The 72,089-nt window shown below is 32.7% G+C and overlaps 4 protein-coding genes and 1 long non-coding RNA gene across 7 annotated transcripts; 3 read left to right on the forward strand and 2 right to left on the reverse strand.

Annotated features, from left to right (window-relative positions):
• The first annotated feature begins 4,101 nt into the window (after positions 1 to 4,101).
• On the forward strand, positions 4,102 to 5,697 carry LOC102666933 (disease resistance RPP13-like protein 4). The gene has a single exon (XM_006603175.1). The coding sequence runs from the start codon at positions 4,102 to 4,104 to the stop codon at positions 5,695 to 5,697; it is 1,596 nt and encodes a 531-aa protein (XP_006603238.1).
• Positions 5,698 to 22,434: 16,737 nt separating this feature from the next.
• Positions 22,435 to 23,013, forward strand: LOC102667054 (uncharacterized). Its single transcript, XM_006603176.1, has 2 exons — positions 22,435 to 22,686; positions 22,762 to 23,013. The coding sequence occupies exons 1-2, from the start codon at positions 22,435 to 22,437 to the stop codon at positions 23,011 to 23,013; spliced, it is 504 nt and encodes a 167-aa protein (XP_006603239.1).
• A 10,481-nt stretch (positions 23,014 to 33,494) lies between these two features.
• LOC100527635 (protein JASON) lies at positions 33,495 to 38,387 on the reverse strand. Of its 3 annotated transcripts, none has more exons than XM_041011906.1 (7): positions 37,940 to 38,377; positions 37,709 to 37,757; positions 37,543 to 37,616; positions 35,637 to 35,785; positions 34,398 to 35,127; positions 34,230 to 34,312; positions 33,495 to 33,955 (listed from the first exon to the last, which is right to left on the reverse strand). In XM_041011906.1, the coding sequence occupies exons 1-7, from the start codon at positions 38,036 to 38,038 to the stop codon at positions 33,847 to 33,849; spliced, it is 1,293 nt and encodes a 430-aa protein (XP_040867840.1). In that variant the 5' UTR covers positions 38,039 to 38,377; the 3' UTR covers positions 33,495 to 33,846. The 3 variants fall into 3 exon arrangements, with proteins under 3 accessions (XP_040867840.1, XP_040867841.1, XP_040867842.1); XM_041011907.1 differs by having other exon boundaries at positions 37,543 to 37,613; positions 37,940 to 38,369; XM_041011908.1 differs by having other exon boundaries at positions 33,926 to 33,955; positions 34,436 to 35,127; positions 37,940 to 38,387.
• A 962-nt stretch (positions 38,388 to 39,349) lies between these two features.
• Positions 39,350 to 40,354, reverse strand: LOC102667181 (loricrin-like). The gene is made up of 2 exons (XM_006603177.1): positions 40,174 to 40,354; positions 39,350 to 39,660 (listed from the first exon to the last, which is right to left on the reverse strand). Exons 1-2 carry the CDS (start codon positions 40,352 to 40,354, stop codon positions 39,350 to 39,352), a joined length of 492 nt encoding a protein of 163 aa, XP_006603240.1.
• Positions 40,355 to 62,872: 22,518 nt separating this feature from the next.
• On the forward strand, positions 62,873 to 69,812 carry LOC102666095 (uncharacterized). Its single transcript, XR_419419.4, has 5 exons — positions 62,873 to 63,086; positions 64,125 to 64,166; positions 67,138 to 67,200; positions 68,817 to 69,237; positions 69,383 to 69,812. It is a non-coding gene; the product is annotated as an uncharacterized lncRNA (long non-coding RNA).
• The last annotated feature ends 2,277 nt before the right edge of the window (positions 69,813 to 72,089 follow it).

The following is a 72,089-nucleotide window of genomic DNA, read 5'->3' on the forward strand; positions in this document are numbered from 1 at the left end:
GAGCTTTGTGAAAGCAAGTGAAGCTATTGTGTTTGACCTTAGATGGTGTATTAGAACAAGTTCCTCTGTTAAAATACGGGGAAATCCAAGATTGCCAAATCAACCTAGCTTAAGTTTGGAGTCTATGTCTGTTGGAGCCTACATCATTAGTAAATAGCCTTATTGATGAAGATCTTAAAAACTGGAATGAGCCTTTAATTAATGTAGTTTGAATTTCCTTCTTTTCGAGGTGGCTCAAGTCAAGAATATCCTATTCAGTTAGATATCTTGCAGTGGCACTGGTCCTAGGATGGTCCGTCCATACACAGTTAGATCAGCTTCCCACAGGTTGATGTTTAGACATGAAGCTGATAACCAAGGCAGTTCTTCACCAACTTTTGAAAAATTAGAGTCCAAATGGTAGGTTGATCAAATCCTCAGCCCAACTCTTTTGCTCATGTTGGGCAATTTGGAGCCTTTTAACCCCTAAACGGTTGTACACACAAAGCTAACCAATTAAGATCTTTAGTTATGTTGGTCTAAGGCCTGAAACGCATATCGAATCTAAGAGAGTGATGCTGAAAATAGCAAGGGAATGCTGCTAGAGTAGTCACATTAAAAAAATTGATAATAATTAAAATATTAGCAAATTGGAAAATTGGTGTTCTTCTACTTCACCGTCAAGAAATGGTTTCCCTCAGTGAAAGAAAGGATGGACCACAGTAGCAATTTTTCATGGAAAAAGAATAATGTCAAACTTGTTTTGGGATTCTTTGCTTCTTAGAGTCTATTAGAATAACTTCTTGCCAAAGGTAAACTAAAGGAAACATGCCATTCTTTCATGCATTATTTTCCCAAACATAGAATGTTCTTTATAATTGCATCCCTTCATGATTTTTGTGGTTACAATTTAACAATTTCTTTATTTTCTACAATTTTTTTTCCATTTTAAGCCCATTAAATTATGAACATAGTACATAAAATAAAATGAAAGGTAAAATATATTTTTAATCCCTAATAAATATTTAAATTTCATGTTTGTTTTCTGATAAAAAAATTGTTTGCATGGAGTTCTTAATAAAATAATAATTTTATTTTTTTATCATTCACATTGTTTTTAGTTTTTTTATAAATTAGTCAATTTTGTATTATTTTTAGATAAATTTTTTTTATTTGTTATTGATCTTTTCAAAGGGACTAATAACAAATAAAATTTTTTTATTAAAAAATACATAAAATTCATTAATTTTCAAGGATTAAGAAAAAGTACTGGACAAAAAAATTATTAGGAAACAAACATAAAATTTAGATATTTATTATGGATCACAGATATATTTTAGCCTACAATGAAAAATAGTTTATAATTTTAAATTATATATCTTTTATTTTCTTTGCTTGACATTAAAATAAAATCTGGATTAACATTTTCTTCTTATTATGTAAGAATTTTAAAAATATAGATTTTTTTATATAGACTAATTCATATTTAATTTTATTTTAGGAATTTAAGTTTCTAATTCTAATTAAGAAGTATAATAATTTGAATTATGAGTTCGATCTGATTGAAATTTTTTTATATAAGCAAAGTTTCAATAAATCTCAAATTTAATTATAAGCATATACTGAGTTAATAGAAAGTTACATTAAACTCCATGTTACAAACGACCAAGCGCATAGATAGATTAGCTCACGATTGTTCCGATTTAGGAGTCTCGAGATCGAGTTCTAAGTTATTTCACTTTTTAGAATGTATACACATTAGTTTTTTGGGTGTTTAATTAAATTAAGGCAAAATTGCACTTTTGTCCCCCAGTTTATCTTTAATTTCAAATTTGGTCCTCCTATAATTTAATTCACAAATTTGATCCTCCAGTTTTATAAATCCCTGCAAAATTGGTCCTGAAAGCCTAATTTAGACGTTGACCGTTAACCTCATACGTTGATTGTCACGACTGCCACGTGTCAGCGTCTGAGTAGTTTCCTATAAAGACTTCATTTTTTGTAGGTAAAATTATAATTTGGTCCCCCAATTTTACTCTAATTTCGATTTTGGTCCCCTTATAATTTAATTCACACATTTGGTCCCTCAGTTTTATAAATCCTTTTATAAATTCAATCACATTTGATTACTGGAGAAGTTGTATTTCAAATAAAAATACTATTGTCATACATAGGCCACTTAAGCAGTCGTATACACATGGGGGAGCAAAAAAAGAAAAAAAAAAGGGGGGGGTTATTACAGAACCTGTCAAAGAGATCTGAAAATTTCAGAGGCAGGTTGAGATTCATGCACCACTTTCCCAAGTTGAACAATCCCAGAAGTGGGAGAGAGACAAAGAGTGATTTTTCTTTGGGTTCCAAGTGAGTGAAAAACTTGCGATGAAAAAGAAGTGCGGGATTTATCAATACCTATCATGTCTCTAGTACCGGTGGTTAAACTATTCAAAAGACCAATTTTGCAGGAACAATTTATAAAGGGATTTATAAAAGTGACTAAATGAGGGACCAAATGTGTGAATTAAATTATAAGGAGACCAAAATTGAAATTTGAGTAAAATTGGGGGACCAAAAGTACAATTTTACCTACAAAAAATGAAGTCTTTACAGGGAACCACTCAGACGTTGACACATGACATTAACACATGACATTGACATGTGGCAGTCACACGTGACCATCAACGTCTGAGGTTAACGGTCGACGTCCAAATCGGGCTTTCAGGACCAATTTTACAGGGATTTATAAAATCGGAGGACCAAATTTGTGAATTAAATTATAAAGGGACCAAATCCGTAATTGGAGATAAAGTGGGGGATCAATTTTACAATTTTACCTTAAATTAATTACCTATTACATGTCTCAGTTTATTATCATATTGCAGCTCGGCTATTGTTCATGAGTTTTAAGGTCATTGTACAATAGAAAGAAAAGGATTGATAAATATTAAAAGTTCCTGAATCCAAACGTTAGATTTGTTATCACAACCAACAACAACAAAAAATGTTAATACATGTTAGTTTGTTCGTATACACAATTAAATTCCACTGTATATGTATGGTGAAATATTACAATAGCTTAAGAAAATTACTTTTGTTTTACATTTTATTTTATTTTTCATTTTTTAAAACATTGTGATTATTCTTCTTTCTTTTTTTTTTCTTTTTGTTGGTTAATAGTGTTTTTTTTTGTTGGTGAAAGGTTAATAGTATGTTTAGCTTTTGCATTTTTCTATTCCGCACTATTTTTTTTCTTTTTATATTTTTTTCCTATTAAAGTTTTTTTTCTTTTTATTTTCTCTTATTCTTTTTTGTCTTACAAATTTTAAAAAAATTATTTTCAAATTTACCTAAAGATCAATTTCAATTTTTGTATCGAATCAGTTTCAGTTTTAAAATCAAAATTAAAATGGATGAGTTCTAAAAAGTGAAATATTTGTGAAGAAAATTTTGCTATCCATAATAATCTTAAATCACCTCAATAAAATTGTCTCATGTGAATTATATATGTAATATATAGAGAAAAAAACGTCCATGTGAAGAAATGAATGACGTTTAACTTTTGTCCTTTTGTTCCATGTAATGGTTAGTGTAACTAGATGCCATAATCTATCAGTTTTTTTATAAATTCAGAAAATCTCTCAACAGCGTCCCTCAAGCTTGTTGCCAAAATATTTTGTTTCTTTCATCAGTTTTTCATGAATTCTCAAAGCCTGACACCACTCTGTCTCTCAATCTAATTGCAAAAATATTTTGTTTCAGTCATCAGCTCTTCATAAACTCTCCCAATACTCCATCCCTCAATCTCGTTACAAAAATAAACTGTTTCTTTCATCAGTTGTTCATAAAGTCACAATCTCTCAACACTGTTCCTCCTCAATCTTGTTGCAAAAATATAGTTTTTTTCATCAGTTTTTTTATAAAGTCTCAAAAGCTCACATCACTTTGTTCCTCAATTTTATTGCCAAAATATATTGTTTCTTTCATCAGTTTTTCACAAAGTCATAAAATCTCCCACAACTCCATCCCTCAATCTTGTTGCAAAATTCTATATTGTCTCTTTCATCAGTTTTTTTATAGTTTCAAAACCTTACACCACTCTATCCCTCAATCTTGTGGGAAAAAAAAATGTCTATTCGAACAAATCCCATGAAAGCAGTGCCTACGTTGTTGAAGCGGCTGGTGACAGTAGAGAAACAACTCAAACAAGTGAATTTGAATGATTTGAAGTCTGAGTTGATTAGGATAAAGGACCTGTTTTCCTTAGTGAAGAAAAATGAAGAAGAACTCCTTGACACATTAACAGTCCTGGATGGCTATCTTCGCAACAAAAACATAAATAAGTTGACAGAAGAGGAGGGACACATTCGCAAGAGAATAAGAGAATCAACTCAAAAGTTGCTGCCTGCTGGTGAAATCCAAAGTACTAATATAGAGGATTCTCAGTCATCAAGAAAACTCCCTTCGAGCCTACAACGTGAGGAGTTGGAAATGATTGAGGTAAATTGTAACAAACTTGATCATGTTGGAAAACGTTGCTTGTTGTCTCTCTTACATTTCCCTGAAAATGCTGTTATGAAGAAAAGTAATATAATTCTCTGGTGGGTTGGAGTGGGTTTAACAGCAAATGAAAATGGTGAGGATGTGTTTGACAAGCTTATGGATTATAAAATAATTGTACCGCATCGTAGTGACAAGTATCCCATTGAGAATAAATTTAGAATTAATCCTTGTGTCCATCATATCCATAAGTCAGGGAAGTTGTTGTTAGAAAATGATGAAAAGCAGCCTTTACAAATTATAACCCCATCTCATCATAGTGATTCAGGTACTTATTTAGCACTTGACAAACAAAAGGTTAAACTAAGTGATCAGTTTGGTTTTAAATCCAACAATTGCAGAAGTGTTTTTAATGTTGGTGCAAGTTATCTTAATTTTGGACCCCAATGGATGGCCAAAATGAAGCATTTGGAGGTGCTTCAACTGGGTCGTTGGCTGCAAGGTTCACCAAAACATCATATTGAAGTGGAGAGTGAAGAATTCTTGAAGGAGTTAAGGGATCAAAAGGAGTTGAAGTATCTTAGCCTTCGCGGGATATCAAGAATATCTGAACTGCCACTCTCCATTTTTCAACTCGAGAGCCTAGAAACTCTCGATCTGAAGGCCTGCCACAATCTAGAAACATTACCTAATGATATTGCATCATTGAGAAACCTCAGACATTTGGATTTGTCTCAGTGTTACTTGTTGGACAGAATGCCAAAGGGGATTGAAAAGCTGGCTAAGCTTGAAGTACTCAAGGGATTTGTAATAGGTAGTTCTATCAAGACTCCCTGCAATGTATCAGATCTTGCACATTTGTCAAAACTAAAGCAACTCAGCATACATATAGGAAGTGGGGCCGTGATCCAAGATAAAGAGTTTGAAAGCTTGGAAAAGTTGTCTGAACTTGAGAAACTCAAAATATCATGGGGTGTGTTTGACACAAGGTACAGTGCTATTCAGGTCACTTTGCCTTCAAATTTGAAAAAGTTGCATCTTGAAGGGTTTCCTGGACAAAATATACCAGAATGGTTGAAGCCTGACAAGATAAGTACGAGTTTGTGTGAGCTATCTATAACAGGAGGAAGACTCAAAAGTATGGATCTTCAACAATATGCTCACGTGTCTTGCTCATTACAGATCATACGTCTCAAGTACCTAAAACATTTGAAGCTTGATTGAAGCAACAAAGTTGCTGGATCTGTTCCCTGATTTTGTTTTGTTTTTCTTTTCTCTTGATTTGTGGTACGTAGAAATAAAATATGTTCTAAATTATCAAGACTTTGAATGGAGAGCATTTTGAACAAAGAGAGGTGAACATGTTATTTTGAATGTCAGTCCCTGTTATTTTGCTAAGCTAGGAATCGTTTTTTACAAGAACATGTTATATTGTCCACTTTTGAAATCCTTTTGAACCTTCATAGGATAATAACCGGACTGCATTCTAGCAACTTAACTCAACGACTTCTTTTCCAATTTTTAGCATAGATGCAACATTATCAAGTACCTGAAAGTAGAATGAATAGAAGAATATAAATCTAAAAAAAAAAAAGCAGTTCCCTGTATAAATATAACAATCCGTGATATACATTCTACAATACTCAAGCAAATTTGTAAATAATCCAGTACATTGTTCCTGTTGACATTTCTTCACACTGGTAGCAAATGTCCCTGCTTGTTTAATTTAAAGTTTTCCATGCTTCATTTCTAATTAATGCAATGTAGGAGGCAAGCACCCTCATACAGTCATAAAGGTGATTGGGATCTTGATCATTTCATTACCATACTAATACTGACCCCCACATATGCTTTCCCTTGCTCATAATATACTGATACTTCTTGTCATACCATCCTCTCTGAAAAATCATCTCACTCAAATTCAAATCCAACTCTTTTGTTTATTCTGTTGGGCCATTCATAAATGCACAAACGATTTGGTTTGGAGCCTTCTATCCTCTAAACGGTTAATTGTAGTACAACCAATTAAGATCATTAGTTATGTTGGTGAATGACATGATTGAAACCCGTATAGAATCTAAGGAAATGCTGCTAGAGCATTCGATAACTTTAATAAATTGATATTAATTACAACCTTGACAATTGAAAAATTCTATTGCTCTACTTCACCAATGGATTCCCATTGTGTAAAAAAGGATAGACTACTGTAGCAATTTTTAATTGGAAGAAAGAATGATGCCAAACTTTTTATTTGGTTCTCTCTGCTTGTCATAGTCTGCTGAAATAATTCCATTTGTCAGACAAATAGACTACTGTGGCAGTTTTTCCTGGGAAGAAAAAATGACGTGAAACATGCTTTTGGGTTCTTTGCTCGTCATTGTCTATTGGAATAATTTCTTCCGAAGGAAAAGGTACCCTTCTTTCATCATTTTCTCAAGCAAAGAATGTTCTTTATTGTTGTCTCCCTTCATGATTTTAATAAATTTTTATTTTCTACAAAACTTTTTTATTTTCTTTGCCGGAGTTTTAAAAAAATAAAATGAAGCAATATTGTCTTGTTATCTATGAATTTTATAAATTTATATTTTTTATTACTATAGACAAATTCATATTTAAATTTATTTTACGAGTTTAAGTTTGTAAACCAATTTTATTGAGTGAATACCAAGTTACACTAAATTACATGAAAAAGAAAATAATGACATTAAACTTTTGTCATTTGATTCCATTTAACGATGAGTTTAACTTGATACCATAATTTTTAATATATTAAAACTATATACGTTGCAGTCTTGTCTTCAGTTTTGCATCAAGTCACAAAATCCCGCACCATTGTGTCCAAAACTATATTGTTTCTTTCATCAATTTCTCATAAGGTCCTGAAACCTCTAACCACAATGTCCCTCAATCTTATTGTAAAACTATATTGTTTCTTTCACCTGTTTTTCATAAAATCACACAAATTCTCTCGTTACTTTGCCCCTCAAACTTATCAGAAAAATATACTACTTCTTTAATCAGTTTTTCAGAGTTACAAATCATCCTCCACTCCACCCTTCCCTCTTGTTGATCAAACACAATGTTTTTTCAACAATTGTGCATAAAGTCTCAACCTCACACCACTCTGTCTCAAAATCTTATTGCAAAAACATTTTGTTTCTTTCATCAGTTTTTTCCTAAAGTCACAAAATATATATCCCACCACTATGTCCCTCAACAAAAAAAAATGTCTATTCGAACAAATCCCATGAAAGCATTGCCTACATTGTTTAAGCGGTTGTTTGTGACACTCTCTATCCCAACATGCATATAATTGGAAAAATATATAATACGCGGAATTTAATTAAATCAATTTTATTCAATAAAATCGTAAATAAATTCTCGTAGGTAAAATGTTCACATTCGTTTCACTGTTACCAAATGAAACTTTTCATAAATATTTTCAACTCAAAATAAGGTCATTCAAGTTTACAAAAGAACTCATGTTAAGCAATAGAATAAAATAAAGGAAAATAACATATCTAGAACATCATGCAATTGAAACAAAAACACAAGCCATCTGCTCTCACGAGGTTCCATAAAGTAATCTACCTAGTCATTTGCTCTCACGAACACAAAGTTCGAGATCATCACAAGATCCAAATACAAACAACACACGGGGAGGGAGTTATCACATTTCTAAATAAAATACAAACAAACGGAGACATAAGCAAAATACATTATATAAATATTTGTCACATAGCTCAACTTAATATAATTCACGTTATTTCACCACTTTATCATTTAAAATTCATTTTTAATCAGTAATCACATACACACGAATCACACACTTGACTCAAGACATAACAATACTCACCAATTTCATAATAAACAATTCTCAAGTGTTATGCAATAATTATACTAAGACTTAAGCTTATATGCAATATGGTATCATGTAAGTGAAAAATAACACCAGGGCGCCTAGGAGTACATAACAAGACACGTCAAACAATGGGTATTTCAAGTCACTCTCATTAAGTGAAATCATAAGGTGACCAGTCAGGGTCACTCTGTTTTGTGAGAATGCTCCAACTATATGGGATCAACATATGCTTAAAGAAACACCCAAACTGAGTGTATTTACTCTCATGACCTAGACGCCAAAGAATCTATTAGGACCTCACCTTCCTGATTCAGGTCAACTCCTAAAACAACTTTTGCATGTAGACACTGCTCATGAATTATACAATATCCATGACCATACACTTGTTTTCAAACACATTTTACACATTGCGCTACAATGTAACACCTCGGGTTCCTAACTTGGAATCCTACACTTTCCTTTTAACATCTCGCACATAAATACTTTTCTTAAGATAAACACTAGTCGAGTTATTTTATAATTCACAATTTAACATCTCACAACATCACAATCCACCATCACATGTTCACGTGTATCTCACAAATTAACACATGCTTAACTTGCCACTTATACTCAATCTCAATCACAATTTTATAATCCCAAAATGACATATCATTATGCCTCAAGAATCATATACATATCATACAGTAGTAATATTTACATGGCACAAAACATACATGCATACATACATATATACATACATACATACATATGTCATACAATAGCAATCTTCCAACATTTAAGGCATATAATCATTCACTTATTAATTCGGTTAATAGCAATCACACATACATGTATAGTAAACAAGTATATCCTTACATTTCTTCCTAAGTTACTAAGACCTTTGTAGAGTAAAATTACAAGTACAGGGGATGTACTAATCCTATTAAGTTCATACTTATCTTTTTTGTAAGACAATCATCTACAACTCTTATGTTGATCACAAAAATCGGTTTGACCATTAACTATGTCTAAACCTAAGGTAAATATTGGATCATTGCTTAATATTGACAGCTTGACCTTTGCTCAGTAATTTGACTCTATAGGGGGCTATACAACTTTGAATTAGGTGAAACCAATGGCATTTGTTAGCTAACATCCAGGGCTAAAACTTTCATGCAAAACCTAATTCAATCATTTTCTCAATCAATTTTTAGGCTAAAAGGCAATTCATGTTGTGTGGAAAATAACACAGACTTAAAACAACTAATTTTCACTAAGCATAGGCGTGCTCTCATCAAGCACGATCGTGCTTCACGAAAAACCTTCATTTCGTGAAGCAAAATAAGCACAATTCAAACCTCAAAACACACCCAAATTCAAAACGAATAGCACAAAACATGTGATAACTTCATGGGAACAAAACCCCTAAATCAATTTCAAGAAACATACAAGAATCAAGAATTCCCAAATTTCTACGTTTCTAACATTCAAAGCCAAACACTCAATTAACCATCCAATTCGCATTAGGGCATCAATTGACCCATCAAACAAGAGCAATTTGTAATTATTACTATAAAGGCAAAATTAAAACGCATAAAACACCTCAATTTGATACTCTAAGGATCTCTACACATGTTCACTCTAACCCTAATTATGATAAATGCATCCCTTAATATTGACAGTTCGACCTTTGCTCAGTAATTTGACTCTATAGGGGCTATACAACTTCGAATTAGGTGAAACCAATGGCATTTGTTAGCTAACATTCAGGGCTACAACTTTCATGCAAAACCTAATTCAATCATTTTCTCAATCATTTTTTAGGCTAAAAGGTAATTCATGTTGTGAGGAAAATAACACAGACTTAAAACAACTAATTTTCACTAAGCATGGGCGTGCTCTCATCAAGCACGATCGTGCTTCAAAAAAACCTTCATTTCGTGAAGCAAAATAGGCACAATTCATACCTCAAAACACACCCAAATTCAAAACGAATAGCACAGAACATGTGATCACTTCATGGGAACAAAACCCCTAAATCAATTTCATGAAACATGCAAGAATCAAGAATTCCCAAAATTTCTACGTTTCTAACATTCAAAGCCAAACACTCAATTAGCCATCCAATTCGCATCACGGCATCAATTGACCTGTCAAACAAAAGCAATTTGTTATTATCATTATAGAGGCAAAATTAAAATGCATAAAACACCTCAAAATTAACCTCAATTTGATCCTCTAAAGATCCATACACATGTTTACTCTAACCCCAATTATGATAAATGCATCCCTTGGGCTCGCGTATGTAGTCCAACAGCGATAGCGGAGTCTCTAGTGATTTCCTAAGATTCTTCAAGTTTTTCCTCTGGTTGTTATGCTAGGGTTTCCAAGAGAAAAGAAAAAGGAATTGAAGCCTCAATTTCACTTTCTTCATGAAGTGACATTTCTCTCTCTATATACATTATTTCACAAACCCAACGGTAAAAATGTGTGCAAATGCATTATGAAGGTGATTTCCAAATTTAGAATAATCCAACGGTTAAAGAGTCCATAATTATGATTTTATTAGGACATGTTTGGGTGTATGCAGGAAGAAAGAGCATAGAGACGTATAGTGATTTTGAAAACTGACCTAGTATGTCTCTATTTATAACTAGAGAAATTCTATTTTACGCTTTCATTATTTAAACAACCAATTAAAACGTCCATTTATTTTCTAAAATATTATTTCTCTATTTATTTTCTAGTACTATGAAACTCTTATTTTAATTAACAAAAATCATTCCCTCTCATTTATTTAATTTCTAAAAAAATTATTAATTTTTAAATAAAACTTTTTTATTTATAAAAAAAAAATTGGATGTAACACTTGTGGTAACAGTAGAAAACAAGCGAATTTGAGTGATTTGAAGTCTGAGTTGAACAAGATAAAAGACCTGTTTTCCATGGTGAAGAAGAATTAGTTGAAATGTTAACGGTTGTGGATGGCTATATTCGCAACAAAAACATAAGTAAGTTGATGGAAGAGGAGGAACACATTTGCAAGAAAATAAGGTATTCAACTCCAAAGTTTATGCTAGGTGATGCAATTCAAAGTGGTGATATAGAAGCTGTTGGTTCATCAGGAGAAACATTCGAGGATGTGAAGGTCAAGCTGAGGGAAGAAGTGAATAGACCATTCCCTTGGAGCCCACAACTCGAGGAGTTGGAAATGATTAAGGTAAATTATAACAGGCCTCATCCTCTTCCAAATCATTGCTTGTTGTCTCTCTTACATTTCCCTGAAAATCCTTTTATAAAGAAAATGGGTATAATTCTCTGGTGGATGATGGTGGGTTTCGTATGAGGTAGGATTAGCGAGGGTTTCCTATGGGATACAGTAGAGTCAGGTGGTGAGGATGTGTTTGATACTTTTTAAAAAAGTAATTATAAACTGATCGTACTGCGTGGAAATGGCAAGTGTCCCATTGTGAGTAAAATTAAAATGAATCCTTTGATCCGAGTCAGTGATTCCATTACTACAAAATGAGGAAGAGCAGTTTTGTGGTTATTATTCACAAATAATGACCTCATCCCATCGCAATAATGATATTAGATATGAAATTTTAGGACTTGACCAACATAAAATTAAACTAAGTGATGGGTTTGGTTTTAAATCCAACCATTGCAGAGGTGTTTTTAATGTTGGTGCAAGTTATCATAGTTTTGGACCACAATGGATGGCCAAAATGAAGCATTTGGAGGTGCTTCAACTTGGTCGTTGGCTGCAAGATTCACAAAAACATCATATTGAAGTGGAGATTGAAGAATTCCTGAAGGAGTTAAGGGGTCAAAAGAATTTGAGGCATCTTAGCCTTCGTGGGATATCAAGAGTATTTGAGCAGCCACCTTTCATTTGTCAACTTGAGAACCTACAAATTCTAGTTCTCAAGGCCTGTCACAATCTAGAAACGTTACCTAGTGATATTTTATCATTGAGAAATCTCATACAATTGGATTTGTCTGAATGCTACTTGTTGGACAGAATGCCAAAGGGGATTGAACCTGAGTCTGCTTCGGGTTTTGAAGGGATTTGTTTTAGGTAGTTCTAGCAAGACTCCCTGTAGAATATCAGATCTTGCAAAGTTGGAATACCTAGAGCAACTCTGTAGAAGCAAGCTTCATGATGATGAATCAAGTTGATTCAAGTAGTTTTAATGATGACAAAGATGATGACAAAAAGCCCAAAGAATGATTCATCAAGAAGATTCAAGATTCAAGAATAATCAAGATCAAGATTCAAGACTCAAAGATTCAAGAATCAAGAGAAGACTTAATCAAGATAAGTATTAAAAAAATTTTCAAAACATTGAGTAGCACAAGAAGTTTTCACAAAATCATTACCAAAGAGTTTTACTCTCTGGTAATCGATTACAAGAATGTAGTAATCGATTACCAGTGTTTTAAAACGTTAAGATTTTCAAAATTCAAAATGAAGAGTCACATATGCTGATGTGTAATCGATTACACCTTAATCGAATACAAGTGACAGTTTTCGAAAAAATCATTTCCAAAAGTCACAATTCTTCAAGTGACTTGTTTCTGAAGATTCTTTCAAAAGTTATAACTTTTTAAGTAATTAGTTTTAAAGGAATTGCCAAGAGTTACAAGTTTTGACTTGAGTCATCAAGAAATTATAAATATGTGACCTTGGCATGAAACAAATTGATTGAACTTACTCATCTCTTTCAATCAATCTTTCAATATTTTCTTTCATCTCTTTCAACAGATTTTTTCTGTTTCATCTTCTCTTCATCTTTCTAAAAGTTTTTGTTCAAAACTTTCTCTTTCAAGAAAAGTTCTTTGTTCCAAAACTTGTGCTATTCATCTTTTTCATTCTCTTCTCCCTTTGCCAAAAAGAATTCGCCAAGGACTAACCACCTGAATTCTTTTTGTGTCTCTCTTCTCCCTTTTCCAAAAGAACGAAGGACTAACCGCCTGAATTCTTTTGTGTCTCCCTTCTCCCTTTTCAAAGAATTCAAAATGACACAGTCTGAGAATTCTTTTGATTCTTCCTTTTCCCTTAAACAAAAGATTTCAAAGGACTAATCGCCTGAGATATCTTTTGTTTCCCCTTTACAAAGTTTCAAAGGACTAACCGCCTGAGAACTTTGTCTTAACACATTGGAGGGTACATCCTTTGTCGTACAAGTAGAGGGTACATCTACTTGGGTTGTTGTAACTGAGAATAAGAGAAGGTACATCTCTTGTGGATTAGTTCAAATGGAAGATACATCCACTTGGTTGTTCAAATAGAATAAGGGAGGGTACATCCCTTGTGGATCTTTGCTTGTAAAGGTTTTTACAAGGTTGAAAAGAAATCTCAAGGACTGCAGGTCACTTGGGAACTGGATGTAGGCACAGGTTGTTATCGAACCAGTATAAAACTCTTGTTTTTGTCTTCTTCTTCCTTAACTCTTTTATTTCCGTTGTGCACTTTAATTATCGCTTTTACTTTTGGTTAAGTTTCTATTTTTGTTCTTTACTTTCTTAACATTATAGTAAAAGCCTAATTGAATCTAGTAACATTAAGAAGGATAGATTTTTAATTAGTAAAGGTTCAATAAAAATTAATTCAACCCCCCTTCTTAATTATTCCGAGGCCACTTGATCCAACAAGTGGTATCAGAGCAGGTATCTTGTAGAAAGTTTAGCCATTTCAAGATTCATGGCCTCTTCAAATTCTTTGTTTCCTAAAGAAAATTCCATCCATAGGCCACCTATCTTCAATGGTGAGGGTTACCACTATTGGAAAACTCGTATGCAGATTTCATTGAAGCCATAGATTTAAACATTTGCGAAGCAATAGAAATAGGACCTTACATACCCACTGTAGTAGATGTAAGCACAAGCACCACAACAAAAAAAACCTAGAGATAAGTGGACTGAAGAAGATAGAAGAAGAATTCAGTATGATCTTAAAGCCAAAAATATTATTACTTCAGCCCTAGGAATAGATGAGTATTTTAGAGTGTCTAATTGCACTAATTCCAAGGAGATGCGGGATACTCTCCAACTTACACATGAAGGCACCACTGATGTGAAAAGATCTAGAGTCAATACCCTTACACATGAATATGAATTGTTTAGGATGAACCCTAATGAAAACATTCATAGCATGCAGAAAAGATTCACACATACAGTCAACCATCTTGCCTCTTTAGGAAAAATCTTCCCTAATGAAGATCTAATTAATAAAGTTTTAAGATGCTTAAGTAGGAAATGGCAGCCCAAGGTAACTGATATTTCTGAAAGTAAAGATCTTTCCTCTATGTCTCTTGCTACTTTGTTTGGAAAATTGTAGGAACATGAAATGGAACTCCAACGTCTTAATCAAAATGAAGAAATTGACAAAAAGAAAAGAAGTATAGCACTTAAAGCCTCTTCTTCAATGCAAGAAGAAGAATCAGAAGATGAAGAAGACTTCTCACTCTTTGTGAAGAAGTTTCAAAAAATTTTCAAGAAAAGAAGAATCGAGAAGCGTCAGAACTTCAACAATTGAAGAAGATCTCAAGAAGACTCTCAAATTCTTAGATGCTACAAATGCAACCAACTTGGTCACATCAAATCAGATTGTCCTTCAAATGAGGAATGGCCTGAGAAAAGTGATAAGAAAAAGTATGAAGAAAGAAGGACCAAGAAGGCCTACATTGCATGGGATGACAATGACTCATCCAACGGTTCAGAGAAGGAGATCAACCTTCTAACCAAGGACTATGAGAGTGATGAGAACATCTCTCAAGAAGATTAAGCAAAAAGAAAAAGTGTGACTTCCATCTTTGAAGACCTAGATACTTTAATCATGAAAAAGGTAACATCAAAACCATTCTCTTTTAAAATTTTATTTTGGTTGAAATTTTTCTTTCAATTAATTTTGATTATGATGACTAACAAAATTTTATTTGTTTGTCTTGATTGATTGAAATTGTGAGTATGTGTTTATATGTTCTTGATTGAGTTAATTTTCTTTCTCAAAGCATGAAGTTTCCTTTAAATATTTTGATAATATTTATGATCTTTATTCTTCAATACTTGTGTTGATTATTTTGATATAATTGAATATATGTGTGTGTGTGTGTGTGTGTGTGTGTGTGTGTGTGTGTGTGTGTGTGTGTGTGTGTGTGTGTGTGTGTGTGTGTGTGTGTGTGTGTGTGTGTGTGTTTTCTTTAAATGATTATGCATGACTTTGAATATGATATGTGAATTACTTGATTAAGGTTCATTCATAAAGTATTTTTAATATATATTTTCTTTAAGAAAGTATTTTGATATTCAGTCAAATCCCTTTTCCCTTAAAAGTCATTCAGCATTTAGGTTTGGCAGAAATGTTCTCTAGTAATCGATTACCACAGTAGTGTAATCGATTACAGGCAGTTAAGAAAGGAGTAATTGATTACCAAATGCTATAATCGATTACAACGCGTCCCTGCTCCTATATATTCAGATTTCAAAATCTGAAAACTGCAACTTCTCATTTTCTCGAAAACCCTCGTTCCCAATTCTTCTTTCTACCATATCTCACTCATTTCTCATCCAAATCACTCCCCACAAAGCCCAAACTTCATCTTTTTTCATTCTTTTTCATTTGAACCGATTGAAATTTCAAATAACTCCCTCAAATGGCGGAACCATCAAAGAAGCGCAAGGGATCCTCGAGTCGAAGCCAACGGCATTCCAAGGCTCAGGAAACGCAGATTCCCTCCTCCATTTCCTCTTCCTCATTGTTCTCAACGGAAGAACAAAGGATACGGTACACAAATCTTTTCTCTTCTCATTCCATTATCGATCCAAAATTCATTGACATGGATTTCTTTTCCAATGAGAGTTTTGAATGCATTCAGGCATTTGAAAACTCCAATCTCATTCCTTTCATGTCTTTAAAATTGTCTGTTTATACTGAATTAGTTAAAGCCTTCTATTCTAACCTAGAAATTCAAGAAGGCACTTTGATTTCTGAAGTTTATGGGATAAAAATGGTCATTGACCAATCCCTATTCTATGACTTGACCCAATTATCTAGTGAAGGTGTACCATTTGAAGGTACACTGAATGATGATTGGAAATTTGACTTCTCTTTACATGATGTCTGCCGGTTGGTTTGCACCAACCAAGCGGATATGACCGGAAGGCTTCTTGCCGGATCATTGGCTTTTGAAAGCCGCATCCTTCATTATCTCATTGTACGTATTTTGCTTCCAAGATCTTCAAACCTTGCACAAGTTTCTGAGGAAGATCTTATTGTCATGTGGGCTTTTCATACAAGCCGACAAATTGATTGGACACAATTAGTCCGATATCGCATGCATAAGGCATTGCGATTAAATGCTCCATTGCGATTAAAAAAATAGAACAGAAATAATTATTGTATATCTTCTACCTTCCAATTAATTGTTATGAATTTTGTTATCGTTTACCCATCTCACTTATCCTCAACTTGTATCATTAACATTAAGTGAACCAACTTATACTGCCATCAAAATATTTTGCAAGCCATGAAAGAATGTTACATTTATGAGCATTGTCTATATATTCACAAATTATTTTTCTACCATCCGTGCATTTTAACGAAAATGGTAAAAAAGTCTATCATATCTTCACTACTAGAAAAAATACTTTCAACATCGTTAAGTTAACATCGGTTTTATAAAACCGATGTTAACAAAAACACGATAGCAAAATGGTAAATACCGAGACTTTATTAACATCGGTTTTTTGAAAAACCGATGTTAACACAATAGGTTAACATCAAATTTTCAAAAAACCAATGTTAACAAGAGCATGGTCATAATAAATTCAGTTAATTCACATCGGTTTTGAAAAAACCGATGTTAACTAGTTGATGTTAACATCGGTTTTTTTAAAACCCGATGTTAACATTAATTTGTTAACATCGGTTTCATAAAAACCGATGTTAAGTTTATAACGTTAACATCGGTTTTTTAAAAAAACCGATGTTGTGTTATTCATAAATTAAAACACCAAATTTTTTTCTCCCGCGCACTCAGATTTGTCGTTTTGCCTAAGGAAAATCTTGTTGTCTGGTTTTGTTCCTTGCATAATAGGCCAGACAACTACCTTAAAGGAATAATTAACAGGTCAGTGTTGTTTTTCAATACATTTGCATTATCATTACTCAGCAACATCAATATTTTAATGTTCCTTGTATTCAACAGTGCTTTGAACGGACTTGATGATACTCCACAACCTAAATCCAAGGCTAGTGCTAGGTGGATCGTTGTTAAAGAAAGTTTCTACTTATATATATTTTATGTGTGTGTACACTAATTTGTAGTTAACGTTTAATATTTGAATTTCATTATGTATTTAGTGTAATAGACAAAAAGGAAGCACTGAGTGTGGCTATTACGTGATGCACTGGATGTCCACTATAATCTTAGGAAGCTTAAGGAATAATTGGGAAACGGTAATTATTTATTTCAAACAAATTTCATTTTGCTATGATTGGTATTATATTAGTAACTTATGTTTTACTTTTTCACGCAGTATTTTAAAGATGTTAGACTGTTGGAAGCAGAGAGATTGAAGGCGTTTCGCATCCAGTGGACAAAGCATTATCTCAAAGTTAGAAATCAAACTTAGGATGTTAGGGAACTTTGTAATTTTAGTTTACTTAATTAGTTTACTAGCTTGCTTTACATTTTTTACCATTGATGTTTCATTTTAACATTGAATATTCTTTACTGATACTTATTAATAAATTCTTTCTTTATTGATAGTTATCAATTGATTTTTTACAATTGATAGTTTACTAGCTAGTTTTTTTGCTTAAAACTGTTTCAAAACAGAATGCAAATATGTTGTGTTGTGTGATCTGAATTATTTGCAGGTTAATTTTTGGGTTTAATGAAAAAACAGATAATGTATTAAAAAAATTCCTAATAACAACATCAATTTTTAAAAAAAAATCGATGTTAATCTTCACAAACAACATCATGTTTTTCCAAAACCGATGTTAACTGCCAACATTAACATCGGTTTTATCCAAAACCGATGTTAACTTACAACGTTAACATCGATTTTCTACAAAAACCGATGTTAACATATAACTTAACATCGGTTTTTGTGTAAAACCGATGTTAATGTTTTGGAACTTAACATCAATTTTCAACAAAAACTGATGTTAACGTTGTAAGTTAACATCGGTTTTTGAGTAAAATTGATGTTAACTTATACGTTAACATCGAGTTTGGTAGAAACCGATGTTAACTGTCAACGTTGTTATGAACATTGATACCTTTTTTGTATAATTCTTATTATATAACATCGGTTATTTAAATAACCGATGTTGTCATTTTTACGTTAACATCGATTTTGTAAAACTGATGTTAACGATAATACTTTCAACATCGTCACTTTCAACATCGATTAATAACCGATGTTGAAAGTTATAAATAATCGATGTAAAAAACATATTTTCTAGTAGTGCTTACTTCATAGGCTTAATTATATAATTATTCCCTCCATTATAATTAAGATCTTTTACTTATTTAAAAAAGTTCAACCAGATCCCTTAATTGTTAAAAAATCCAATCAGATTCTTTAATTGTTTTTAAAAAATTCAATTAGATCCTTCAATTATTAAAAATTCCAACTAGGCTCTTTCACTGGGTTCCTAATTATTAAAAAGTGCAATAAAAAATTATATATTTCATTATGCAAAAAGAATTAAGCATAGTGTTTTTAATAATTAAAGGATCTAATTGAACTTTTAAATAATTGAGAGACCCAATTGAAATATTTTAAATAATTAAAATTTTTAATTAATTTTTTTAATAATTGAAGGACACAATTAAACTTTTAATTATAATTAAAAGAAATTGTATAATTAACCCTACTTCATATACATTTGTAACTTTTTTGTCCAAATGGTACAATTACCTTCCAAATTATCTAAACTAGATTTAGGCCTGCCAATAAATTGATTTTAATCTCCATTGTTTTAAATTCTATTTCAGTGGAGAATTACAGATCACCAAAAAACAAAAGTTCTAGATTTGAACTAAAGTTGTGCTATTTTTATCTGTGAAAATCGAAACAAACAAGTCAACTTTCATTAGTAACACAAGAAAAAATTTATTTCATGGAAGAAAATTGCTTAAATTAAATACCAAAAATTTTTTGCAGCGTAAATCATTTAAACTTTTTTTTATTGAAGCTCAATTTAATTAATTCAAAATACAAAGAAAGAAATTAAGAGAGAAAGAAAATGAGAGCCATTATTATTTTTTTGGTCTTTCGAATGCTATCATTATTGTTTGACAACACAAGATACTATATATTGAGTAAATATCAAGTTACATTAAATTCTATGTTAAGAAAAGAATGATGGTAAACTTTAGTCATTTGATTTCACGTAATGATGAGTTTAACTTAATCGAAACCATAATCTATAATTTATTTATACTATGTCATTCATTTTCTCATAGTCCCAAAACCTCCCACCACGCTGTCTCTCAATCTATCTTATTGTAAAAATATATTGTTTCTTTCATCTGTCTTTCATAAAATCAGAAAATCTTTCACTACTTTGTTCCTCACTACTCTTACCAGAAAAATATAAATTTAGAGTGTTGTTAGGTGCACCCAGCATTATTGCTGGTGCACCCAGCATTCTAAAAAAATGACAAAATTATCCTTGTTTGTTTTTCCGTTTATGAATTAAGTTGATTCATACGTTGATCCGTAAGAGACTTCCGGATCAAAAAATAAATTGTGCCTAACACTTGGATGTAACTATGACATAGGAAGGAACAAAAGAGTTAAAAATTGTAACTATTGAAACTAAAATGAGATATTTTATTTAAATTATAGAAATTAAAAGAAAAAAATAATTACAACGATAAAGATCAAAAGGATATTTATTGATAGAATAATGACCAATATGATATTATATATCTTATATAAATTGATTGTGTGCTATTTATTAATTAAGCTTGAGAAGACTGAAAAATATTATGTCTATATGTTAAGAACTAGAGAACATCTTTAATGAGATTCTTGAATTGAATTCTGAGCTTACGAATCTCTCTTCACCTGATTTATCATTATACATGCTCTTAAGATCTCCCACATGGGAAAGGAGAGGAAGAATGACAAGGTCAGGTAGGATGGCAAAAGTAGCAGACCACCGTTGAAAAGGATCGGAAAAAATGTTCATTCAAGGCAACTGCTATAAGCAGTATCATCTATGTCATACAATTTAAATAAAATATCTCATTTTTAACTCTTTTGTTCCTTCCTATGTCATATAATTTAAATATTATATTGCTACTCTAGTACCTATACACCTTGATATTTCACAAGCATAGCTCAGCCCGAAGTTCAAGCTGCCAACATCTCTTATCCATATTCTCTCATCCAGTTGATCCAAGGCAATGTCTTTCATGGACTACCCAATGAAGATCCATATGCCCACCTTGCTACATACATAGAGATTTGCAACACAAAGAATATAGCTAGAGTTCCTGAAGATGCCATCCGCCTCAACTTATTCTCCTTGGCTGATGAAGCAAAAAGATGGTTGAACTCGTTCAAAGGAGATAGCATGCGGACATGGGAGGAGGTGGTGGAGAAATTTTTGAAGAGATATTTTCCAGAGTCCAAGACTACCGAGGGAAAGGTGGAGATCTCTTCATTCCACCAATTCCCTGATGAATCATTGAGTGAAGCTCTTGACTGCTTCCATGGTTTACTTCGGAAGACTCCCACCCACAAGTTCAGCGAGCCGGTTCAACTCAATATCTTCATTGATGGCTTGCGACCCCATTCAAAGCAGTTACTTGATGCCTTCGCTAGTGGAAAGATCAAACTAAAGACACCTGATGAAGCTATGGAGTTGATTGAAAATATGGCAGCCAATGACCATGCCATCCTTCGTGATCGAGCCTACCCACCTACAAAGAAGAGTCTTCTCGAGCTCACATCACAAGTTGCGCTACTAGCCCAGAACAATCTCCTAGCCAAGCAACTAGAGACCCTCACAGAGACGGTGAGCAAGCTTCATCAACAGTTGCAGGCAGTGCAACCTGCCCATTCTTCAGTCATGCACATTAGAGGATGCAACATCTGTGGTGGGGCCCATGAGTCAGGCATGTGCATGGTCCAAGACGATGTATCCAAAGAAGTAAACTATATGACCAATCCATACCATCAAGGGTTCCATCAAGGAAGACCTCCAGGATACAATCAGGGGGGAATTTCTCTCAAGGCCAAGGTTGGAGATCCCACCCCTGGAATAACTTCAGCAGAAATCAAGGAGTTTCATCTAATCGGCCTCCCAATCAAGGGCCCGATTTATATGAGAAAATCACTAAGCTAGAAGACACTCTGAATCAATTTATGTAGGTTTCTCTATCAAATCACAAGAGACTGAGTCTGCCATTAGGAATCAAGAGGTACAAGTGGGCCATTTAGCTAAGCAATTGGCTAAAACATCCACGAACATTTTTAGGGCCAACACAGAGAAGAATCCCAAGGAGGAGTGCAAGGTAATTTTCATTAAGAGTCGGAGGAGGGAGAATGCAGAGAGAGAAAAGAGAGCTAAGGGAGTATTGGAGGATGTGAGTAATGAGGAAGGAGAGAATAATAAGATAGAAGAGGGTGATGAAGAGAAAGAAGAGAGCAAGGAAAAGGGTGAAAAGGTCTTACCCACTAAGACCAAGAGTCAGTTAGCAATGGAGGCTAGAAAAGAGATACCCTTAGTCCCAGTGAAGGACATCCCATATCCCTTGGTGCCATCAAAGAAAGATAAGGAATGACATTTTGCTCAATTTCTTGACATATTTAATAAGTTGGGGATCATCATTCCCTTTAGAGAGGCCTTACAGCAGATGCCTTTGTATACCAAATTTTTGAAGCACCTCCTCACGAAGAAAGGGAAATATATCAATAATGAGAGCATCGTGGTGGAAGGAAATTGTAGTGTTGTGATCTAGAAGAACTCACCAAAGAAATTCAAAGACCCAGGAAGCGTAACCATCCCATGCTCTATTGGGGATGTGTCAGTGGGTAAAGCTCTCCTTGATTTGGGGGCAAGCATCAATCTAATGTCCTTATCTATGTGTCGGAGAATTGGGAATTTGAAGATTACTCCCACCAAAATGATGCTTCAGCTAGTAGACCTTTCGATCAGCAGACCATATGGTGTAGTTGAAGATGTCCTAATCATGGTTTGCCAATTCACTTTTCCGGTGGACTTTCTGATAATGGATATAGAAGAGGATCTTGACATTCCTCTAATATTGGGTTGTCCATTCGTGCTTACTGCAAAATGTGTTGTGGACATGGAGAATGGCAACTTGGAGATGAGTGTGGAGGACTAGAAAGTCACTTTCAACTTGTTTAAGGCAATAAAGTATCCCAGTGATAACAAGACCTGCTTTAAGGTGGAGGCAATTGAGCAAGAAGCTGACCTTGCTAGGCGACACCTGAAGGTTGTGTTTCTAGAAGAAGATGAAGTCAAGCCAGTTTGGAATCTAGCAGCCCCTTCCATTGTCCTCCCTAGGCCAAGGCGAGTCAAGGCCCAAACTACTCTAGACACTCCACTAGCTCCACCTCCAGTAATCCTTCCTCCAACCACCTCTTCTACAGCCGACAAGCCTTTTTCCTCGTCTTCCCAGCAGGATCATCTAGTCTAGATGATGTAGAGCCTCCATCATGGCTATCGTCTCGTCATCCAGAACCTGCACCAGCTATCCATTCACCTTTCTATGAAGCCTCCACTGATGACGCAAGAGGCTTTTCTACAGCAGGTTGTCCGGCCAGGAGTCCAATCCTCTTCTGTAGAGGGGGGTGACACCTCTAATATGGGTAACAATGGAGCTGATGATGATTACATTGTGGGCATCACTACTGCACAGGAAGCTTGAGATCTAGGGCCCACACAGGATTAAGGCCCATTTTGATTAGGATTTTTCTTTAATTCTTTTTATTTGTCTTTATTTTTTTTTTGGTTTCATTTTCTTTTATTCTTATTTTAAATTCTTGCATTTAGGATAATCTAATTTCAGTAGTTTAAATTCATTCATTTAATAGTTTTAATTTAGTTTGATGCATGATAGGGAGGTAGATACTTATTGATTGGTTGCAACACATTTTGAGTGAACCGATTGCATGAGTGAGACTAACTGCGTACTAATGAGTATTTTTGTGAATGGTTGATTCTCGTGATAGCAAGCATCAGTGTGAGTGATGGAGTGTGAACTAACAGTACAAGAATGAAAAGGTTAGTATTTCTGACAAAAAAGCAAGGAATGAGAACCTTCATACTTCAATGAAAACTGGTAAATTGTGTGAACTTTAAACTATGAGAGAACGATTGGTTTTAATTTTCTGATTTTGCATGATTCTTGGATTGCTTGAAATGCATGTATGATGTGGAGATGATCAAGGCCTTGTTTGTTATTTTATTCAGATACTTAGCCAAAAAGCTATCATGTGAATGAATGCATCCCTTGCACCCTTTTTTAGCCTAATGTAAATTTTTTTTGTTGGAACCCAAGCCCAAAATGTGATATTTACTAACTACCTTTTCCTAGGTTGTAGGAGAGTACTCATGGATCCAAACAAATTTGTCCCAAATTTAGGGGAATGTTTTTGGGGTGATTTTCTATTGCAAGAAAATAAATATACAACACAAGTTAAATTGAGTTACAAAATATGGTATTACTCTAGCCCAGTATGAATGTTTTTATATTTGCAAAAAAAAGTTATGTTATTTTAAAGAATAAAATTTGGGGTAAACCATCATCAAGGAAAATAAAGGTGCTGAAAAGAGTAGCAAAGCAATAAGGTTGGTGTTGTGAAAAATTCTAAGTTGTGGTTTGTAAATAAGTTAGGGGAATGAATGCTCTCCTAGATCCTAAGCTTTGATTCCTAGAAAAAACCATGATTTCTTTGTTGGTCCAGCCACGTTACAATCCTAATAAAGTCCTTAGTGATCCATATTATGCATGTATGATAGCATTGACTGAGATGATGTGCAAAGTTGGGAATTTTACTATTCAATTGTTATAATTCAAACACTTTTACCGAGACACTTGTGGGATTGAGAGAAACACTAGCCTTGTAAGGACTGAAGTTTGGTGATTATTCCTTGTGATCTGTTATTCTTGCTAACCATTTCATTTAAAGTACATATTGTTCTCCTCCTTTCATGAACTTATGACAACTCTGAACTTGAGAATTGGCCAATGATGTTATTTGGAATGTATGCAGATATCTCATGAACTATGATTGGTAAACTCTAAAAATTTTTCCTTTGGCTTGAGGACAAGCAAAGATTTAACTTTGTGGGAGTTTGATAACTACTAATTATGAGTATATTTTGGAGTTAAATTATAGAGGAATTTGTAATTTTTCTCTTCTATTTTTTCCTTTTTGAGCAAATAATTGATAAATTAACATCATTTAAGTTTTTATGCAAAGAATATTAAAAGTGATTGATTTATGAAGCTTAGTGAGTAAAATAAAGCCCAAAAATGCAAGAATAATTAAGGAAAGCAAGCTAATTGAGGAAAGAAGGATAATTAAGAAAAACAAGCTAATTGAGGAAAGCAAACTAATTGAGAAAAGAAGGGCTAATTAAGGAAAGAAGACTAATTGAGGAAAGCAGGAAAGTAGAATAATTAAGGAAATCAGACTAAATCAGAAGCTCATTAATTTGCACCTATAAAAGAAGAAGAGGGAAGAAGAAGGAAAAGACACACAGAAATTCCAACAAAATACAATTCATTATAGAAGGCAAAGATTAGAAGAAGGAGAAGCAAGCAATGGGAGTCATTCCTTCCCTCCATTCCCTTTCTTATCTTTTTCCCTTTACTAAATATTCCTCTCTTGGAATTGTAAAGTCTCCATGAAAATGAGAGGTTAAACCCCCTTTGTTGGGAACTTGACAGCTAACTACTCTTGATGTAATTTCTCTTCCTATCTATTTATGAATATTACTTTTGCATTATCCTTTCTTGTGCCTAATATTCTTGTTTGTGGCTTGACCACCCATTTGCATGATAAGTTTTAGGGGTAGCGTTGGGAAACGTTATTTTCTAATAGAACTAGGAAAGGATATCTAAATAAAGTCATCACTAGGGATAGATTGATATTTGTTTAGCCTGTTATACATCTTTGTTCTTAATGCAATTTACTATTTTAGCTCTACAAAGGAATTTGAGAGAGAAAATAGATAAATTAAGTTCTTTCATGCGGGAGACCAAAGTTAGAGTATATTAATAGATGCAAGTATAAATTAAAATAATTATAAATAGAGAAAAATCATTAACATTACATTAAAGTGTAGCTTTGGTAGGCTAAGTTTCCAACATTACATCAAAGTGGAGCTTTGGTGCACTTGCCAATCCATCAACAATGCACAATGTTTTTACCTTTTCTTCTTAATCTTATCCTTGATGACCTCCCCTCTTCTCCATTGATTTCTCACCAACGATGGTTCCCTCTACCATGCTTGCCAGTGTTGCCACACTTCATCCCCCAAATCTTCTTTTCTCTCTCTTTCTTTCTCCATTAATCATTCCTTCTTCATCACCCTTCCCCTCCATCTCTTTGTTCCTCTTTTGAAACCCTTAAAATCCAAAACCCTCCAAAATTACAATCACAATTTTAGATCTAACAAACAATTAAAACCCAAAAATTGTAGTAACAAAATTTCATAAAATTGTACAAATAAAAAAGAAACCAAAAATAATGGATGGACACTATGAACATTGTGATAGGGATGAGGATGACGAGCGGATAAGGCTTGCACTTGGGCTCAAGCGTAGTGAGGGTGTGCCTTCATTGAGAAAGCTCCCAAGACCAATAGTGATGCAGTGGTTGGCTTCAGAGAGTAGGGCACGAAGATCTTGGTTTTGGTAGTGGCTACAATTTGGGAGCCACGACGTGGTGGTTTGCAATCGGGGAGAATGTGAGGAAGGGTAAAATAGGAAATGCATTGTTTGGTTCTCCATGTCAGTGTTTATTGTCGCGATGCCAATGATGATGTCGGTGGCAGCACTTTTGCAGCAACATGATCTATCATTTTTTCGCGATATTTACCCTTTTGTGAACTAAATTAATCATTTTTAAAGTATAGGAACCAAATTATCACCGAATGCAAAGTACTAGAACCAAAGTGGCTATTTATCCTTTATATATCCATCCATTTTTCTTTCCCATTGGTTTTTCAATTGAATAATAAGGTTTTCAAGAAATTAAAAATGAAATTCTTTTAGTAAAAAAGCATAAGTATTTAATATTATTATATTTTTATTTATTAATTTTTAATTTGTATTTTAATGTATTTTTAACCGGGGTATTTTTTAAGTAAAAATTAGAACTATTTTTATATACATTTTAACCTATTTTAGAATTTCTTCTTATTGCTCTTGTTCAAACAATTTACTTCTTTGATAAATTAAATATCTCTTAATTAGAATGAATTGAATGTGTAATTTTTTTTATATTATTATTCAATTACACATGTTCTGTATAAAAAGTTAATAAGTTTTTTTTTGTTTTTATAATTATTATCTTAATCGTTATATTTAAAATAATTTTCAATTGATTGATAATATAAAATATTTACATTATTGATATTTAAAAAAATAAATTTGTTAATTAATACTTGTTTGAAAAATAATTTTTTTTCTTGAAGTTAGTTATTTAAAATAAAAGGCATGATAAAAAAAATTGAAGAACCTTTTAAATGAATTGAGTGAAAGGCACTTATACTATTTTTAAAGTATTATAAAATTAGGTTCAAATATTATTTTTTTAAAGTAGGCATGCTCGGAATACAAAAGAAAGGGAAAATATTGAAAAGGGAATTAGATTATAGAATATTTTTTAGTTTTCTTAGTAATGAAAGAAAATAAGAAGAAAAAAAGTTCCACCATCTGTGTTACATTTTGAAACAACGTATTTCGGAAGCATATTAATTAGCAAGATTCTCTCTAATACTCTCTTCCAGTAACTGTCGGTGGAAGAAGATTTGGGACAGGGAAGCATTGCCCAAATGCAAAAATTGGCGAGCCTGCTCCAATCTCCCAGTTAACAACTTAACATCCATCAATCTAAGGAAGAAAAGATGTTAATTATGAATAAGTGCTGGCAAAGATGTTTCAGAACCTCCCAAAATTAAAGGAGCAAGCTATATATCCTGACTGAGAACCATAATCCTCAGGCAAGTGAACTGGATATTTCCTACTGTAGGTTGTTATAAGATAAATTTGGATGTTGCAATAAGATGGAACATGGGAGCTGGAAGTTTCCATGCTAGTATGTAAATTATATCAAACAAAAAAGTAATAGTTGATTATCATCAATCAATAACCCATTAATTTACTCAAAGTTGGTCATGTTATATAATAAATAGCGCACGATCATTTTATATAATAAGATGATTTCATATTGGTCATGTTCTAACAATAAATGCCATCCTGAATGCTCTGGGTAGGACTTGCAAAGCATTTAGCATGCCATCATTATGACTTTAATAAATCCTGCTAGGTTTCTATAAACTCGGAGAGATTGAATTTGTACCGTCCCTGTCATGCCTCTCAAATTTTTTACAAAATATGATTATATGGATAGTTAATATATGTATTGTATTGATGATGTAAAAGATTAATACATTGTTATGTAATTATAAATTAACATGTGGGATAGATTTATTAATTTTTAAATAATAATTTTAAAAGTCATGTTTATCATATTTTTTACAATTGGCAATAAAAAATATTTTATATAAATATTAAACTCAAATCACGTATATAAGTATTGAAAATAGGTTTAATTATACTTTTATCTTTATAGTTGCAACAATTTTTTTTAATTCCTATAGATTAAATAGAGTATCTCATTTTGGTTCTAAAAAAGAAAATACACCATTGTCGCAGTGTCCATCTCGACTCCAACAATGTTCTTGGTCCGTTCATAAAAGTTGTCATGCATGACAAAGGGAACAAAAGAATAATTAATCCTAATTAGTTTGATACCCATAATTCTTCTATTATAGTTTTAAATCTTCTTTAAAGTTACTTATGTCTTAATTGTTAATGATTTTAAGTCATTTAAAGAGTATAAAAATTTACAAACTTTTGTTATTGAGAAGGGATAAAGAAGATAATCTTTAGTCAACTTATTATTATTTGTTTAGACAATAATATAATTGCACTTTTAGTTTTTTTATAACATCGACTCTTTTAATTAATATAATAAGACGGTTTACACATCACATATTTCATTAATTAATTGTACTTTTATATATAAAATAAAAGTACTTTTTTTTTTAATTTTCAAACTCTTTTTTATGACCTTTATGTAACAATTCTACTGTAAGAAAATCTAGTGAGATTTGAAACTAAATTTTTTCTTGTAGACTTTTTTATATTAATATTATGATTCTTTTGCAAGTTTTTTCTACAAAATTTTTCTGCAAGTTTTATTATAATTTTGGTAAAAAAAAATGTTTGTATGAAAAATAATTTTTCTTGCTATTTTCTCACAAAAAAGTTTACATATAATTTTTCTAACTTTTATTAATAACAAATGAAGGCCTAAAAATTGATAGTTATTAATAAATTATAAAAATATTTTATTTGATCCCTCCAAAAAAAAAATTGTTAAGCTCCGCCACTAACGCATGCATCTGTATTTTTTTTATTAAAATTGTGCAATTTACCTTCCAAATCATCTAAACCAAATTTAGATCCGCTAACACAATCATTTTAGATGCATGCTATTTCAGTGTAGATTTATAGATCACCAACAATTAAAGAGCTTCTAGAGTTGAACCCAAGTTGACCGATTGCTACCAGGGAAAATCCAATCATATGAGTCAACTTCCTTAAGTAACACAATAGAAAAAAAAACAGTTATTTCATAGGTAAACACTTTTTAACGAAGCTTAATTTAATTAATACAAAATAGAAAGACAGAAGATAAAAGCATCATTATTTTGTTCTTTTATTATTATTCTTTGACTACACAAGATAATATGACTCAAAATTCAAAACAACACATTAGTGCACAAAGGAAAACAATTGTATTTCACTCAAGTCCCTTAGAATTTGACTATGTCTATTCCTTTGTAAGATGTTCATAGATGATATTGACAGCTAGGGCTATTAAAAAAATAAACTAAACTGTTGTTGAAGTCAACTCTATGTGCTAAAAGAAAATGAAATTTTGAACAAAAAACTAAACTGTTTCTGAATTGTAGCCATGAGACTAAAAAAATGTGAAAATGGAAAAAAAAAAATGGTTCAGGTGTGTGCAATAATCCTCCTCTAAGTGGGTCTCTGCTAGCAGTCCCAACATGTGACTCACACCCTGTCCTTTTTTAATACAAAAAATTGTGAAAAGGCAAAGCAAATAAGATGTTTGTTGAGAACAATTCAAAATAGTTCGGGTTGTTTGGGTCAATTCAGACTTGCCAAGTTAAGTTTCCCTAAACTGTTAGGCAATACAGTTTAGTTCACCAAAACTACACAATTCAATTCAGTTCATCCAATCTATTTTTACAGTTCACTTCAGTTTTTTAACAGTTCATATCATCAATTTTGCCCACCCCTACTACTGATAGGCTTATAGCAGTTGCCTTGTATGAGCAATTTTTCCTCTTCGATGGTGGTCTTCTACTTTTATCATCCTACCTGACATTGTCATTCTTCCTCTCCTTTTCCATGTTGGTGAATCAAAGTTCTGTCTTTTAACTTCTAGTCTAGCCAATGTTTCAGAACCCCCTCTTTTTTACTGTTTTCCCTAGAAACTCAGCCCCTAGAGACTATTTTTCTGCATAATACCTCATTATCACCTAAGATTCTGGAGAATGTGTTGAAAGCACAAATCAAGGGAAGAAGCTAAAGGAAACACCAACAAAATAAAACATGAGCTACGACTGTTAGAATTTACAAATTTTATTTTTCCCTATGATAGAACACAAACACAACCAACTAGTGGATCTACAAACGTCAGACAATATCAATAGCACTTGGATCCACAACTAATCAAATTCGACCCTGACATACATTATATGAGAATTAATTTGACCTAAAATTGCACATTTTAGGACCTTAATTGATGGTTTCTATCATTCATAAACTAATATGATTGACAACATATTTTTCATATACTAATTTGACAATTTACTCCCAGTATAAATAATTAGACCATGAAGATCGCTAGTGTTGTATTAGTATCATTTTTTCACTACTCCCAGTATCTCCACCAGCTTCCACATGGACACGTTCTACAATCTTTCAAGGTATATTCAAATAAATTAGCAAAACCCCTAAAAGTGAAAATTTCAAATAAACAAAACCCAGAAAGAAAAATTTTCAAATAAATAAAACCCTGAAAGTGAAAATCCCAAAAATTGGGATTTTTCGTAGAAATCTCTCTTTCATTTCGAAAGTTTTGAGGAACCCACACAGAAGAAGAAAATCCCTAGACGCGACAAATTTATTTAAAAATGAAAATAAAAACAGTCAATCAAATAACATCTAACAAAATCCTTTATTTTTTATTTGCAATGAAGAAAAAACGCATTATAAATCTTAAAAATTGCCCAACTGAAACCAAATCGAGAGGTTGAAGAGACGCACCAAAACAGACTCAAAATCAGCAAAGGTTTATTTAATTTTTTTAAAAAAAGAGTAGTAAAATGAGAGATTGTAATGGTAGAACCTTCAGATAATCATCACGAGGCCGAAGGGTATTTGCGATCGGGTGGCGCGTGGAGAGAGCGAGTGGGAGAACGCGAGCAGCAAGGAGAGCGAGGAAGAATATTCAGATTGAAAACTACTTATGAAAAACATCATAGAATGTCGAATGAAGAAACCCCTTTGTTTTTGTTTTGTTCAGGTTGCGTTTTACTATCCACATGTTTCTTCCTTCTTTTCCCTTCGCCGCTTCCAGCATTCTCGTGTCTCACTCTTTCGCCGCCACAATTCTCGCTACCCCTCTTTCATACCCTCATTTCTTAGACCCTTATTTATAACCCTCCTTTTTTCTTTCACGTTGGTTTTTTAATTACGAGTAATAATGGTTTTGAGAAATTAAAAATAAAATGTTTTTGTAAAAATTATAATATTTAACATTATTAGTATAGTATGTTCACAAAGAAATATTATTCATATTTTTTTCATAATTTTAAATAAACTTTATTTATTAGTTTTACTTAGTATTCTTAAAGTGAAAATTAATAAAAACTATTTTTATATATTTTTAATTCTATTTTAGAATTTCTTCTTACTGATTGCGTTCAAACATTTACTTATTAATTAAAAGTTTAATTATCATTTTAATAAGAATTAAAAATTTAATTAGAATGAACTGAAAGTTCAAAAACAATTATATTATCATTCAATTGTTATTAAGTTTTATAGTAATTATATTTAAAAATTTTAATTAGTTAAGAGTTATAAAAAACTATAGTAATAGTACATAAAAAATTTAACTCATTAATTAATACTTGTTTAAAAATATTTTTTTTTCTTGAAGATAGTTATTTAAAGAAAAGGTGATAAAATAATTGGAGTTTTTTAAATGAGTTGAATAAAAGGCATACATGCTTTTTAATTTTAAAGTATTATTAAAATAATTATTTTTACTAGGTCATTTAAGTATAAGTAGTCAGGTCAATTTTTTAATAAAAATTAATTATCAATAAAATTAATAATACTTAATATCAAGGTCAGTTTTTTAACAAAAATTAATCATCAATAAAATTAATAATACTTAATATCAATGTCATGTTGACCTAAAAAATAATTATTTTTTTACGTGCGCATCTCATGCAATTTAGAACCATGATCCTGATAAGAAATGTTTGATTGTGATCGACTAGAAAGACTAGAAACCCAAAGAAAAATGGTTGATCATGGTGCTACGAACTCTCTTATATACTCTGGGGAGGATCCAAAGATGATTTTGGAAGTTGGGACCAATTTTGTCATGGGTATTGCTCATTTTTGTCAAGAACCACTTGCCCCAAGGGATGTTAGAGTCACTAAATATCTAGACTCTAAACTTCATGGGTATCATCAATGAATTCTTTGTTACCGCCATTGCTTTCTATCTTGACAAGGAGCTTGATAGAGTGAGTGAGAACATGTTGGTTTCTAGTCTTGGTGGAGAGGAAAAATGGAAAAGATGATGCAATGAATGGTTCACTAGGAAGAAAGAAATTGGTAATCTTTCTATTTTGTTTGATGTTGAATATCGGCTAGACCACATCAAACATCTTTGTCTTCAACACAAACACACGAGCTCATTGCCTGGACCTGAACCCAACTTAGCTCTTCATATTCAACACATGGAAAACTGAGCTCCAAACTGAGGTTGGAAACTTTTTGTGTTACAATCTAAAAGTTCACTGAGTGGGGGTCACAATCGATTTATGGTTGTTTCGATTAGAAAATGATTTTCATTTGCACTTGGGTCCTCTACAAATGCAAAGCATGTGGTGGTTATTAGCACAAATCTCAGACTTTAGGAAAGGTTTGGTATGGATTAGCATTTTGTGACTGGGTCAGAGATTTGAATAGTGTTCACAATGTCGTTGGAGTGTTGCCCTTGAACATGTGAAGTTAACAAATCAGCTACAAAAGGAAAATGTTTACACACGTATCATTTTCTTTCCTTCCTTCCAAAGTTGGATGTGATGAAAATTTACCACCCAACTTGCAAGGGAGTAACAAAAGTTATATATGATCAGATTTGGTTGCAACTTGCAACTACTCAATTACAATTAACTTTGCAATTAGTGTATATTCTTCTTAAGCTTAATTCCGCACATCTCATTTGTATTATTCATCAATCATTCATCATACAATACATTTAACAGCAATACAATAATTTTCTATTTCTATGAAACTTCTCTACATTAAGCTAAATGACATGTCCATGCTAAGCTAATGTTTCATATATCACCTTATAAATTTCTGATACAAGCAAAATGTTAAATGAAAAAATAACCATTTTTATAATATTGGAAGTGGCCATTTAGATTTTTATTAATCATTCTCGTTAATTTTGTTATTAGTTATCCTTTTCATTAATTTCCCCCTTTTTAATATATATACAAACTATTCAAGTCTATTTAAATTTTTAACATCTATCATGAAAGATAACATGATCCAAGGATATGCATTCAGGATCCAAAAGGTCATATCCAAAAATTTAGTTCATGTAAATCTCAACATTGAACTACTTCAATTTTTAACGGAAAAAAAAAAGGAGAAAAACATTACTAAACTCCCAATGCCCATACTATTTTCGCAATAATTCCCATCACTTATATACAACACAAGCGGTGTGACACACAGCTTGATAGTTCTATATTACCACAAAATTTGAATAATCCACTGTTTGTTCCAACCAATCAGCATTTTGAACGAGGTGGATTCAGTTTCCACAAAATGCCACAATATCTCTTTAACCAGACAAAAGAGCAGAGATGGACAGTAGACATGTCAGAATGACACCACTGACTGTGGATGAGTTGAAGATTGCAGCTGAGATAGTGCAGTATCACTTTCTTCGTTGTCATCAAAAGGAATTGATTTTCCACATGCATCCTTCCTTTGAATCAAAACAAATAACAAATTGGAAGAATGTTATAAATTATTGCTCTTACAAATGGGTATTCTGTGACCAATAATAGTTATCTTTTATCCCCATTACCTCGTGCTAAACTCAGTAACTCAATGATACAAAAAGAGGGGCTTATAAAGAGTACGATATTTGAGAAAAAAAAAAACAAAAGCTTGACACACTAACTTTTTCTTTATCACCCTTTTCTTTTACAAGTGAATATAGTTCAAGCAAAAAGCAATGCTTAAACAAGAATGCATACCTTTGAGAGATGACAGTCTCCTCAGATAATGCCTTTTCCAGCCTCTCTTCAAATGGTGTTGCATGCCATTTCACTTTCTGATCCTGAAAATAAACAAAAAATTAGATGCAAATGCAATATATAGATTCAAACCTCTTTCAAGTAGGAAATAATAATTATAAGTCATACTTCTTTATACTTATTGGTTGAATTTGGTATGCCATTACCATCCCACCACTTAGGAGGAGGAGCTTGAGAATCCTCATCCTCATTCCAGTGAGCTGCAACCATCCCAATGATAGGCCTATCAGCAGGTGTTTTGCGGACCTGATTATAAGCGGTCTGCATTCTCTTGTTTCTCTCCTCCAGAATGACAGCCGCAGGCTTCAACCAGGAAGACAAGCTTTCCTCCACCTTACATACATTTTCACAAGACATTTTCTTTAACCCTTTTTCAGGAGTTGAAGTTGTAATTTGAGACAGCTCAACTGATTCACTCTCCTCAAATTTCTTCAGAGAGACATCATCACCAGGGTTGTTAATTGGATACACAAACTGGGACTTAAGTCGAGGCTTACCATTTGGCAAGTCTTTTGTTGCAGGGTAAACTGTTCCAGGAGTTTGCATCTCGTCAGATAGCTTCATCGGGGTAGGATTAGGCGATGGTTTATATGCACTCTCATTATTTGGTGAATCTGTTTTCTTCATATGTCGTCCGCCATAATCAGATGAATCACAGGATGATAAATCACTGCCACATTCAAAACGTACAAACTTGTTCCTCCTCTTAGTGTATGTGGTCGATGGCCAAGGTGAAACAGAAGCTGTATTCTTGTCCAAACTGTGAAGACTCCCTGTCCTAATTCCTTCCGTAGAATCAATAGGGTCACATTGAGTACTTTGCGCATTGGAGATACAGCTGCAAACGAATATGTAATTTTCAGAAATGGACTAGGTATGACCACAATACATGTGTACATTCAGTGAAAATCCCATACAAAATTTTCATTAAAAGAAATCTTAGAGAAAAAATGAAAATCAATTTCATCATTTTTTTATAGCAAAACCCTTATTAAAGAACAGATTTTCTTAGACTTTTTAATAATAATGACTGCAGCCCCTGTTAATAAGGTGGCCTTCCCATTGTTCTAAGAGTAAGGAACAAAATATCCTCCTATGAAATTGACTAAATTTCCCATTAAAAAAATCTAAAAGGGCAGAAATGAGAATCAGTTTCATCAAGTTTTGAGAGTGTCCCTGTTAACAAACAATTTTTTTAATTGAAATGAGCTGCAGCTGTTTCCCATTGTTCTAATAGTAAGGAACAAAATATCCACTTCCTAAGACATTGACTAAAATGTTACTTGCTCACATTCATTATTACTCAATATCAGCATGAAAAAAATTCAATACAAAGAGATGAATAACCTGCTTGGTGTTTGCTCCAAGGAATCAGTTCTCTCCCCCCCTTCCTCGCAACATTTTACAGGAGTTGAGGGATTGAAAGGTTGACCATCAAGGTGGGATTTCTCAAGAGGGGTCCTTGCTAAGGTACCACCAGCTTTGAGAAACTTGGCCTGCAGAACAAGTTGATCCAATTATATAAACAAATTTTACAAAGCATATGTAAATATGCACCCATCTAAAGTACGAATCAACAACTTGACAAAATACAAAAGTGACTTAAAACTTCAAAAAGTGTTTTTTTTTTTAAATATTGTATAATAATGAAAACATATTCACTCGTGATAAACAGAACTTAACTTGTAAGAATTCAGAAAAACAAAAATTACTGAAACATTCTATCAAGACTATTATTTGTCCACCAGCAAGGCATTGCCACATTGGTCATCTTAGATTATCTAGCTGCTAATGTTACAAAGATTTATGTGCCTGAAACTGAATATATTGGCAATTATATGAAAGGGATAACTAGATATCATACATGGCATATCAAGAATATGTCATGGAACTAACATAATGATATTGTGACATCATCATCATCAGAAAATTGCTAACTTCATCACAAATGTAATCAAGGGCATGGACCGGAGAATGAGTCAGCAGACATAAACCCAACAATGTCTGCTAACTTCTCATTGAATAAATTCATTTCTTTTGTTGAAAAGATATACTCAAAAGTAGAAAAGGACAAAAAACAGTAACAACATAGAAGAACAGCAAGGTTTGAGGTGTGTGACCAAAATGTAGTTCCTTTTGTTCTATATTTTAAACACTTGATTCAAATCTCCCTTGACACAATTACACATGACTAAAGGTTTAAAACTTCAAAGGTGCTAATTCATTATTTCATTTAGAAAAAGAATGAAACTGTAACAAGATAGAAGCCAATATTTTGTGGCAACTGGCCAACATTTCCACACATGCTGCTTCTCAGTACAGTCAGGTTATCTACAAGTCACCTTGCTGACAGAAGCTTGAGGTAGAAATTCACAATGCAACACCAAGGCTTGCCAGAGTGCCATGGTTAGCGGTGGTCTGACACACTAACTGCGATCACCATATGAACTAAGCCAAAGCATCTCAGGCTATTGCACAAGTCAGAGCTGCTACTGCCTACCATAAACATAACTATACTGACATCAATTTTAAAACCCACTTCACTTCAAACTAAAACTACAGGTTTCATCCAGCTCACTGCTCTGTGGCATCAACTAATCCCATTATCCATATTAAAAAAGCCTCTTAAAAGAAACAACATAGCAAAAACAATGGAAAAAAACAAGTAAGGACCCCGGGGAGATTTACACCAATGGGCTATGAGCAATCACACAAATGAACCTGACACCATACTTTAGCCCAAAACTTTAACGTTCGGATTTATGGGTATATCCTTCATTTATATGATGTTCAACTTTCTCATTCCTATCCAATGTGGGACTTCACCCCACATATGTACACCATCAAATATAGGACAGAATCTAAAAAAGCCAGCTTCGAGTCCTATTGCTGGTCATTCTCAAATTGTTTTGAGAATGTTTGCTTGTAATTCCATAGTATATTAGGCTTTTGTGACAAATTACTCTTACTTACTCCCTAGTCCCTTGACCTTGTTCTCATTTCACTTCATCTATAAAATTGCAAATAAAGTTCAAAAATATCACAATCACAAATAGTACGCAGTATAGTTCACAATTGAAACAAAATCAAGCACCTCCTTTTCCCTCACATACAGGAACAAAATGCCCCAACACTCAGCACAAATAGAAATTTCCAAATTCCAAAAACAACAAACAGAACGGGAAAACTCGTAATCGCACAACAAACAATTGCAGCTATGTCAACACTAACAAAAAAAAAAAAAAAAACACACCTCACTGTCACCTTTCAGAGATCCCACTTCAATACTTTTCCCATCATCACGCATAACAGAGTCTTCTCTCTCTTCTCAAAATTCAAACCACAGAATCAGTAAACACACTCAAAATTAAACAAAAATAATAATGAAAATAACAAAATATAAAATAAAATAAATTCACCTTCGGATAGAAACAAAGTGGATAACCGATTTCGAGAGACCGCAACATCCTGGTTCACACAGCAAAATCAAAACCCTCACATCGCGAAAATGAAAACCAAAACCAAAACTAAAACTAGAAAAAATCAGCTGAACTATTCAATGACGCTTCGAGCTTTGCTTCTGCAAAGCGAACAAAATAGCGGAAAGTCGACATCAAAAAATAAAAAAGTAGCGACCAGTGGTTAGTTACGTTTGGTTTGTGTTTGCTGGAACGAGAAGAAGGCACCGTAGCAGTGGTAGCGGCGGCGGAGGTATCGCGGGCTCTGAAGCAAGCGAAGAAGCACCCCATGGCAGTGGTTCGGGAGCAGGATCGGAGAACGAACCTCAGTGTCGAAGCTAGCTGCAGCTCTGGCCCGAGCGTGTCATGGAAGAGGCTCGGAGCAGGTAAGGTAACGTTACGTTTGTATTTTTTTTATTTTTTCTTTTCTTTTTCTTTTTTTTTTGGTGAAAAATGGAAAATGAGAGAGAGAGAGAGAGAGAGTGTGTGTGTGAGAAGTGAGAAGTGAGGTGCGAGTGGCGAGTCGATTTTGAAATTTGAACTAATGAAGGGAGGGAATGAGGGAATGAACGAATGCGATGCACGCACGCTACTGTGCTGCGATGAACGAGTGCTTTTCTTTTTCTTCCGCCACGCGCGGAGAGTTTAGGTGTATAGGACGCGCTACGAAGTGGGGACACGTGGAGCGTGTGGCGCATGGGAGTGTGGTGATGGAGGCGGCGAGTGGGAGCGGTGTAGAATGAGAGTATGAGACTGTGAGAGTGATGAATGTTTGTCTTTTTCGCTCTCGTGTATTAAACAAGAATGTTCTATGGATGGATATTTCATACCAGTATTTGTGATAAAAAATGGAATCTCTAAGGTGGATTTTACCTCAAGATTTAGCTATTTACGGTTACTGATAACGTAATTTTATTATTAAGGGATCAAATGTAATTATAATTATTAATTATTAATAGTAATAACAAAATTATTAATTAAAATAATTTTGTTCATCATTTTCTTGGTTTTAAAAAATATATATATATGACATAGTTGTTTTGTTAAATTATTCAACTAGGGTCTCTCAAGTCTTTTATGATTATTGACCAATTAAAGTTACATATTTGATCGATAGGTTTAAAGAAAATATAACATCGTTAAAGAATATATGTCATGTTCTCCTTAAATTTATCCATCAAATTATTAATTTTACTTTGTCAATGATAAAAAAAGATGCATGCTGGTAAATTATTTTGAAAGAGGCTCATATTCATACTTTGTTTATAAAAATGGTCCAAAATGGTCAATAATTCCTATTTGAAAATTTTCAAATGTCCATATACAAAAAATAATAATAATCCAATTCTTAAGCAACCAGTTTGGGATAGTAGCAAGATTTTTGTTTTTGTTTTCAAATATAGTTTTTAAAACAAAAACATATTTGGCAAAAATAGAACTTGAAACGATTTTAACTCCTTTTTAAAATACTTTTACATTCATATTCAAAACAATCAAAAAAATAAAAATGTACGAATTTGGTTAACAGTTTTTAAACAACACAATCTCCCTACATTTGATAACGAGCTTTCTCATTCCTACCACCGTCATTGACAAACACAATTATAAACTACAACTATCATAAATACCACCACCACGACCACTATCATTGACAATATCGCCTCCACAATAACTATTGTTTCTTCTACCATCACTAGTGACATTACCGCAACCACCACCAGCATCACCACCATCACAATTACTGATACCACCACCAACACCATCATCACAACCACCATTACTATCTCCACTACAGCTACCACCACCCTCGTCATTGTCACCACCACCACCACTACCAGCACCTCCACCACCATTGACATCATCACCACCACACAAAAACACATTTAAATTAATTTTAATAGGATATGAAACTTCTAAAATGAGTTTATTTTGAAACTAAAATTAGAAGGAAAAAAAAAAAGACAAAAACAAAATTTTAAAAACATATGGTCCTATTAGGAGTGGTTGTTTGATTTTAGCTTTGAAATTTTATAAAATCAAAGCCAATTTTTGTTTTGAGTATGAATTTTAACTTTGATTTTCAAACCCTAACAGTTTTGCCCTCTACCTTCCCAGTCCCCATCACCCTATCGCATGACTATCTCAACAACAACCTACTCACCTCCCTTTCACCATACCACTACTATAAAAAATGATGCTCTGCAACCACCATCGTTGCCAAATTCATACCAGAATCCAATGGGCTTAGACCCATTGGTCATGGTCCACTTACAAATCACTACTCTTAAAACACTACCACACAGATCCAACACCAAACTCAGCAACACAAGAATAAATCCTTAAATTGTTGTCATACTTCCTCAAACAAATTGTTGTCATCATCGAACACAAACCACCTTACACACATCTCGTTGCAATCCACAAACCTCCTTCACCGCCAACACCACACAGATCGTAATTCATAGCCTGCCACAAAACGTGTATGGGAACTTGAAGGGGGAGGCTAGTGGTGGTGCAATGGTCGTTTAGGCAGGCGGATTTGATGAAGGGGAGGTAAGTGGTGGTTTGGACGAACCAATTTGGTGAAGGGGAGGTTGGTGGTGGCATAGTAGTGGTTTAGGCAAGCAGATCTAATAAAAGGGAGGTTGGTGGTGGTGGGCGCGGAGTTGCAAGGTCCAATGACAACACCACCACTGGTGGCAGCCTAAGATTCGATGTCACCACCACTAGTGGTTGACCGGCATTAGGAAACGACGAGATGGCAAAGAGTGGTGGAGGTGAAGGGATGTTATGGGAGAAGTATGAGAGTGTAAATCCACAAACAATAATCAACAAACCTTCGAACGAGGCTTAAGTTATTTGTTTTGTAAAAATTTTGAAACTCAACTAAAAATCACCTCAATCAGGACATAAGTTTTTTTTATAATTAAAATCCTAAGATTATTAAAATCTTCACAAAATCTAATTTTATGACAGTTTTAAGCTACCATAAATTAATCTCATAGATTTATTTTTTAATGTAGGAAACCAATTAAAAAATAGTTTTGAGACTTATAATAACTGCTAATTATGAGTATACTTTGGGGGCTAAATTATATAAGAATTTGTAATTTTTCTCTCTTAATTTTTTTCTTTTTGAGCAAATAATTGTTAAATTAACATTATTTAAGTTTTTGTGCAGAGTATATTAAAAGTGATGAAGCTTAGTGAGTAAAATAAAGAATTAATTAAGGAAAGCAGAGCTAATTAAGGAAAGCAAAACTAATTAAGGAAAGAAGACTAATCAAGGAAAACAGGTTAATTAAGTAAAGTGGACTAATTAAGAAAAAACATGGTTAATTAAGGAAAGTAAAGGCGTATTTAGTGCAAGAAGCCCACTAATCTACACGTATAAAAGAAGGACATAGAAGAAAGAAAAGACACACAAAAATAGAGAATACAATTCTTTATAGAAGACACAGGCTAAAAGAAGGAGAAGTAATCATTCGGAGTCATTCCTTCATTCCATTTTCTTATCTTATTTTCCTTCATTAAATATTCCCATCTTGCAATTATAAATGTTCTTATGACTATGAGAGACTAAATCCCTTTTGTTGGAAACTTGACAGCCAACTACTCTTTATGTAATTTCTCTTTCTATCTATTTATGAATATTGCATTTGCATTATATTTTCCTATGTTTAATATTATTACTTGTGACTTGATCACCCATTTGCATGATAAGTTTTAAGGGTAGCGTTAGGAAACGTTATTTTCTAATAGAACTAGGAAAATGGTATCTAAATAAAGTCATCACTAAAAATAAGTTGATATTTGTTTTGTCTGTTATACATCTTATTCTTAATACAATTTACTATTTTAACTCTGCAAAGGGATTTGGAAGAGAAAATAGATAAATTAGGCTATTTCATGCGGGGGACTAAAGTTAGAATATACTAGTAAATGCAGGTGTAAATTGAAATAGTTATAAATAGAGAAAAATCATTAACATTACATCAAAGAGTAACTCTGGTAGGCTAAGTTCTCGATATTTTCATCTTCTGAATTTCCTTCTACAATAATATTGGATTTTCTCATCTTTTGTATCTTTTAATTTAAATTCTTGTTTAATTTCTCCTCTTGTTTGATTTAATTTTATGTTAATTTAAATTACTATTTTTCTATAACCTTTTTAAATCTTTTTCTTAATCAATTATTCATCTACATAAGTACAAACAAAGTCCATATGGATTTAACACTCGTACTTCCATTTTAGCTTTATTACTTGGGATGAATTGGTACACTTGTCAATCCATCAACAATCTACTAAATAATTTAGAGACCAGCAAATTAATCAAGTCTTATTAAGTCATGAGATGAATAAGAACCCTCTTATATTTTGATTATGCAAAACAAAATATTAAGTTTCAAAATAGTATCTTTATGCTATTAGGCAAAGGCATCAATGAGGTTCCGTCTATCTCAATAGAAAATATCTTTTTCATGAGAAAGGAGTTAATGAAAAAGATTACCTATCACATCAAAAGGCACACCAAGAGAGAGCAATAAAGTACTTGGTGCACCACATGATATATACAAAATACTTTTGAATTTATAAATTATATTATTATTAAAATTCATAATGAATAAATATTTTTGAACACATATACCATATTTTGAATTTACAATAAATAATGTATATTATGATACAAAGTTAATTTTAGCTAATGATAATTTCTTTTGAAAATATTGAAATCCAACATAGAAATAAAGATAAAAATGATATATTGAAATAGATAATCAATTAAGAAAATTAAGTATATGAATAAAAATAAAAGGAGGATGGTTTGAGATAATCGAGAAAAAAGAGCTAGTTATCATATCAAATTAAAAATATATATTAAAAATATTTAAATATTTTTTTTGAACTAGTTGTTAAATTGAATTAAATATATTTTGAGTTGGTTATTAAATCAAATTCAATATTTAAATATATTCTTTTCTTATAAAGTTGAAATCTAACATAATTTATATATTCATTTAATTTTAAATTTTAATTACATGATGAGCATTTATCATACGCATTACAAAATCTAAATTACTCGGAGACTATATTCGTAAACATCATATTTGATCTATAAATTCATGCTCATTTTCTGATTAACCATGATTTCCATATCAAAGACCCAATACAACACTACTTTATATATATATATATATATATATACACACGTGCTATTTGAGTGTGAGCAAAAGTATCTAGAATTATAAAGCTTAGAATAATTACACACACACAAACAAACATAAATTTAACGAGATTGGACAAGTGTGTATAAATCATCAAAACCAATGTAATTGTTTCTATTATTGATTGACAAAATCAAAAACAAAAATAGGATTACAACAATATTTATAAAATAAAACACCATTAAACTATTCTTGGAAGCTAGATCCCAAAACTTAAACCCATTCACGCCTTTGAAATAACCTACAAAACACATTTTTTGACTTTGGATCAAGTTTAGATCTTTCACAGTTGAATATATGCACACAAAAAAAAAGAAAGAAACCCAAATATTCTTAAATTATTAAAATCAACTGGGTTAACTATCTAGACTTCCTTTGCAACTTTCCCATCGAATGAAACTCATGGTGATCAGTTGAGTAGATAACATATCATATTCCCTGCCCCTGCCTAAAAGCCTTTGGAAAAGCCAACATTCAACCTCGGATACCAGGCCTTTTTATTAAGGGATCTACTCATCCTCTCTGCAACACCATTTTTGTTATGGTGTTTTCCGCATTAAGAAGTGTCTCTAAATGCCATGTTACTCACAAAATTTCTGAAAATTATGAGTACTCCTTAGTCCCTACCGTTATCAGATTTCAAGTACCTGATTTTTTTTTCTAATATGGTTCTCCACCTTAGCCTATCGTAGCTTGAACTTCCAAAAGAAGATTTTGTTTCATGAAGTACACTCAGACCGTGCAAGAAAAATCATCAATGGAAGTGACAAAATAATGGGAACCACCTAAGGATAAATCTCTAGTAAGCCTCTACATATCAGTATGCACATAGTCTAAAACCCTCTTAGTGGAGTGTTTTGCAGCTTTAAAATGTACTCTAGACTATTTCCCAAGCACTAAGTACTCACACAAGTCTAACTTGCAACTCCAAACTCCCTTTAAAAGTCCTCTCTTATGAAGCTTCACCATCTCACACTCATTGAGATGACCCAACCCATACAATTTCTGCTTCATGTACAATTGTTCGTCATGTATGCATATGTCCTTGAGAGTAGAGCGACTCGTGATGGAATGGCCCACGTTCCACGTTCTGTTTTTTTGTTTTTTCCCATTGCAATTTTTCGGGAATTTGTTTTTTGAATCTGGTCCTTTTTCCTTCCACATTCAACCCTTATCTCAACAACGTTCAGCAACAAACTCATGTCCCTATCCTCAAGCCCACATTCAACGAAAAATCTCAACAATAGCAGCAACAAACCCTTATAAACACAAATGCAATTATGTAAAATTTTCAATCAATAATAAAAACAGTCGTTATGCTCCTCAGGATGTATGCACACGCTGAAACATCGTTAAATCTCAGGCTGTGTGTGTGCGTATTCTAATATTGAGCATTTTGAATGCTATTGTTAACAACTGATATCAGTTCACACTTAACACTAGTGTGAAATTTGAAGTGCTAAAGTTCAATGAAACTAGGAATTTTGGATTGTGGCAGAGGATTGTTGGCATAAGGTTTTCTAAAGGTGTTGAGCGCAAAAAAACCTATTGGCATGGATGATTGGAATTGGGAGAAGTTAAAGGAGAGGATTGTGATGACCATACGGTTGTGTTTGACAGACAAGGTTCTTTATCACTTCATGGACCTAATATCTCCGAGGGAGGTATGGTCAGTATATGTCCAAGTTATGAGAAGTAATAGGAAACTTCCTCAATTCTTGTGGATTGAAGCATTAAAGACGGTTGTGTATATATTAAATTGAGTTCCAACCAAGGCTATCTTAAAGACACCTTTCGAGTTATTCAAAGGTTGGAAATCAAGTTTGTGACATATACTCGTTTGGGGATGCCCATATGAAGTGAGAGTTTATAACCCATAAGAGAAGAAACTAGACCCAAGGACTATTAGTGGATATTTCATTGGATATGCTGAAAAGTCCAAAGGGTATAGATTCTATTGTCCATCACATAGCACTAGGATTGTGGAATCAAGAAACGCAAAATTTCTTGAGAATGACTTGATTAGTGGGAGTGATCAATTTCAGGACATTGCTTTTGGAAAGGATCACTATGAAGCTCAACCTTCTAGCTCAAGTGACAGATTGATTGTCATTCACACCCCTTAAGTATAAACAGGTGTTAGACAGCCAATGATTGAAAATCCACAAATTATTGGAAACAATCATACAGATCAAGTTATTGATGAGGAATATCAAGATAATGTTGAACAACCTACTGAACAACCGGTGGAGCAACAAGTTCCTCAAGAAAGTGATGAGGTAACATTAAGAAGATCTACTAGAGTCAAAAGGTCAGCAATTCCTAGTGATTATATAGTGTATATGCAAGAATCAAACTACAACATTGGAGCTGCAAATGATCCTAAAACGTTTTCACAGGCCACGAGTTCTAAAGAATCAAACTTGTGACATAATGCCATGAAAGATAAGATGGATTCTATGGCGTTTAACCAAGTCTGGGATCTCGTACAGTTGCCTAGTGGTGTAAAAGTCATTAGATGTAGATGAGTTTTTAAAACCAAGAAAGACTCGCAAGGCAACATTGAGAGACATAAGGCAAGACTTGTTGCCAAAGGAATTGATTACACAGAGACTTTTTCTCCTGTATCTAAGAAAGATTCTTTTCGAGTAATTATGACATTAGTAGCTCATTTTGACTTTGAGTTACATCAAATGGATGTGAAAATGGCATTCCTTAATGGTCATCTAGAGGAAGAGGTTTACATGAAACAATCTGAAGGATTCTCTTCTACTAAAGGTGAGCACTTAGTTTGCAAGCTTAATAAATCAATCTATGGCTTGAAGCAAGCCTCCCGCCAATGGTATCTAAAGTTTCATGATGTTATCACTTCATTTGACTTTGAAGAGAACATCATGGATCAATGTATATACCAAAAGGTCAGTGGGAGTAAGATTTGCTTTCTTGTGTCATACGTGAATAACATTTTGCTTGCAACTAATGATAAGGGTTTGCTATATGAGGTGAAACAATTTCTCTCAAAGAACTTTGATATGAAGGATATGGGAGAGACATCTTATGTCATTGGCATTAAGATCCATAGGAAAAGATCTCGAGGCATTTTGAGTTTGTCTGAAGAGACTTATATTAACAAAGTTTTAGAGAGATTTAACATGAAAGATTATTCACCAAGTATAGCTCCCATTGTGAAGGGTGACAAACTCGTTTTGAGTCAATGCCCGAAAAATGATTTTGAGCGGGAACACATGAAGAATACTCCATATGCTTTAGCTGTTGGAAGCCTTATTTATGCTCAAATTTGCACCAGACCTGACATTGCATATGATGTTGGAGTTTTGGGAAGATATCAGAGTAATCTAGGTATTGACCACAAGAAAGATGCAAAGAAAGTGATGAGATATCTTCAAAGGATTACATGCTCATTTATAGACGGATTGATTGTCTGGAAGTGATTGGCTACTCCAATTCAGACTTTGTTGGTTGTGTTGATTCACGAAGATCAACATCCAGTTATATTTTTATGTTAGCCGATGGAGATGTATCTTGGAGAAGTGTCAAGCAAACCTTAATTGCTACTTCCACTATGGAGGCTGAGTTCGTTTCCTGTTTTGAGGCTACCTCGCATGGTGTATGGTTGAAGAGTTTCATGTTTGGCCTTAGAGTTGTGGATTCTATTTCCAGGCCATTAAAGTTATACTGTGACAACTCTGTTGTGGTGTTTATGGCTAAAAACAACAAAAGTGGAAGTCGAAGTAAGCACATCGACATCAAGTACTTAGCCATAAGAGAACATGTTAAAGAAAAGAAAGTGGTCATTGAACACATCATCACTGAGTTGATGATTGCTGATCCTTTAACTAAAGGCATGCCACCAAAGAATTTTAAGGATCATGTAGTATGAATGGGACTTGGTTCCATGATGTAATTTCATTGTACGTACATTTTTTATTTTCAATGAAACTCTTATTCAGTTAGATATTTTCTCATATGGTTTTGTGTACATATTTATTTATTTCGAGAAAAATCATTCGGTTTAGATCTAGAATAAACATATGGTTCATTCATTAAGTTGAGAGCTAGTGGTGAGAGACTTGATATATTGTGGTACATTGAAGATATTACTCATCATCAGAGGACCTATCACCATGACTCATATATTATGTTTCTTGTTACGATTGATGTTGAGTTAAATGGGCCAAGTGGGAGAATGATGGAATGGCCCACGTTCCACGTTCTGCTTTTTTGTTTTTTCCCGTTGCAATTTTTCAGGAATTTATTTTCTGAATCTGGTTCTTTTTTCTTCCACATTCAACCCTTATCTCAACAATGTTCAGCAACAAACTCACGTCTCTATCCTCAAGCTCACGTTCTGATAACGAATTAGTTGAACTCCGTGATGGACAAACTCTATAAATAGGATGGGGTGCTCTCAGTTTTGTATCATCAAACCCACTTCTCTATTCAGAAAAATACACCATCTATTCAGAGTGAGTAAGGGTCTGGAAGAACAAAGCTGCCTTCGGGTTCGTGTATGTGCCGCTTCGAGTTTGATCTGCAATGGCTGGAGGTACGCTCATAATATTTAGCTTCCGCTGTTTGATCTGAATATGTCATTCTTTTCATAGTGATCCTTTTCAAAAGCAATGTCCTGAAATTGATCACTCCCACTAATCAAGTCATTCTTAAGAAATTTTGCATTTCTTGATTCCACAATCCTAGTGCTATGTGATGGACAATAGAATCTATACCCTTTGGACTTTTCAACATATCCACTGAAATACCCACTAATAGTCCTTGGGTCTAGTTTCTTCTCTTGTGGGTTATAAACTCTTACTTTAGATGAGCATCCCCAAACGCGTATATGTCGCAAACTCGATTTTCAACCTTTGAATAACTCGAAAGGTGTCTTTAAGACAGCCTTGATTGGAACTCAATTTAATATATACACATCTATCTTTAATGCTTCAATCCACAAGAATTGAGGAAGTTTTCTATTACTTCTCATAACTTGGACATATACTGTCCGTACCTCCCTCAAAGATATTAGATCCATGAAGTGATAAAGAACCTTGTCTGTCAAACACAATCGTATGGTCATCGCAATCCTCTCCTTTAACTTCTCCCAATTCCAATCATCCATGCCAATAGGTTTTGTTGCACTCAACACCTTTAGAAAACCTTATGTCAACAATCCTCTACCACAATCCAAAATTCCTAGTTTCATTAAACTTTCCCACTTCAAATTTCACATTAGTGTTAAGCTTGAACTGATATCAGTTGTTAACAATAGCAGTTGAAATGCTCAATATTAGAATACGCATACACACAGCCTGAGATTTAACGATGTTTCAGCGTGTGCATACATCCTGAGGAGCATAACGACTGTTTTTATTATTGATTGAAAATTTTACATAATTGTATTTGTGTTTATAAATAAAATCTACAGATTTACAATATCATGCTTGTACCTTTTCGTCCATAGAATGAGTAATGTACTACAAAGAATGAATGAGGACCTTAAATAAATACTCAACTAACAGATTCATTGAAGTGATGCAGTAACAAACCAGTTGACGAAGTCAAAATCGAAGTTACTTCAATATGAAAATGATCAGAAAACGAGCGAAAAAATTGAAAACGCTTGTAGATTTTATTTATAATGCTTGCTAAAACATCACACCATACTTCAAATTATGTTTCTCCGGAAAGTATTCCAAACAGATAAGATCTATAATTAACATCCACAAAAGTTCACGGCACAAATCAAAGTCGATAAGCGACTACACAAAACAAAACCAACATATAGACAATAACAAATCCACGACAACCATAAATAAATGCAATTAAGATACTACTATCTTCGACTGGACCATGTTTCTATATATCACTTGGTTACTCTTGCTTTCGTAACACTCTGGTTAATTTTCCAGAAGTCCTAGTATATGCAATAAATATTGTCACTTTTTATAATAAATGTAGGTTCTAGCAAGCTGTGGCAGGCATCTCATGTCGGTTGGTGAAAGGACTACAATTAATATATAGGTTCTGATGATACGGCAATAAACTTGGTCAAGATTGATTATGGAAGCCAACTGCTCTTTACAGTTGTATTTTTATGATATAGGCATGTTGAAATGATTGCTTTGTTTATAAAGATAATTCAATGTGCATGCATTGTCATAATGCCATTCAGATATGAATAATTGCTTAACTTGTTTGAGTCATCAATTCTCAATTGAGTATTATTTTTTGGTACATAATTTTCAATCGAGTATAGTGTACGCATGAAATTATGTTTCTCAATGCTATTGTTCCACAGTATATAAAAATCATTTTATTACTATTGTCTTCCTAATTGAGGTTCCCGCTGTATTAACTTTAATTTTAATTTTGCAAATTGACTAAGTGATACTATAAGATATTCTCATATATAAAAAAAGTGATATATACTAAGTTACAATGATTCAATGAAGAAACACTAGCATAATGATATACCCCACAGCAGCATTGCTAACATGTATTACACGTGACCCAGCTCTGAGTAAACTGCATTACACGTTTACTAGCTAATTCCTCCCATGGACAATGTATATGGAGCCAATAAAGTGTCCTTTGCTAAACATAGGCCACAATGACCAATTTCCAACCCGTCACGTCCTGGAGTTACAAAATGTGTAATAATATTCAATTTGAAGTAGCTCTTAGCTGCTCTAGTGCAAGCTCCACACATATATGCCTATGCATGGTTCCAACCAATGTCTATATCACAAATTCAAAATTTATAATTTACAAAAGGAATTAATAACAATTAATTATGTGTGATATGAGTGTTTCAGTGTGTGAAGGTGAGAGAAATTGAGAAAAAACCATGGAGTGTGAGAGTGTGGTGATGTGGTCTCGTGAAAATGAGTTCTTATTTTTGTGATGCCCAGCCGGACCAGCCGGTTGGTTAATGAGAGTGCATGTGAGTGATTTGTTTTTGGTGTGTTGCTGCATTAATGGGTAACAACTAACAACCAAAAAGGGAGGATGCAAATGATGAGGCATTGCCCAGATCAGGATGCAGCAAGCATGCAATTAGAAACCTAGCTTGATTGTCAATTTTTTTTCAAGCATTAAAAACTTAGTTAATCCTATGTATCACATGCAATACAATAGTGATATTGTTCTGTTTTGACCTTTTCCCCATGTTTTTGTTCAACTAATTGGAAAAGTAAATTGTAATATGTTTAGCCCATACATTGTCTCTAACACGTAATAATGACCCATCTTTATTCTTTTTTTTTTTCATTCATATTCATGTTCTGAGTAAAAAAAATTATAGTTGAAAAAAGAAACCGACCAAGGTCGCAAGTCAATTTTCAGGTGAAAACTAGTTATTAACGCAGTTAATTAATACTTTACACCAATAACAGAAAATAAAAATCAATAAGAAAAACTTAAGACTACTTAAAATAAATAATAATGAGGAGTGATAAAATTTCATAAAATTGATTAAAAAACGGGAATAGTGATATATACAAATTTGTAATAGTAACAAAAACATAAAAAATAGAAGTACGTATTAATAATCGTTTTATAAAATAATAAGTAAATCATTTAAGATATCAATATTAGTGTAAACTTTTGAATTGTCAATTTAGTAAAAATCATAAAAAGTAATAAAAGAATATAATAGAATATAAATATAACTACTGAAATGCCAATTGATAATTAAATTAAAGTATAAATTATAATAAAATTGTTAGAATAAATCTCTTAACCTGTGATATTACAAACTACAAAAGAAACACAGGTTATTAATAAAATGCGGAAATTACAAATCAAATCATACCTCCAGCCATTGTCATGAAGAGTTTCTTCTTTTGGTTCTTCCAAACTCTCTCTTCCTCTCTCTAGATGGTGTATAAGACTGAATTCGAAGGGATGAGCTCAGGGACCAAATTCATGTGCTTATATAGGCATTCTACCATCAAGAATGCATTTACCAGCCATTACCACTCATTATTGGCTGTTACAATTCATTATTGGCCATTATCATCCATTAACAACCATTCAATTTGGCTTTCAAAACAGATGAGCGTTACAAAATTTCAAAATGTTATGACCACAAATTATTACATTCTCCCACTTGGTCCGAACATTTTGACTTAATGCTCAATCTTCTTAAGAAATGAATATATGAATTATAGTGATAGTTCCTCTTATAACGAGTAATATCATCCATGTATTACAATATACTCAATTTCCCAAGCAATATACTCAAAGTGGTGATAAAACTTAATGAATAAACCAAATGTTTATTCTTGGTCCAAAACATAATTTTTCTCAAATAAATCAATGTGCACCCAAATATGAGAAAATATCATAATATAGAAGTTTCAATTTTAACATATAAGTATACAATCATAAAGTGGAACCAAGTCCCATTCTTTCTACATGATCCTTAAATTTAAACGGTGGCATGCCCTTAGTTAAAGGATCAGCGATCATCAACTCAGTGCTTATATGCTCAATGACCACTTTCTTGTCTTTTACTCTTTCTCTAATGGCTAAGTACTTAATGTCGATGTGCTTACTTCGACTTCCACTTTTGTTATTCTTAGCCATAAAGACAGTAGCTGAGTTATCGCAAAAAATTCTTAAAGGCCTTGAAATAGTATCAATTATCTTCTGCCCAAAAATAAAACTTTTAAGCCATACACCATGTGATGTAGCCTCAAAACAAGAAACAAACTCAGCTTCCATGGTAGAATTAGCAATCAAAGACTGCTTAACACTCCTCCATGAAATAGCTCCACCACTATCAAAGGAGAAACCTTCAGGTTGTTTCATATAAACCTCCTCCTCTAAATCACCATTAAGAAAAGCTGTTTTCACATCCATTTGTTGCAACTCAAGGTCAAAATGAGCAACTAATGCCAAGATTATACGAAGAGAATCTTTCTTAGATACTGGAGAAAAAGTCTCTTTGTAATCTATTCCTTCCTTTTGAGTAAATCCCTTAGCAACAAGTCTTGCCTTGTATCTCTCAATGTTGCCTAATGAATCCCTTTTGGTCTTAAAGACCCATTTACATCCAATGGCCTTTGCCCCATTAGGCAACTCTACAAGGTTCCAAACTTTGTTACTCTGCATAGAATTCATCTCATCCTTCATGGCATCATACCATAAATTTGACTCTTTACAACTCATGGCTTGATCAAAAGTTTCAGGATCATTTTCAGCTCCAATATTATAGTCAGATTCTTGCAAATATACAATATAATCACTACGAATAGCTTATTTTCTTACTCTAGTAGACCTCCTTAATGTTGCATCAACATTTTCTTGGGGATCATGTTGTTCAACTGGTTGTTCATTTTCATGAATTTGATGATCAACTTGATCTACTGGATTATCAACAACAGTTTGTGGAATGCCAATCATGTGTTGTTCATCATCCCTTTGGACTTGAGGGGTATGAATTACAACCAATCTTTCATTTGATGTGGAAGGTTGAGATTCTATATAATCAATTTCAGAACCTAAGTCCCTCAATTGATCACTCCCACTGATCAAATCATTTTCAATAAATTTGGCATTTCTTGATTCCACAATCCTAGTAATATGATGTGGACAATAAAACCTATAACCTTTAGACCTTTCGGCATATCCAATGAAATACCCACTAATGGTCCTCGGGTCAAGTTTCTTCTCTTATGGGTTATATATTCTTACCTCAGACGGACAACCCCAAACGCGCATATGTTTCAAACTCGGTTTCCAACCTTTAAACAACTCAAAAGGTGTCTTTGGGACAGCCTTGGTTGGAACACGATTTAATATATACACTGCTGTCTTTAGTGCTTCAGCCCACAAGGATTTAGGAAGATTGGAGTTGCTAAGCATACTCCACACCATGTCCAATAATGTCCGGTTCCTTCTTTCTGCCACACCATTCTGATTTGGAGAACCAGGCATAGTGTATTGGGCAACAATCTCATGTTCTTGAAGAAACTTTGCAAAAGGACCAGGTGCTTGTCCATTCTCAGTATATCTGCCATAGTATTCTCCACCTCTATCTGATCTCACTATTTTTATTTGCTTGCCACATTGGTTCTCAACTTCAGCCTTAAAGACTTTGAAGGCATCCAATGCTTCGTATTTGTTATGAAGCAAATAAACATTCATATATCGTGAATAATCATCTATAAAGGTGATAAAATATTTCTGACCACATGCATCCATATCTGGACAACAAATATCAGTATGAATTATTTCTAATATGCTTGAACTCCTATTAGCACCTTTCTTAGACATGTTGGTCTGTTTACCCTTAATGCAGTCCACACAAGTCTTAAAGTCAGCAAAATCTAGAGTATTGAGTACCCCATCTTTCACTAACCTTTTAATCATCTCAATGGAGATATGTCCTAATCTCCGGTGCCATAACATAGAGGAATTCTCATTAATATTACACCTTTTAATACCAGTTTGAATATGCATAGAACTATAAGTGACATTATTTTGTAAACCAAGAAGATAAAGACCATCAGACAAGATACCATTCCCAACACATTCAGAATTATAAAATAACTCAAATGATGTGCCTTTGAAATTAAAGGAATATCCAAACGATACAAGCCTTGAAATAGAAATCAAGTTTCGGGAAAAACTTGGTACATAAAAAGTCCTTTCTAATTTTAAAATAAAGCCACTACTTAAAGTCAAAATGCAAGTTCCAATGGCCTCCACATGTGAGCCTAGCTTATTGCCTGATAAAATGCTTTGCTCACTTCCCACTGGTTTCCTTAGGTTTTGCATACCCTGTAAAGAATTTGCAATATGAATAGTAGATTCAGAATCAATCCACCAGGTGTTAATATTAACACTAACCATATTAGATTCATAACATACTAATGAGATTGATTTACCTTTCTTCTGAAGCCATTTCTGGAACCCGGGGCAATTCTTTTTCATGTGTCCCTTCTTCTTGCAAAAGAAACACTTTGCCACCTTCTTAATATCATCTTGAGGTGGTATTTTACCATTTCCCTTCTGATTAGCTTGAGACTTAATTGCTTTGTTCTTCCCATAAGCAGTAGTCAGCAATGCACTCTCACCCATCTCCATTATAAGCCTTTCTTCTTCCTGAACACACATGGTCATTAATTCATTGATAGACCATTTATCTTTATGTGTGTTGTAGGAAATCTTAAATGGCCCATATTCATGTGGAAGGGTGTTCAAAATGAAATGCACTAGGAAGGACTCAGACATATCAACCTCTAGTTTCTTAAGTTGAGCTGAAATATCTCGCATTTTCATGATGTACTCATGCACACCTTTCACACTGGTGAGCCGAAGAGAAGAAAACTTCATGATCAAGGTGCTTGCTAAAGTCTTATCTGAAGTGATGAACTGGTCACCAATGGCCTTAAGCAAGTCTCGGACCTTTTCGTGTTGGTCAACAGAACCACGTATCCCAGCCGAGATTTTGGTCTTAATGAACATCATGCTGAGCCGGTTGGATTGCTCCTACCGCTCATATAGCGCAACGTCAGCTGGGCTACTTTCATTTGTGATTGCAGGTGGTTCGTCTTTCCTTATAGCATAGTCTATGTCCATCCACCCCAATTGTAGAAGAATTCTCTCCTTCCATATCTTATAGTTATCTCCTTTAAGTTCGGGAACATCACATTGAATATCAGAAAAATTAATAGTTTGAGAAGCTGCAAAATCCAAAGGCTTATGTCAAAATTTGAGGCATACTAATCTTAATTGTATCTTTTACCAATGTAAACATACCATAAAATTGAATCTTGTGACATAAAAATTGTCTGTGGGCTAAATTTTTAATTCAATAAGAAACAATTAAACCTTATGATAGAATAATCAAATTACTTGCTCAATATTCATGCTTTACGGGTACAACATGAAAATAATTTAATTTCTATCGTAAATATTTACTTTATGATAAAATCGACAAATTATACATACATCATGATGCCTATGGGTAAATCATGAAAAAATAATACGTCATTTTATCCCAATTAATTATACAGATATAATAAAAATTCTTGTGAGATAAAATTCATTATATAAGTATAATTAATTACAATATTATGTCTAATTCCTTATATGATCTTTAACCAACTTAATATATAATTTTAATCAAATATAGATGTTGTGGCTAATCCATAATTAATCAAAATTATAAAGATCACTTAGACATAAAACTTTATTATATGAGAATAAATGATATTTTGTATTTCAAAATCAAGATACAATATAATTATGAATAAGATTCTCATATAATTTTATAATTGAAATATAATATTATGCATTTGATTTCATATATATATGCATAGAATAAAATTTTCCAGAATATATTCATGCATAAATTAAATCAAAATTCTAAAAACTGTAAAGTAGAATGAGTATATAACGTATTAAAAACAACTACATATCAGAAAAGCTTTACTGGTTTAGTGGTTTGCACATATTATAGCCTTCTCGGGGTGAAGGGTTTGACACCCAGCTAGCACAAAACGTATGTTCATCATCTTCAACCTTTAGCGGGTCAAACCCGACCCATACGCAGACCCGGTCGTTTTTCATTCATTTGGACACCATTTTTCACGATTCAAAAGCCAAAATTAAGGAAATCAAACGAAATACAGGCAATTGTTGCTCTGATACCAAATGTTAGAATAAATTTCTTAACCTATGATATTACAAAGTACAAAAGAAACACATGTTATTAATAAAATATTGGCCATTATCATCCATTAACAACCATTCAATTTGGCTTTCAAGAGCATTACAAAATTTTAAAATGTTATGACCATAAATTATTACAAAAATGCCAAAAATAAAAACTATAGATTTAGTGATTATCTTGTTGAGTTAATTGTCTCTTGGTTATCACGTAAAACTGGTATGGAATATGATTTTACATGAATGCCACATATTTATTGTTAGGTTGCCTATTGTTATGGTTGGTATTTTATAGGAGATTTTAGCTTTAGATACAAAGGAATGCCAATGTGAGTTTGAGATAGCTGAAATTTTAAACTTAAGCTATTTTTTTTAAAAGTTTATACCAAATCTTAACTTGTTTAAGACATCAAATTTAGTAAAAAAATTTAAAATAAACTATTTTTAATCATTTTTTTTATCCTCAAACACATTACTCCCGTTTAAACTCTAAAGTTTCCAACAATTTGTTTCTCTTTCATCTCCATAGAGGTCTTTTCTCATGATTAATTTACTACTTGAAAAAAAAATACTCTCATATGTCCTTAAAATAAGATATCATTTAGAAAAGATTGATGATTTTTTATAAGATATTTTATAATTTTATAAAATATTTAATTTTTTTCAGTAGTTATCCTTATTAAATACTCAAAGTATTTGTTATTTTTATTGATAATGGTACATAATACTCTTAAATTTTAATATTTTTACATCACTACCAAGGTAATGGTTATTAATAAGTTTAAAATTGATACATTCGTAATATATTATTAAAAAAATAATAAAATAAAATTAATTACTCTCTTCATTTTTATTTATAAGATACAATTTTGAAAAACTTTATCCTTTTTATAAGACTTTATTTCAATTGTCTTGTGCACTCATTTTTTTTTTACTAAAATATCCTGGATTATATTTTTGTCTCTCCTATAGAGATTTGAGAAGATAAATAGGTTTCTAATAAAATTAAAAATGAATTTAGAACAATATTATAAATATAGACAAACTAATGCTAATAAATAAATAAATTGACTTTCCATCTTTTTTATCGATGTTAATTATTAGTATTATTAATGCTAATAAATAAATTAACTTACTTTCTTAATAAATATAAATTAGTTAATTATATTTTAGGGAAAAAGAAAGTAACTATTTGTATTTGTATTGATCTATGTGATTATGTACAAAGTGCCGTATTATGGACTAGTGGAAGTATTAAAACAAAAATACAAAGATACTTCTCCCAAAAAATTCGTTAATGAACTATCAAAACAAAAATAATAAGAATAATAAATAAAATACACCTTCTAAAATAAAAATGCACCTGTAAATAAATTAAATGACAGTGAAGCAATGACAACAAATTGTACTACTATAAACTAGGGTTGGATTTGGGTTCAGTTTGGTTTTTAGACAAAAAAATTATCCGAATTAAATATAAAATAAAGATGCGATTTGGTTATAACATCAAATCTAAATCAAAATAAATCAATTTTTTATAGTTTGATTTGGTTAAATGATATTTTTGTTTTTTTAATATATTATCATAATTTAAAATCTATCACCTAAACTTACATAATTATTATGTTATATTATTTTAAAAATGAATTTATTTATTTTTATTAAATTTTGTTTGATATATTTTAGTTGAAAATTATTATTTTAACTTCTATTTAGTATTAATATAAAATGATATTACTAATTCTTTTTAAATATAATAGTAATTTGTGCCTTATTTGATATTTAACACTATTTTTTTTAATATTATTAGTACATCCTTTTTAACAAATGAAAGTAAAATATGTATCTTAATTATACAACAAAGGAAAATTAATAAATTATTTTATACTTATTACTAATTACCACAGTATAATTGCAATACGCAGTTTGGTCAACTTTTTATAATAGAATTCGAAAACTGAATCAAATGGTAAAGAGTATGTGATTTTTTAATTTTTGTTTTGGATGGTTTTCAATTTTTTTGGACAAGTAGTTTACAAACATTTGATTCGATTTTAAATAGCCTTGCTAGAAAAACTTATTTACAGGTAAAAAAAGTAACATTTATGTTGTGTCAAGATCATATTATAATTCACAAAAGAATGAGTTTCTTGTATGAACAAGAATAAGCAAAATGCAGGAAAAAAGGATGAACAGAAAAACTCCACTGTGCTCACAGCAACCACTTTATTCAATCTCTGCAGAATTTTTCAAGTACAGAACTCTCTCTAGTTACAGAAAAAAACTCTCTCTTGATCTAGGCTATACAAGAAGAAGAAATAGAAGCACTATTTCAATCCTAACTAATCCAACCAACTTAAAACTAATTAACTGTTACATGTTATAACAGAATAACAGAAAACAGAAAAATACAAGTTGGTAAAAAGCAAGATAACTAACTAATGGTTGTTAATGAACCAACATACAACAATTCTCCACCTTGGTTCAATAACAAAATATTAACAGAAAAACAGTGGCTGCTGCAGAAACAGGATTTAATCATCCTTCAACTGAATTAAGTCCAAACAATGGAAAAACTTGCTACTTGGAAGAGCCTTTGTGATCATATCAGAAGGATTGTGATCAGTTGAAATCTTCTTGACTATAACTGATCCTTGACCAATAACTTCTCTGAGAAAATGCAGCTTAATATCAATGTGCTTTGTCCTCTCATGATGCACATAATTTCTGGATAAATCAATGGCACTTTGGCTGTCACAGTGTACTGTGATCACTTCATTTTGTATCTTCAGCTCCTTTGCAATGCCTTCAAGCCACATAGATTCTTTCACAGCTTCTGTAAGAGCAATATACTCAGCTTCAGTGGTTAATAAAGCCACTACCTTTTGAAGGCTAGCTTTCCAACTAATTGCAGTGCCAAAAGCAGTGAACACAAATCCTGTGAGGGATTTCCTTGAATCTAAACAACCAGCATAATCAGAGTCTACAAAACCTTTAATAGCAGCTATCCTTCTGCTATTCCTAGCTCCACCATAAATCAGAACTCTTCCAAGTGATCCTCTAATATATCTGAGTATCCATTTCAGGGCCTGCCAATGTGCTTTGCCTGGATTTGCCATGAACCTACTTACTAAGCTCACTGCATGAGCTATGTCAGGGCGAGTACATACCATAGCATACATCAGTGACCCTACAACATTAACATATGAAATACCTTCCATGTAAATTATATCATCATGTGTCTTAGGTGCTTGACTTGTACTGAGTTTAAACTGCTGTGACATAGGAGTAGTTACAGGTTTAGAATTTGACATTCCAAACCTTTCAAGAACTTTTCTGAGATATAACTCCTAGGACAAATACAACAATTTCCTTTTTCTGTCCCGTTTGATTTCTATTCCCAATATTCTCTTGGCTGCTCCCAAATCCTTCATTTCAAATTCCCTGCTCAACTCAGATTTCAATTTTTCAACCTCACTCTTGCTGTTACTTGCTATCAAAATATCATCAACATATAATAGCAATATCACAAACTCAACTTTAGAAGGAAATTTGAAGTAAACACAGTTATCATAGTGACTTCTATGAAACTGTATGTGAGTCATAAATTCATCAAATCTCCTATTCCATTGTCTTGGGGACTGTTTTAGACCATACATGGATTTGTTTAATTTGCAAACATAATCCTCTTTACCTTTGACTTCAAACCCCTCGGGTTGTTTCATCAATATCACCTCATCAAGCTTCCCATACAAAAATGTTGTCTTCACATCCATCTGTTCTAACACAAGATCAAATTCTGCCACCATAGCCATAAGAATTCTGATTGACTTATGTTTCACTACAGGAGAGAAAACTTCATTGAAGTCAATTCTCTCCTTTTGAGTGAACCCTCGAGCAACAAGTCTAGCTTTAAATCTGTCTGGTTCAACTCCTTGGATGCCTTCTTTTTTCTTGAAGATCCATTTGCAACTGACCACTCTAGAACCAGGTGGTTTTTTAATCAATTCCCATGTATGGTTGTCATGGAGAGACTTAATCTCTTCATTCATGGCACTTAGCCATTTTTCTTTCTCCTTACTAGCTAAGACAGCTTTAACAGTTTTTGGATCTTCCTCCAAAACTTCACTAGCAGCTACCAGAGCAAATGCTATTAGATCAGCATATCCATACCTCTTAGGTTGTTTGATTTCCCTTCTGATTCTATCTCGAGCCAACACATAGTCAGCTTCTTCTTGTTCCTCTTCTTCAGATTTTTCTTCATCAAGAGGCCAATTAACAACTTGTGTTTCAACATGTTTATCCTCAGTCTCCACCTCAAAATTTAATTTTTCAGAATCAGTTTCCTTACTCTGATCAGTGCTGGACTGAACCATGCTGGGCTTAGTCTTGTAGGCCATTTCAGTTTCATTGAAGACAACATCACGACTCACCAAACACCTCTTAAAACCATCCTCCAAACACCACAGCTTATACCCTTTCACTCCTTCAGGATATCCTAGAAAAATACACTTGATAGCTCTAGGTTCCAATTTATCTTGCTTGATGTGAGCATAGGCAACACAACCAAATACCTTTAGCTGTTTTAGACTCGGTGGGTGGCCAGACCAAATCTCCTCAGGGGTTTTGAAATTTAGAGCTGTTGAAGGACACTTGTTGATGAGATATACAACAGTCATTGCTGCTTCAGCCCAAAAAATCTTGGGTAATCCTGCACTCAGCAACATACATCTCACTCTCTCCAAACTGGTCCTGTTGAATCTTTCAGCTAAGCCATTTTGTTGAGGAGTGCCCGCAACTGTCATGTGCCTTGCAATGCCATTCTCTTTGCAGAAATCATTGAAAGGTTCAGAACAAAACTCAAGACCATTATCAGTACGGAGCCTCTTGATCTTTCTGCTTGTTTGGTTTTCCACAAGTGTTTTCCAGCCTTTGAAATTATCAAAAGCCTCATCTTTTGTTTTTTGAATGTAGATCCACAACTTCCTTGAGTAGTCATCCACAATGCTCAAGAAATACCTTGCTCCAGAATGAAAGGGAGTCTTGGTTGGGCCCCAAATATCAGCATGAACATAATCAAGAGTACCTTTTGTTCTTTGCTGTCCAGCATTGAATTTGGCTCTCCAGGCTTTGCCATAGACACAATGTTCACAGAACTTTAATCTTTCCATTCTGTCCCCACATAACAACTCCTGTTTTGCCAATTCAATCAATCCCTTCTCACTTACATGGCCCAACCTCATGTGCCATAACTTTGTTTTTGATAAAACTCTTCTAGTTGCAGTGGCTGCAGAGCTAATTACAACTTCACCATCAACAGAATATAGGCCATTCTCCATAATTCCCCTCATGACAACCATGGAGTCTTTAACTACATTCAATATTCCTTTTTCACCCTTGAACACATACCCTCTTTTATCAAATTCACCAAGAGAGATTAAATTTCTCTTCAACTCAGGTACATATCTGACCTCTGTGAAAATTCTTTCAACCCCATCATGAAACTTGAACCTTATAGATCCAATTCCTTCAATTTTGCAAGGCTTGTTATCTCCAAGGAGTACTAACCCATCTGCTTGATCAAAAAATTGTTCAAATCATGATCTGTTTGGTGTCATATGCCATGAACACCCTGAATCCATTATCCATTTAGTTTCTGGATTCTTTTCAGACACCATAAGTGCCTCTGCAGATTCATAGCCATCATCTTGAACAATTGCAGCATTTCCTGAGTCCTTCTTCCTATTGTTACTGCCACCATTTTTCTGCCTTTTAGGACAAACTTTCCTTGTATGACCCTCCTTTTTACAGTGATAACATCTGATTTTGAAGATGTTTCCTTCACCATTCTTCTGATTTTCTGGCTTTTGCTTCTTCTTATCTAATTTACTATCTTTCTTGAAGGTCTTGCCTCTTGCTGTCAACCCTTCACCACTTGCAGAGGACTTCTTTTCCTTTCTTTCATTCGATTCCTTTGAATTCAGAGCAACCTGCACTTCATCAAGAGAAACAGAATCTCTTCCAAACAATAAAGTCTCTTTGAAATGAGAGTAACTCTTAGGTAAAGAGCACAACAATAACAAAGCTTGATCCTCATCATCAATAGTGACATCAATATTTTCAAGGTCTAGAATCAGTTTATTAAACAAATCCAATTGTTCTCCTACTGATCTATCTTCATGCATTTTAAACGAATACAAAGATTGCTTTAGGTAAAGACGATTAACTAAAGATTTGGTCATGTACAAACCTTCAAGCTTTGACCAAATCCCAACAGCAGTTGTTTCCTTAGAGACTTGCCTCAGCACCTTGTCTCCGAGACTGAGGATAATTACACTGTGTGCCTTCTGCAGTAGTGCTTTCTTATCCCCATCAACCATCATCTTTTCAAGTTTGACTTCTCCATCAAGTGCTTCCACCAGGCCCTGCTGAACAAGAAGAGCTCTCATCTTCATTCGCCATAGCCCAAAATCATTTTGCCCTGTGAATTTTTCAACCTCATACTTGGCCGAGCCCATTTCTTGAATCGAACTCAAAATCGCTCCACGCTCACCGCACCAATTTGTTGTGCCAAGATCAGATTATAATTCACAAAAGAATGAGTTTTTTGTATGAACAAGAATAAGCAAAATGCAGGAAAAAAGGATGAACAGAAAAACTGCACTGTGCTCACAGCAACCACTTTATTCAATCTCTGCAGAATTTTTCAAGTACAAAACTCTCTCTCTAGTTACAAAAAAAAAACTCTCTCTTGATTTAGGTTATACAAGAAGAAGAAATAGAAGCACTATTTCAATCATAACTAACCCAATCAACTTAAAACTAATTAACTGTTACATGTTATAACAAAATAATAGAACACAGAAAAATAAAGTTAATAAAGAGCAAGAGAACTAACTAATAATTGTTAATGAATCAACATACAACAATTTAAAATTAATTTGAGAATGCAAAAGTCAACTAAACAAGTTACAGTTAAAAGTGCAAATAATTGACTTATATTACAAAATGAAAAAGAAGATTCGTACCAGTATCTAACTTCAAATTGAATTTCAATTTCCAATGGGGGACTGATATATTGACAATCAACAAATTGCTTTTGAAACTCAACAGTCAACACGAGCAAATTAAATTAATAAAGCAAAGTACTTACCCTTAAAAGGGAATTATCATTCTGCAAATTATAATCTAGTGCTCAAGTTTAATGCAAGTCTAATTATTATTTAAAGTCTTTTTTAATTAATATTTCTATCATGACTTATTATATGAATGCATTTTAAAAAAATAACATGTAACAGTTTGTCTCTCGCATCGGAGTTTTGCAGAAGCCCTAGCTTTCAGTTTGATTAGGCGATTTTGTTGACTCGTGACTCGTGACTCTATCCGGTTTTTCATTCTCGCGAATCTAAAGGTATTGCTCATTCTCATTCTAACAATGCAATTGTTGTTTTGCTTTTCTCTGATTTTGATTTCTAATACAGTGTGCTACTCAAATCTGGTGATGTGTGGAACAAAATTCCCTTGCTATCTCTGTTGTTGTTTTTCTAATAGTAATTTCAATTAAATTTTCATGGGTTTGTGAAATTTCTTATTGAACCTCATATAGTGAACTTCAGAGTAAGAAATGCACCGTATTACATATTGTTTTGCCTAATGTTTTGATTATTTTACATTTTCAAAATGAATTTGGCTAGTGGTTAGGAAATATGCTATGAAAAGTTTTGAATGAATACTAGTACAAGGTATAATTAATAGAATTTTTAAATTTTAGCGAGATAAAGATAAGAAGGGGGACAAAATCTGCATATGCTCCACTATATCAGAAGCCATGACTTGCTTGCCTTATTCCAACAGGTTTCATTTAAGTTATTTATAACAGTTGAAAAGTTTCATTTGAAGCAAAACTGAATTACTTATTCAAACGAAAATTTGAAGTTTACTATACCAGGAATTCAACTTTTGATAGCTTCCCAAAGCACCTTTTCGACAAATAGATTTCTAAATCAAAGCTTATGAACACTTATACATTATTCTTAAAGTTTGTTCAAGTAGAAGATTTTTCCTTGCTCCTGACAGTTAAAGATATTTTTCTAATCCTATCATATGGTGTTGGATACATGGATAATGTATATTGGTTGTATTTATCTTTAGAAACATAGGGATTAGGATGTTTGAGTATGTTAATATGTTGTTAAATCTTAGAACTCTTGGAACTCTTAGCATAAAATAATCAAGTAAAAGAATTTAGAACTCTTTGAATGGTGACTGCAGGAGCTTGCAATCTCTTTTCGAATGCAGTTTGTAATTTATCAGTGTCACTTAAACCAATTTCATTTTGCACATTAAATCTGACTGTGCTAGTAGATGGATCTTCTTGCATTTGTTGATTTATATCCAAAAGAACATCTTGGCTTTGATACTTATCCACTTGCATTTGTCATAATTCTAGTTGCCATGCTGTTTAGAGGTGCCTTAAGTACATCCCTTACAGGTATGATGTATTCAGGTTTAATGTAATTTTGTTGGCTAAATAAAGAACATTCTTTGTTTTTTTCCTTCTTTTTTTGGCATGTAAATGTTTGCATCCTCTAGCTTGAATTTGTATTTTAGTGGTGTGACTTGTGAGTGATACAAGATCTTTGTTCCTCTGCACTTATTATGCAGAATTTTGATCTAGGTTGTCTCCATACAGAAATTTTGAATGAATAGTAACTTCAGGTTTCCTTGGCCATTAAGGTAGTGTAAGTGTAAATATCTTAGGGTTGTGAAATTTGGTAGGGAAATTGTGTTTGTCTAAGATAACAAATCTAATTGGGAGCTCAATTTAATCACTTTCACTCTCCTAATAATAAAAAAGACAATACCTCTCACTCTCACCTTGAACATGTCTTCTCTAATTATTCTAGCTCTCAACTAACCAACTAACTCTTCAACTAAGCAAGAGAAATTTTTAAATTAATAATAGTAATAAAAAAACTCCCCTGATACAAGCTTTGTGAAATGGCCCAGGAAGCAGCAACTGTTTCTAGATGAAGAAACTCCAAAGTTGTTTTTATGCACCTTGCACTAAATCATTATAAAAAAATTTCAAGTAAAACACTAAGACTAAGGTGGTAGAAATTTTCAAAAGTTTTATCACGTGCCACACATATAATCTAAGAATATGAAACGTTTAAAACTTTGATCTCGGAGACCAAATACTATTGTGCCAAGAGATAAAACTAATAACATCTTCTGAGATTTCCACTTACTAAAAGAAAGTAACTTCAAACATTCTTTTATTCTCAAAATTGAAACTGTAATCAGCCACTAACACAATTTTAATTTCATTGAATAGTTTCAAATTGAGTTTTATGAAATTTAAGTCCTCTTTGCCAAAAAATTAATAATATTTTTAGGTTAAATTACTCATTTGGTCCCTATAGTTTCACGATTCGTATCTTTTAGTCCTATAGTTTGAAAGTGGTTTTTTTAGTCCCTATAATTTATATTTTAATTTAGTTCTTGTAGTTTGTATTTTAATTTTCTTTTAGTCCCTATAGTTTGAAAGTGATCTTTTTAGTCCTTATAATTTGTATTTTAATTACCATTTAATCTTTACTACAAAAAAACATATAAAAATAATTAGCTATAAATTAGTTATAAATTATCAACTATTTTTTTTATTATAAATTATCTTGCAATAAATTAGTTACGAATTATTTGTTAATATTTTTGTAGTTAATTGTAATTGATAATATTATTCATATTTTGATGGTAAGAACTAAAAAGGAATTAAAATATAAAGTATAGGGACTAAAAAGACCACTTTCAAACTATAGGGACTAAAAGAAAATTAAAATGCAAATTATAAGGACTAAAAAAATCACTTTCAAACTACAGGGACTAAAAAAGAATTAAAATGTAAACTATAGGGACTAAAAAAATCACTTTAAAACTATAAGGACCAAATGAGTAATTAAACCATATTTTTATATATACTTTTAGTTATTCAAATTGTAATCAATAATTACTTTTTATTTAGTAATTATTTTTAACAAAAAACTATTTCGTCCCTGTATATATTATTTTTAAACCTTTTTAGTCCTTGAAGGGACTAAAAGAGATTAAAAAGATATGGGTATGGAGTAAAAGGATTAAAAAATGGTATGTGTAGAGAGTAAAATGGAATGTTTAAAGTACACGAACTAAAAAAGAAAGTTCTAGTAATTATAAGAACCAAATAACTAACTAAACCTCTATGGAAATCTGTCAATAAATTTGTTTCATGGAAATTAACTCTGTGACGGCAAAAGGATTACCAACATAATTCTATTACGTTATTGTTAGGCACTCCTATATGGCTATATGGGTAAGGGCCAGCAAAAGGGATTCTTGTAAACTAGCTATCCCAAACTACATACAGGGCAACAAGTGTGAAAAGCATTGTGGCTAAGTTAAAGGTTGTGCGGGATACAAGGGGAAAGGGGAAATGAGATAGGTTGGTAATAATTTTTTGGGGTGGTTATTGCCGCAGGGCAAAGAAGTTTTCCTTCTCTAATCTGTTTTTATTTTCATTCTCAATTTCCAAACTTTCTATGTATTACCTTTGAAATCAGATCATTGTCCACAGGAAATTCAGTTCCTTTCCTATCACATAATGACAACCTATTTTTTTTCAAGTACAATAGTCATTTCTTTGAATTAATAGTTTCTCATTGGAAAATGATTTACTTAAAATTAGATTGAAAAATAAATTTCAATTTTTTTAGGATATATATCTATAATTTGTAAAGGAGTAGACAATTAAGAAAGTATAGAATTACTTGCAGTATATTATAAGAGAATCTTACTGATGGAACTCAAACATGATATTTCCAGTTCATTCTATCATTAACATGATTTTTTCACCATCATTTATTTATTTCCTTTATATGGAATGAATTCAATAATGATAAAAATAATTAAATGTTTGCACCACTAACGCTATGGTAACCATGTTAGCCCATAACTTTTTATCTTTCCCTATACTTAATTAGAGCTCTAAATCTAATGTTTTTTTACAGACAAGACAAGATCTTCACTAAAATGTTCTTTTTAAATCTTTTCCCAATTCAAATAAAAATTAGTGGCAACTGCTGAACTCCCCTCTTAAATAACTAGTATGTGATGTTTGCTCAAGATCTGTCATGCATTTACAACCTAATATTAATCTACTCTATTAGTAATTCACACAAGTTAATATTGAAATACACACACAAGTATAGGCTACAATTATTGAGATTTACATGCATTTGACCCAATAGAAATGCTAGGTTGGAAATAGAGTACAAGAGATTTTGTTAGACCATATTGACCCTATTCTGAACTCAATTTGAATCACCCTAGGAAGTTAAATTTGTAAATACTCATATTATAGGTAACAAAAAATTAGATTTATGTCACTAGTATATGTTTAAATTCATTTTTTTTGTAATATTCAGGTTGAGATTCTTGTTGTTACCATTGAGACTCTAGCTCTAGCTCCTTCTCCTCAGTCAAGCAAGGTAAGGCCTTTCGCATATTCTACTTTTTCTTTTACAACATCATATTGATGAAGTATCAAAATACATAATTTATGTCATGTTCTCTCTCTCCTTTTGCACAAGTAAAGGAAATCCAGTTTTGTGTGACTATGTCTTCCACATGTAATGTTGTTTAACTTTATTTTCTTATGTTAATTATAAGGTAGATGAATGTTAACTTCATAGCTACCTTTTCCTCCATTTATGTTTTATATACTGAAGTTTGTGCACTTGGTTGCATTTAGATATGGATAAATCTTGGATCAAGTTGCCACACAATACAACATAATATTTGGTGGGATTGAATAACTTTTTAGATTTTGCCTTTCAAAATGTTGCTAGTGCGTGTACAATAAGTTGTCCATGCAGTCAATGTGGCTTTAGGAAGTGGAGAACTCGATAAGAAGTGTATGACCACTTGGTTTGTAAACCATTTCCTGAAGGTTACACATTTTGATGTCGTCATGGAGAGATGGTATCAAGGGAACCTCTTCTTTCCCAACCTGTAATTCAAGACATATTCGTGGATGAGGATCGTGGGATAGAGACACTAAATGAAGATCCAATGCATATAATGATAAATGATGCATTTGGATTGTCTAGATTGTGTGCCAATGAAGAGTCATTTCCATCATCACCTGAACATAGTGGTGGGGTGAAGGAGGTATACTGAAAATGCATCATGGAATGGCTAAGGAATTTGATTTACTTAAAGATGGAGAGCAACCGCTTTATGATGGATGCACTGAGTATTCAAAATTGTCATTCTTGGTGAAATTATATCACATGAAAGTGTTGTGTCGAGTTAGTGACAAAGCAATGACCATGATCATTGAATTGTTGCATGATGCCTTCAAACATGCAAACATCCCTACATCTAATTATGATGCAAATAAACTCCTCAACAAGTTTGGTCTTCATTACACTAAGATACATGCATGTCCTAAGGGTTGCATGTTATATTAGGGGGAAGATGTAGATAAAGAGGAACACAAAACATGTCATACATCTAGGTGGAAGCAAAAGAAGCAAAATGGTCGTGAGAATGTTAATGATCATGGTTTAATGGTTGGGAGGCAACAAAAAAAATTGCCCACAAAATTTTTATGATACTTTCCATTGATACTGAGGTTGAAAAGGATGCTTATTGTATGTTTCCCTTATCATATCTCTTGGTTTGTTATAATGTTTTAATGCATTTGTGGAAATAATAAATCATTCTTTTTTTTTTATTAATGCTACAACAACAACAATGTTATGGTGATCAAGAGCAACAACCTTAGGAAGACTCTTATGTCCTTATTGTCCTTAGTATTTGAACTATTAGAGATACCTTTTGAAATTGTAATCAGACTATTAGTTAGACTTGGTTATATTATTTTGAGACATTTGACTTTTTGTTTACACTTGGTGATATTATTGAGACATTTGGTTTTTTGTTTAGACTTGGTGTGATATTATTAAGACAATTGGTTTTTTTGTTTAGACTTGGTGATATTATTGAGACAATTGTTTTTTTAGACATGGTGATATTTATTTTGAGACCATTGGTTTTTGTCTTAGTCTAATATGATTAATGTGATTGGTTTTATTGGCAGGAAGTTGATGCAGGTGTGAAATTAATTGGCACAACAAGTCACTTTGTGATTGAGGGACTTGTTGCTGTACCTATTATTGAACAAATGGTGAACAAAGTTGAGTGTTCACCTTCTGTTTAGTCTTTGTATTTTAACTACTAACAATATGTTTTGGTAAGATTGTCATAGTTAATACTAAGACTTCTGTTTAGTCTCATAGTCACAGGTAATACTAAGACTGTTCTTTATTTCATCCACTCCCCTCTTGAATCCTATGGCTTATATTACCCTTTATTTCTTGTTAGCATTGATAATATGATACTGAAATTGATTTTTAGTTGATTGTACACTTGGTATTAAATCTTTCACGTATCCATACTTGTATCCATTGACCTTTTCATGAGCAGTATGGGTGCTTTTCTGCTTAGCGCAGGGACTAAAGGTAATGATTCTTTTAACTTGCAGTCATTGTATGTATTTGTTCCTTATTTTTGTTTATTTTTTGTGTTTCTTATTTCCCTGTTTTCTTGATAAAAGAAAAATGCTTCTTCTAAGTTCTAATTAAAATCCCTTCCTTACTTATGAAGGAAAGATATATAGCTTGCAAAATTCAAGGATAATGATTCACCAACCTCTTAGTGGAGCTCAAGGAGGACAAACTGACATAGGTATACAGGTACAGGCTCCATTTTCTTTTTTCCACCTTATTTTTTGCATAAACATCTTGTTTGTTTCTAATAGCTTATATACTATGATCATTTGAAATTAAAGCATATGTAGGTATTTGAAGTTGAGTAAGTGTTATGGTAGAAAGACCCAATTTCTTTTTTTTAATTGCGCTTCATGAAGTTCCAAAATAGAAGTGCATTTTGTTTATGTAGAAAATGGACCAAATTGGTCCTCAGCAGTATTTAAGTTCTGATGTTTTCAATCAGAAATGACTTGACACTGTGCCAGAGTTATTCTCTTTGTGACAGCTCACTTTAAATTACAATTTACAACTCTGAGGTTTGTTCCCGTGGTTCTAGTACAATAAACTAAAATGTTGAGTATTGGATTAAGTTGTTGGTTACATCTTGCTCTTGATTATCTTATTTTGAGAAAGTCTCTTAGAATTGAAAAATGAAAAACTTGGGTCTGTTCAATCAATAGTATAGTTTGATGCAGTTTTTGCATTTTCACCAACCAAATCAACCTAATCAGCTCATGAAAAGTATATTTTTTGCATTTTGTCATGATCTTAAAGCCATTTGCTTGGAGCCTACAAAGTCTTATCACGCTATCATTTCCTTAGGGGACAAAATTGAAAATAATGATAATGATAATGATATAGATCCAAAATTAAAAATAATGGTAATAGTAGTAATTACAGTTTTATAAGGATTTGAATTAGTTTCAGTTAGCAATAGAATGCAATTATAAGCAACATAGAAATAATAATTGATCATTAGCGGTCATGTCCTAAATTCAACTTCACAATTATAATGTCCTAAATTCAACTTCACACTTATAATTCTATAGTTTAATTAGAATTTTTGTTCTGGAAAAGGGAAAGCCTTTATGATAGATAGCATTAGTAGTTAGTTAGAGGTCTGTTAGTGTCTTTGTGAGGAGCTAGTTGGTTAGGTTAGTTGGGTAGGTTGAGATAGTAGAACAAATAAGGCATATTTAGTTGGGTAGGTTGAGATAGTAGAACAAATAAGGCATATTTTTTTTTAAAAGACATTCTACATCGGTTATGTATCAAATGATGTAGAAAGTGACTATACAACATCGGTTTTGGCCTAATCGATGTAGAAAGTGTCTTTTTTTACATCAGCTTTTGAAGAACTGATATAGAAAATTCATTTTTTACAACGGTTTTCACAAAAATTGATGTTTTTGCATTTTTATGTATATTTCTTATTATACGACATCAATTTTGGGAAGAACAAATGTTAGATAGTGGATTTCAACATTGGTTTTTATAACTGATGTTAAAATTAATACTTTTAACGACGATAATTTCAACATCGGTTCATAACTGATATTAATAGATTATTTAGACTAAATGTCAAAACATAAGCTTCTCACAAATTTCATGGTGACTGAGAAATGAAGATTTAGCAAGCATTAAGATCGTAAAAGATATCAACGGTGAAGATTAAAGATACAAGTCATAAAGAGTGAAGATTGAAGAAAAAAATATCAACGACGAAGATTGAAGATACAAGTCATCAATGGTATAAATTACTAGAAGTTATTAGTTAGGAGAAATTATTGTGTAGTTATGAATCTTTGTCTATAAATACTAGTTTGCACCATGTAAAGGTTGAAACATGTAAACACTCACATATCCTATTAAGTCCACACAACGTTCACATATCAACGAGTTATAAAGACAATGTTCTCAACCACCATTTTGTTTCCATCATTTTACTTTTTTTATCAGGTAATTTTATTTACTTTCATTTATCTTTATTGCGCATCTTCTCATCCCCTTCTCATTTCTATATTACTTTTTCCTTTCAATAACATCTTTTTTGACTTAATATGTATCAATAGTTTGTTTGATTGTAGTTGTAATCATATATTTTAAATTGAACTAAACATAAAAATTAAAGACATAAACCAATGGTGCAGGGCCTACCGGGAGGGTAAAAGGCCTCCAAAGGAATAATTGTTCCTTTCATTAAATATACTTATGAGATTATGTTTGTTAGAAAAAATGGACGCAAATTTCACCGTTAACACCTTGACCCTAAATTCAAGCCAATTAATGAGATGTTTCCAATTCATTAAACACGATAATTTAATTTGAAGACCACTGTTTGGCTAAGTTTAACTCCTCTAAGCATATGTAACTAGGTTTTCTACGTGATTGGATTTAACAAAATGTGTTGGCATAAAGGAGTGTTCAATTCTTGACAAATCATCAAGTTTTCACTAATTTTCACAAATAAGTATTTTTCATTGAACTTTTGGCTCTATAGAAAGCTTATTCCAAGCTTTTACAACCTAGATATTCTTTGTCTATCAAACCACTTCTGATTCTAAACAAATCAGTAGATTTGTTGATGTTTGATTGCATACAGAAAATGCCAGTCTTATAAAATGTTGAGAGCTTTATATATACAAACTTAGAATATACAGAAAAGAGCTTGAAGATGAGAAATAATAAGAGATTTGAAAATGAGTTTGTTCTCTTGACTTCAACTCTTCAATTTTTTTTTGGTATTTATAAATGTCTAGCTTTAGCAAGTAGCTGTTGTCTATAAAAGGTCTTCATTTTAACTCTTAGCTTGAGCTAGAAAA

The sequence above is a fragment of the Glycine max genome, chromosome 18, assembly GCF_000004515.6.
Source record: "Glycine max cultivar Williams 82 chromosome 18, Glycine_max_v4.0, whole genome shotgun sequence".
NCBI lineage: Eukaryota > Viridiplantae > Streptophyta > Magnoliopsida > Fabales > Fabaceae > Glycine > Glycine max.

Coding starts and splice junctions, on each gene's coding strand:
- LOC102667054 (XM_006603176.1), top strand. CDS start 22,435: ATGTGTCGGAGAATTGGGAATTTGAAGATTACTCCCACCAAAATGATG. Junction 22,687..22,761: donor ATGGCAACTTGGAGATGAGT/GTGGAGGACTAG, acceptor ACCTGCTTTAAG/GTGGAGGCAATTGAGCAAGA.
- LOC102667181 (XM_006603177.1), bottom strand. CDS start 40,354: ATGCCACCACCAACCTCCCCTTCACCAAATTGGTTCGTCCAAACCACC. Junction 39,661..40,173: donor TGGTGTTGGCGGTGAAGGAG/GTTTGTGGATTG, acceptor AACTCATTTTAG/AAGTTTCATATCCTATTAAA.
- LOC100527635 (XM_041011906.1), bottom strand. CDS start 38,038: ATGGGGTGCTTCTTCGCTTGCTTCAGAGCCCGCGATACCTCCGCCGCC. Junction 37,758..37,939: donor CCAGCAAACACAAACCAAAC/GTAACTAACCAC, acceptor TGTGTGAACCAG/GATGTTGCGGTCTCTCGAAA. Junction 33,956..34,229: donor GAGACTGTCATCTCTCAAAG/GTATGCATTCTT, acceptor TTTGATTCAAAG/GAAGGATGCATGTGGAAAAT.
- LOC102666933 (XM_006603175.1), top strand. CDS start 4,102: ATGTCTATTCGAACAAATCCCATGAAAGCAGTGCCTACGTTGTTGAAG.